This window comes from Manihot esculenta, mitochondrion (genome assembly GCF_001659605.2).
Source record: "Manihot esculenta mitochondrion, complete genome".
Taxonomy (NCBI): Eukaryota; Viridiplantae; Streptophyta; class Magnoliopsida; order Malpighiales; family Euphorbiaceae; genus Manihot; species Manihot esculenta.
The window spans coordinates 350,586-422,500 of record NC_045136.1 but is presented as its reverse complement, the minus strand read 5'-3'; the positions used below and the strand labels follow the sequence as shown (position 1 = coordinate 422,500).

At 44.3% G+C, this 71,915-nt stretch overlaps 2 protein-coding genes and 3 non-coding genes across 5 annotated transcripts; all 5 read right to left on the bottom strand.

Annotated features, from left to right (window-relative positions):
• Positions 1-1,145: 1,145 nt before the first annotated feature.
• Positions 1,146-1,220, bottom strand: trnP. The gene has a single exon. It is a non-coding gene; the product is annotated as a tRNA-Pro (tRNA).
• Positions 1,221-1,489: 269 nt separating this feature from the next.
• Positions 1,490-1,563, bottom strand: trnF. The gene has a single exon. It is a non-coding gene; the product is annotated as a tRNA-Phe (tRNA).
• Positions 1,564-1,967: 404 nt separating this feature from the next.
• Positions 1,968-2,055, bottom strand: trnS. Its single transcript has one exon. It is a non-coding gene; the product is annotated as a tRNA-Ser (tRNA).
• Positions 2,056-33,241: 31,186 nt separating this feature from the next.
• On the bottom strand, positions 33,242-33,619 carry rps12 (ribosomal protein S12). Its single transcript has one exon. The coding sequence runs from the start codon at positions 33,617-33,619 to the stop codon at positions 33,242-33,244; it is 378 nt and encodes a 125-aa protein (YP_009709935.1).
• Positions 33,620-33,667: 48 nt separating this feature from the next.
• Positions 33,668-34,024, bottom strand: nad3 (NADH dehydrogenase subunit 3). Its single transcript has one exon. It carries the CDS (start codon positions 34,022-34,024, stop codon positions 33,668-33,670), a length of 357 nt encoding a protein of 118 aa, YP_009709934.1.
• Positions 34,025-71,915: the final 37,891 nt, after the last annotated feature.

The following is a 71,915-nucleotide window of genomic DNA, read 5'->3' as shown; positions in this document are numbered from 1 at the left end:
AGGAGTTTAGTACCTGAGTACTAAGTTGCTCCTTAATGGTGTTCGCGACCGATTCATTTATTCGATTTTGGTAACTTTCTGCTCCCGGAGTGAGTTCTTCATTTTTGAAGATCTCTCTGACATAGGCTGGGCCACCTTCTTTGAGCCCTTGCCCCACTTTTCCCAAAAAGTGGAGTTCCAGTCTGTCTCTCTCCCACACCTGCAACCCTAGCCGGTCCAGTCGGTCGCGATGCTGGTCCAAGAAGTCGTCAAAGGCTTCTTGCGGGTGGTATGGGGCCTGGTCGGACAGGGTAGGATGGTGAGACAGCACGTCGTTAAAAAGACAGAGACACTCATGTTTCCGCTCTCGGATCTGGAGGTCTCTGTTTTCAAACTCAAGTACTCTGTTATAGTCCCTCTGAGAGGAAGCATGATTAAGTTCTTCTTTTATGTGAGCCCAGTACTCCCCCTTTGCCTTATCTAGTAAATAATGGCTATTGTCCTGCTCGAGTCGTACAATGCGATTTCGCATTGACGATTCCAAGCTCGCATTTTGGACCACAGATCCTTGGTGGGACGGTCCCGCTTCATCGCCCGCCACCCTTGGGATCGAAGAACGAGCCGACGTTCCCTCCATTTCTGTTTCGGAAAAGGGCTCCATCAAGACTCCAATCTCGAATGAATCCTCCGTCCACGAGGTCGAGCGTGATGGGCCGGAACCAGAATTGGAAGGGATTCTTTCCCCACCCGACACATAAAACAGAAAAAAAAGTTGAAAGAATCCCACTAAGGCAGAGACCCAAGTAAGAAAGGAAATGGGCGCGCAGAAAATACAAAAAGAAAGAAATGGCCAACAAATTTGATATATAAAAAAGTTTCAAAGAAAGCGGTTCTTTCTATTCAAACGAGAACACACAAGACGAAAGAAAAAGATCCAGCCGAAAAGAGCAATTGCACAAAGCACGAGATTTGGACCTGTGGTCATTATAGCGCTTCTTTCTGATCCTAGAAAACGCCCGAACAGCATCGTAGCTACGAGAACACTCATTTTACTAACACAATTAAGAAAGAAAGACAGTTTTTTCATTAAAACAAACCAAATGTGCGTTTTTTTCGCCAGCCTTCATAGGCTGCTGGGCTGTGCACTTCAGCTGCTGAATACCACATCAAGGTGACAGGATTCGAACCTATGGCCCTCTGTACCCAAAACAGATGCGCTGACCAGACTGCGCTACACCTCGTCTCACCCCCCCCGGAGCATATAGATCCACCCGATCGATGAAGACTTGAACCGAACCCGCTCATTTAGGCACAGGGACGCGAGAACCAATCCGAGTAATCAACCGCTTTTTTAGTTTTAGAAAATCTGCCTCCAGCAAGCCACCCCAACCCTACCGCCAAAAAGCCGTATAGTGCAGGAGCGCTCATATTTTTTTTTGGCTTCCTCTTTCACTTGAATTTTCAAAATCCGGCTCGCTCCCGGCTACCTCACCTACGGCGACCCTTCGCCCGCTTAGAAGTGGATTCGAACCACTGACACAAGGATTTTCAGTCCTTTGCTCTAACCAGCTGAGCTACCTGAACCACTTTCCTAAAGTCTCTTTTCTTCATCGAATAGCGCCCTACCTTACCACTTGACTAGTAAGGGAAAAGTCCTTTACTCAAAAAATACACTAAACTAAAAATAGAAATAGAAAAACACTAAACTAAACTAAAAATAGAATAGAAAAGAAAACTATAACTAAATAGTTAGATATAGGGCTTTTTTCGCTTGTTCGTCAAGCTTTCGAGCAGCTCTTTCAACTGCCGCCTAATCTCCCAACATGCTCAAGAACCGCGAGCCGTCCAGGGACTGCCGGAGGGAGCTTGCTTATAGAAAGAAGATAGGCCGGTCAAACGCGCAACAGGCTCTCCGTTCCTAGTCACTAAGTAGTGCTATTCGGGGGACTCCACCAAGAGGTTCTTTCTCTCACGCCCGCCCGTTCTGCCGGAGGAAATGGGATTCGAACCCATGATACAAGAAGATTGTATGTCGATTTAGCAAACCAATGCCTTAAGCCACTCAGCCATCCCTCCAAGTTCTTGATCGGAATTTGATGTGCGGTTGGTTGCCCGAAGGGCTATCTGATCCGATCAACTGCCTAAGCCGTAGCGCGCGTACTCTTCCTCTATCTATGAGCGAGACTCTATCCAGATCTCCCCAGCATCCAAGTCATCCAAATCTGCCAGGCGAGGTACGAAGTGACTCGACTGTAAAGGAAAGGAACCCCACCACACTGAATGATGAACTTTGCGCCTCCAGGAGGGTCAAGCCAAGCCTGAATGGAATTCATATCTCCTTCGTCTGGTCGAGAAGGGACTGTGACTCTTCTATTACATTACATTACGGAGAAGTCCATTTTCGTCATGATCGATCTACGTCCTACCCGGGCTTAGAAAGCTAGCTTACTAAGGCGAAGGACTGATTTTTTGATTGCACGAGCTAGCCAGCCAATAGATAAATTGGACTACTAACTATATTGAATATGGATCGTTCCCTATCGGCATGCCGAATGGAAAGAACACCGCACTAAATATGTTCTTAAGGAGTCGGTCTTGCCTATCCCTCAAGACGAGTAGCCCACCCAGGCGAGTTATAGAAGATATATTTTGTCAGCCTTTCAAGGTCTATTCTGGAAAGTCGCCTTCGACCCCCGTAACGCAACTAACCGTTTTATTTACGACCTACCGAGCACTGAGCCTTGAGCCGAAAGGAATAGATGCTGTTCTCCAGAAGCGCATTGTCTTTTTTTCCCACTTGACTTGAAAGAAGGGTTTTTTCTACTCGTTTACTGAGCGAATCACTTGACTAACGGTAACGGGCTCCACTAACTGACTTCACTTTTGAGCGTACCCAACTAGCCTTTTTCCCGAAAGAGATAGATGAAACGAAACCCTTCTAGCTCTAGAGAAAGCCAGGTCCCTTTGCTTCCAGTCCAGCCATGGATACTGTTTGTTTTTACATCCCATAAGAGTAGCCGTTGAAAGAAGGGTTAGCAATGGAGTGGTGTTTTGGTCAAGAAGTTACTTGCTTCGTCTTGAATATTAGAATTCTATTCCTTCTATGGACATGAAAAAGTCATTGGATGGAGTCATATCCTTTATCTTTTTAATAATAATAATTATTAGAGACCACCAGCTAGCCCTATTAAGGTAGAGCTATCACTAATGAAGTCTACATCTTTCCTAATACCCGGTATTCTCTCTCCTTACTTTAATGAATAAAGGAATGAACCCTAATAAGTTATCTCTTTCTTATGATGATTCTGGGGGCCAGAGGTAGACAATTTCGGGAACATCGACCACAGGATGAAGAGTCCCTGGCCGCGGATAGAAAGGCTATTTTTGAGAAAGAGTTTGCTAGGCTGTTTATCTCACTTCAGGCATCTTGCTATCCCGCTTCGCTTCCTCAAGATAGTACCGGATTCCTTTTGTCAACCATGAGCAACTTAGGTTCCAGTCTAGGGATAGAAACTAAGAGCGATGTCTATCCACAATCTGAGCTCATCGAAACATATCCATATTCACACCCATAATAAGAGATTTCACTTTACCCGATCCAATTCGTTTCGGCATTCAAATGAGCTATTCCTATTCCACGAAATGAATTTCTTGGATAACATTCCCCAAGCTACGATAGACCCAATTCATGTTCCTCAGTCAAGATGAAGGGGGGATGAGATCTTTTGGCGGGTTAGCGGGGTCCTTGGCTAAGATGGAATCTTCACCTTTGCTTTCAAGCTATCAAAGCCGGGAAATAGGGAACTATAAGTGGCTCACTTTTAGTGTTTGAAGTCGGGAAATCCAGTGCGATAGATGGCATTTCTAGTGAACCCAGGAAAGCCAAGACTAGCTCATTCACCAGAATTTGGTTGGAGCAGCGGTGCGGTAGGGCAAGCCCAGTCTCAGTCCCGCCTATGGTCTACTCAAAGGTTGAAGAGAAAGAGAATTGGTCAGATGGCTGATATCCGACCCGACTATATCCGTCCCGTAAAGATAGAGAAGAAAGGCGAATAAAGAGTTCTCGCCCAGTCAAGTTTGAATAAAGAATATAAATAGAAGGAACCGGGGTGAACTAAAGAGCGTAACCTGGGTTACAAGGTATAGGTATAAATAAGCTTCGTAGGGAAGTCAAGGTTCGACGGCTGAGTTGATGACTACTAAGCAAGCTTTCCTTTCTTGTATTGTAGGGTTGTACTCAAGACCAGGAGGCTGAACCCCGTCTCTGTAGGCAATGAAATGCTCCAGTCAAGCGGGAAAGGGAATTAAGGAAAGCTTCTACGCCCGAAAAGCATTCTTCATCGACAGTGGAGTGGGCACGAGTCTAGTTAGCGAAGGAGAAGGGGAGGAACGCGACAAAGCAGATCTGGACTTGAGTTCAGAAGTTCCGTCGATGTAGGCGGCGAAAAAAGCAAGAAAGAATACACATTTATAATAAAATACGTAATTAGAAAGGTGAAGCCGCTAAAGGGGGGTGAAAAGGAATGAGAGATGTTAGGCAGGGCGGGATGAAGCAAGCAGATATGGAGGGACAGGCCCGGATCGGATCTCAGACGAACAGAAAAGCAAGCCAGTAGAGGTGCAAGTTCTTGCTCCAGTAGTGGGATAGGGGTGGGAGGCTGAGAATCCAATTGCTTAAAAAGGGATCTTATAGCTTATAGAAAGATTGATCATGAGCGGATGGAATCACGGTTCAGAAGACGAAGATTAAAATCTCCCTTCGGACCCTTGGTTTGGTTGTTATGATCGCTGCCTTCGCTTTTGGCGTTCTACGAAGTAGGGGTGAGGAAGGCGGCTTGATGCCCAATCCGCGCGGGGGAGTACAGGGACTCGGCTGTTGCAACCAGCAGCGCCTTCTGCTTTCGAGAAGAGAATGTTGTTAGCACGACTCCAATGCTTGATCTTCTTTCTATCTATCCAGTAGCTCTTTCTTTGTTAGGAGTCTCATTTTCAGTCTCAGGTAATGGTAATTACTTATCGAAGAGAAGGAAAGCGAGGCTAACGACCAAAGGGAGAGCTAAGGTTACTTCTCATCAAGTGAACTCTGATTCAATTAAGAGGGAAGCATTCGCTTTGAGAGAGAAGGAGGTTCGACCAGAGGTAAGTTGACTTCTCGGCCAGAACCAGAGCAGAGGAAGCGAAGTCGAAAGAGAAACAAGAAAGGAAAGGAATCGCGGTGAAACAAGAAAGGAGAATGCCGCAAGAAAGAGCCCAATCCATAGAGGATCTACCTTCCCCAATCAATCCATTCATGTGAAGGTCAGGGTAACGGAAAGATGAAGCGAAGGGAATTCAAATAGAAAGGCTCAAGCGGGCTTGGCTGTCCACCTACGACGATCAAGGATAAGGTGAAGTTGGTTCCGTAGATCGGTGCAACGAAGCAGATCTGTATCTGTACTGATCAAAGAGTTCTGTGCAGAAGTGAATGAATCAAGAGAGAGATTCGACTGCAGGCAGAAAGGTTGGTCGGGCTTCGATGTCCTATGATTCAGAATCTCCCCGGGCAAGCATAAAAACAGCTTCTTCTCTACAGCCAGTATAGCCCTCCAACAAGACGTCCGAGTATCGATGCAGTGTACTCACTTATGAAATCGCAGGGGAAGGACTGAAGGAAGTGGTAATATTCCTTTTCAGGTACAGACAGTCGGTTCCTCTTTCGACATGCAAGCAATGGATTACCCTATTGCAGTTTCAAGAGCCGGGCAGGCTTTTTCATCATCGCTCGAACGGAGATCCATTAGCCAGCCAGAAATCTGCTGTTTTAGTGGATGCTTACCGAAAGACGGGAATTGCACGTAAGACAGGGGACATCCCAACCTTAATCTCAATTCTTCAGAATTTGTCTCAAATCGATATCAGTCGCGGCACCACACCTGCTTCTACAGACAACAAAGACAGAAATGGTTGCTTCTCACGGGCTTGTAAGGAAGGACTGTTTTCCGCGGGAAGCAGTTAGGCACAACGGTGGTCGTAGATCAGAGGGCTAGGGCTTTCATCCCTTCCTTCTTGAATTAGTGTAGTAAGGGTAGCGCTTTCACCTTTCACCAGGTACAGCAAAAAGCAAGGTCTTTCAAGTCAACTCTCATAAAGCCAGTAAGTAGAGCTAGCTCTTTCTACTTACGGGAGCTGAAAAACAGAAGGGCTAGCGATAGCACTCCGGCTTGAAAGCTGTACGAGAAGCGAGACTCAAATAAGGGTTCCATACCACCAGTTCAGGCATATGCGGAAAGGGAGCCAAGCAAACCGTAAGGCCCACTCGACTGATAGCACACTGAGAAAGTACTCCTTTCAGCGGGGAGTGGGAACTGCCTTATTCCAGTGAACTAGGATAAGCGGTAACCGTTCTTCACACAAGATAGAAGGAAGCAGCACGCACCCGTAGAAACCTGTGGGGCAGACTGACTTGTAGCTTGATAAAGGGCGGATGGAAGGATAGCTGGGAATCCCACTTATAAGGATAAAGTCTTTCTCAGTATCTAATGAACCAAACTATTCATCTTTCTTTCCATCCCCACGGCCCCGACCAGCAACTGCAAATGAACACCCGCCTGCATAACCTTTCTCCGTTCTGTAGAAATGGATTGCGAGTTGAGACTTTGCTTGCCCACGAACAGTACTGGCTCGTCAGCAACTTAGATAGACGAATCTTCTCTTATCCTGCGCCTTCCCACTAATCCATAGAAGAGTCCTGCTTGGAGTGAGAACTGCTTGACGAGTGCGCAACTTACTATTCATATTACATAGATCCTAGCCTTGAACACTGATCCCTATTGCTTGAAGTTCGGTCCCTACTGCCGAGATACGGAAACTCGTTGATGCGCTTCCTGCCTATGGAACTACGGGAATTACGGATTGACTCCTCCCGCCTGGACTGCTGAACTTGATTATATTCAATAGCTATTCCCTTCCCTAGCATCAAGAAAGTATTAAAGACTTCCGGCACAAGCGCAGGAACACTTCTACCTAGACCGCGTTCAACCGATTACTTTATTTGATTCCTTATTGGTAGAGGTGTTGACTCCGTGTACATAATTACATTATACCTTGGTTTCTTAGACTGTGGCTTCTCCTTGATTCGGATGGAGCCTGAAACGAATCCCGGTGAGCAGAAGAAGGATTCCATCACCACCCAGCACCCAAAACCAGTACATCAAACTACCCACGGCTAACACCGTTCGAAAAGACCTTTGAACTTACAACTTCGATTCTCTTTAGAACTTCGCTTTCTCCTGAAACCTGCGGGTGGTGCTGACTTGATCCGAGGTAAGCGTTAGCTTTAGCTTTCGACTTGACCTTCCGTCTAACACTCGGGATATTAGAAGAGAAGTGTCGTGGCTCACAACCTTGACTTTGTTTGAGTAGAATTCTTCTAACCTGAATTCCCTTATAGTCTCCGGACTGGATTACTTTAGCTTTGCTTCCTTAGGATCTCATTCCTTTACCCCGGACCAATGATTTGAACTCGAGTACAAAAGAAAAGCCTATTGAAAATTCTCATTTCGTTTCAGGATCCGCAGCAGTTCTTGCTTGCTTCCTGAGCCTATACCTGGTTCGCTCCTCGGACTTACTATCTTGGGGGTTGCTTGCTCTTCGTCGCCTACAGAGACTGATACGCGCTCACTACGGAAAAACAAGTTGAGCAGCTTCCCGCCTCTCTTTCTCAAGTGAGACAAAGGCATTCAAGATCGACTAATCTACTTCGTACCCTTTACATCGCATTTCTTCTTTCAGAACCTTACTATCTATTGAGCTTGAACTACTAAATATCTATTATTACATATTTAGTTTACTACAGTTTCACTGCCCTGAAGGGAGCTAGCCCTGCTTCTTCTTCATGAAAAGCCTTTTCGTTAGCAATCAATGAACTTCCCCCTCCACCGCTCTAAGCTGAGCCATATTTAGAAATCAAAATAAGTGACTTCTGGTAACTGATTGAAAGAACAAGTTGGCCAAAGCTGACTAATAGACAAAGGCTACTTCATGATCGGCGATGGCAACGTCATCACCGAGCACTGCCTACCTTCAAAATTGCTGCCCAGGTTATACTTATTCCATACACCACCATAATCATAATGGGTAAGTACGAAAAGTGGCCACGAAGACTGAGACCCGATAGATTGACCTGCCACGAAATAGACCGAAGAAACCCTTATCTTTCCTTTAAAGAGTACCCAGAATACATTAGAAGCTAGTGACGAATTTACATTAATCTACGATATATTTTTAAACAACAAACATATTGTTTCAGCTCTTCTGACTATGCTTCACGTGCTTGACTTATCTTATTGCGTATACAATAATCACTGAGCATACGTTGCTAATGGGCAGGTCAATTGTGAGAATCGTATCAGAGACCGAACTGCGTTATCTTGCGAGGGGCGCCTCATATGAGTGGTTAAGACATGACAAGTACAAGTAGAGGGGAGGCCGGATGACTCGACCTTAGCCCTCGTCCAAAACCTAGCAAAGAGACCGTTGTGAACCACAAAACGTTGCGGTAGAAAGCACAAGAGATGACAGAAAAGCAGAAGGAAAGGAAGGAGATGTAGCTTACCCGAATAAGCTGGAAAAGTGGAAGTACGAATAGTTGCTGCTGGTCAAGTGGAAGGGAAGAAGTCAACTCCCATACAACTATATGAAGTCAGTGATTGAATTGAAGTGGGAGAGTGGAAAAAAGATAGGGGTAAGGGACGGGAAGACTTTTTTGTTGTTCCTATTCCTTATCATACTTCCTATTATATTAGTTAGGAGTGGCGATTGATAATACTCCTGCTCCTTGAATATTCAGATTAGATCAATCATATGCCTTCCGCCGATGGCTTGCTAGCGAGCTTGCTTCCGTTACAGACTTGCTTTCGATTGAAATTGATAATACATACGAGAAGCCTATTGCCCTTGCTTGCTTCCCCTTCAACTATACAAGCCGGACCCCTTCGACGTATAAGAGACGAATCGGCAGGCGGATTGGTCTTTGCGCCTTCTGGACGCGGCCATCTTTCCCTCCCACTATACACCTTGCTCAGATCTTCCCCGAGCGGATGGGCACTCGGCTTTCCTCCCCGCGCTGGCTCTTCCCCTGGCCGTCTCATTGCTACCTTTTGGTACTAGCTCTTTGGCTCTACCACTGCAATTGGCTAGGACAGTTCCCTCACGGGCGAATTCCGACACTCACTGTACTCCCCACATCTTTCGCCTACTGAGCTTGGGCTGGTAAGCTCCGGGGTCAGTCTCCTTCCCCTGTTATCCCCCCTCACTTCCTATAGTACTTTCCTCTGGCTTGGAAGGCAGCTACTTATTATGGAATGACATATAGTTTGATGATGGTAGCTATCTGCCTTGCCTACATATTAGATGAAGATGTATGGCCATCCTTAACAGATGACTTACATGTTTAGAGAAAGGTTTTTCTAACTAGTGTAGGAGTTTGGCTGACCACCCTGCTTTCTGACGCTTTCTTGACGGCAGGCACCCTCGGTCGCCGTGACATTGGGGCTTTTCATCCTTTCCTCTGAAACAATGAGGCCAGGGAATAGTACGCTTATTCGAGTACTTTAACTGGCTTAGGCGTAGCCACCTGACGACACAAGGTAACAACAAATCCTCTTTAGGAAGCCGGAGGAGTAGGCACCCGAAGATGCCCAAGAAGCTAGCCACTATCATCGTATATAAGGCAGAGGCTAAACTCTTGGGCCGCAGGAAGAGCTCCGCTCTGAGTTTATTCAAAGATCCCGGGCGGATCGGTCCCTGCTACCCTATCTACCCTCCTTGATACTTCTTCTAGCCGGTCCCCGATTGACTAATAGAATATAATATAACGACCTACGAGGAAGTTCTCTTTGTTCGTGCTGGGCACATTTCTCCGACCCGTTGTCCCCCCTATGAAGAAAGAAGTGCTCAACCTCTCCTCTCGTCATGCAGTCTTCAGTCATGGGCTTTTATGTGTATGCCAGGTCAGGACGAAGGGAAATTGACTAGCCTATAGTTTAATCGCTGATCGAATGTGAAGTACAAAGCGATCAAGTGGAAGTAGTGCCAGCGATAACCAAACCCCTCGACCAGCCACTATGTATCTGTGGCCACTAGGGATGAGGAAGGGGCTACGGCAGTTCGTTATTCATACTCGTCATTTATATGGTTACAGATAGGAATTGGCTTGCTTGGAAATGGAGAAGCAAAACAACAGTCATTTTTTCTGTTGCCCGAAATGGTGACCCAACACTTGTTTTCCCGGAAAAGGGTTTAGATCTAGATCAAAATACATAGCCCTATTTGATCTAGTAAGGGGAAGGCAAAGGCAGTTTTACTGCTAAAGGTAGATCCTCCTGTTGGTACGTAGACGGATCGAAATGCAGGTGAAGTTTTTCCAGCTCCACCTGTTGATCCATCAATAGCGGAGCAGAGGATTTGTTGTTACCTATCTATGGTTGAGCAGTTTACCCAGAAGAGACAAATACAAGGGCAATGATCAGTTGATCCGGCACTAGTGGTAGAGGTCGCAGAGCCTTCCACTTCACTTACCTAAGAGGTAAGGCTGAAAGTGAACCTATCGATTCACCGGCACGAATAGCATTTCCTCCTATCCCAGCATACCTACTGGCAAGAGCAGATCCTTTTCCATATGCGGGGGCGAAGAAGCGGGCATCGGAGCAGGTTGAAAAGCCTGCATCCCTTTCATCCCTAGCCTGTTCCGAATCTTCTAGGTGCATAGCCCGTTCCATAGACCATTGTTGGAGAACCCGAAACGGCTGGAGTTTACCCATCACTACTTTATGGCAGGAGAGGTTTATTTCATCCAAGCCTAAGAGCAGTCCTCTTCGTCCTTGGGCATTCGCCCTAACAGACCTATTTAATAAAGAATATAATTCAGGTATGGAATGACAGTCGAATTATGGTATGGTAGCTTTTGTCTTGCTAGCCTGCCTTTCTTCTCTATGAGAAAAGGAAGTTACAAGCCGAAACTATAAAGCGAAACTACATTTGTAGAACGAGAATGTTAAGAATGAGACCGAGGACGGATGCTAAAAGCAAGAATGCCCGCAACTTAATATTAGGCGCTCTAGTAGATTGGGACTCTGACAGCTCAGCTCACTTGATCTATCTAACTCGGTGTACGCTCCCTTCGGCCCTTCTTCAAAGCAGGCAAAAGGCGGAGAAACCCTGCTCAAAAGTTCAGAAGCGGTGATTGCGTTTTCAGCTCTCTTTCTCGAAGTGAGTGCAAAAAAATAAATAGAACTCGGAAAAATTCTTGAATAAACGAGTTGACAAGTATTCACTACTGCTTACTGGGAAATAGTAGAAAAAAAAGCAGTTCATTTCCACATTGCTTTGTCTTGTCTCATTTTTTATTTTATCAAAGGCGAATGCATAATTCGCTGGGATCAAAAAGATAAAGAAGGGACAATACGTGAGAACTGGGGATCCCTAAAGGGCAAGAGGAATTCGCACTAAGCTTTGAAGCCCCAAGTATTGTAGAGTTACAGAGGCATCTTCCATTCATATCGACGAGGATTCTATCTGTTAGGTTATTAGTAGCAATAGGCGACCATGGATACAAACTATTCCATACCAAGCAGCATTTCCTACGATTCCATATCAATACCAAGCTGCATTTCCTAATACGAGACCGGGTGTTTTCCAGCACCAAAAACAAGAACTTCCAATCGCTATTCTTTTTAACCGCTAACCGTGCCATGAACCGCGTTCAGAGTCGATTCTGTAACAGGAAAAGTGTTGACCGCTACTGCTCTACGCCTTACTAACAGCTATACCACACTAACTAATTGGCCTGGCTTATCTGGTTCTATAGATTAGACTGCCACGGTGACCAGCTCAAAGCTTAAAGGCAGAAGATCCCATCCCTAAAAAACTGTAATCAGAGGGCTTTCGCACTCCAGGTTCAATGCCCTAATCGCTTTGTTGGAAAGTAATAATATCTATCCCTCATTCAATCCAGTAAGAGGGTCGAAAAAGCTTCCATCTGCGGCTCTGTAAAAGCAAGCAGAGCTAAGCTTTCATACTTTACCTTTCCAATACGAATAGCAGCTCCGGAAGTTAGAATAGCGACAGCTGCAGAGGTAGGATCCAAGCAAGGAATGGTGGCTAACCTAGTATGAGGGTCCTGCTCTTCCTCTTAATAAGTCGTATTAGTTTTCCAAGTAAAGTAAGGGAGAAGACCAAAGGGTGGTCGGAATGAAGGGCGCTAAGGTAATTGATCGAGGTACGTAGTAGGTTCAGCGAAAGTCAAGGCAAAGGGTTTTTATTTTCCAGGGTTGAAATATCGGATTTGAAAGAAGCTGATTCGTTTTACGCTCCACACCCGGTTCTAGTAGACATAAGGCGTAGAGCCATGAAGGAAGGAGCGCGTAAATCATTCATTCTTAGGCTGCCTGATGCCATAAGCCATAGACAGCTATCCAGAAGTGAAATACTTAATATACGAATGAATAGGAAGAGAAAGAGATTAACGAAACAAAGTTATTCTTCGCACCGAGAAAAGATTTAGGTAATCTCGTTATCTCCACGGGCCTGGAACCAGAATCACACTTGGGGAACCGGTACGAAAGATCGTCTGTAGGTTTCTTCCTCCCGCACCCATACTCTAGTCAGGTCAGATTACGCTTTCTTAAGAGGAAGAGGAAAGGGGTTGACAAGGCTTATCTTTTTATGGTTTACGAGATGTAACCTTTCTCCCAGGGGCTGGACTGGATATTCTTATTCTGAGAGCGCTAGAGCCTTAAGAAGGGAATGCCACTCTTGGGAAGGACACGGGAACTGAACGGAATGTAACCCCAAGAGATGGAGTAAGACAACTTGCTTTCTCACTTGCCTTTGCCCTCGGAATGGAATTGGCTTTTTCTGTTTCTGTAAGCGCTTCTCCCATCTTAGGAGACACTCAAAGTAGATCAAAGGCTGGCAGGGACCCTATTCGACCCACAGCAAAGGGAGTAACTCCAGAAAAAAGAACTAAAATTGCTGGGAAGGTTTTGCCTAGAAAAGCAACCCTCTGCTTAACAGTCGAGTACCTAAAGCCTGTCGCTCGAGTCACTTCGTCCCTAGCTTTTTACCTAGCCTTTTCTCTGGCTGGCTTTCCTGGCTTTATCACAAGATTGCTCACAGGTACGGAGTGACTGGCCGTTCAAGATAAAGGCACTTTCAAAAGCGTGATAACAGATTTGCTAGCTTGCCCTAGCACTTGCCTAAGCTTGATGGAATTGCGAATATCCGACCCCTTACCCAAGCCGGACCCTCGCCTCGTATAGACCTCCAAACAAGGGAACTGGATGAATTGAAACTGACTAGCCGGAAGAAGGATAAGTAGGATAAACATCAGCTCCGGGCAGGAAGGTAAACAATTCACTTCGACGGAAAGAAACTTGGTAGTAAAGCAGGAGAGAATCCAACTCGCTCCAAGATAGAAACTTCCACTGGCTCGTCTGGACCAACATCCAAGCACTAATAAGGAGTAGCCTTGGAGATTGTTAGAGCGTTTGGAAGGGTAACCTCGGGAAACTCAAGATAGACAGACTAGCCCGATTCACCACAGTTTGTGGAGGGCTCTATCGAAGAAATAGATCGATATGGAGGGGAACTCACACTTTCCGGGGTCAGTCAAGTGAAGATATTGTTCTTTTCCACCTGCTTCTTATAAATAAGAGTTGCTTCAGCTGTCTAGCGCTTTTGCCTTGCTTGCCTTTGATTACTTCTTTCTTTTTCTTGGAACTGGCTAAAAGCAGGCTTTCTCACAAGACGCTGGCTTGCCCTCTTTAGGAGAAAAATGCAGACTTTCAAAGTCTCTCCCACTCGACGAATCCCTCTCTCTTTGGTCGAGTTCTTTCATACCTCTTAACTGCAAAGCACCCATTTCACCGTGTGTCGGCGGGCTTATAATGATTTAGAAAGGTGAGGCACTCTCTCTCTTATCTTATTCTTATAAAGGCTATTTTGTTTAGGCTATTTTGTTTGGCCTTGAAATAATCCCATTCGAGACATCTTCTTTTGTGCGTGGCCTTGATCGGATAATTGCTGCTTAAAGAAGCAGTGAACTTCCTTCCTTCGATAGTAGGAAAGTTTCTTAGGCGGTCTGAGGATACCAGCTTCGCGGGACCACAGTCCAACTCAAGGCTAAGCTTGACGGTCCTCTCCTCTTACTTAACTTAGATGGAGGAGATAGTAAGCAAGTTCTCTATTTTCTTTCCCCAGGTAGGAAGACTTCCAGGGCTTGGAATGATTACTTGAACCGGTAAAGCAGTTAGAACCACACTTCCATTCACTCACGGAACAATAAAAAGACTTGACATCGCTCCTCACTCAACGAAGACGGAAAAGAAGGAAAGATTCTTTGATCCGCTAGACTGGAACTCTAAGATAGCACTGGCTTAGGTACCAGCTCTTGTGCTTCTTAGAGAATCTTTCCCTTACCGCAGAGCTATTTTCAATATGCTCCACCGTTAGAGAAGAAAGGTGCAGCGGGCGCTCATTCGTATTCAATTTGAGTCGAGAAATCCCTCCTGGGCTAAATTAAATTAGTATGCATTTAAGACGGGCTTAATGAATAACTAGTAATCAAATGGAGTGTTTCCACTGGTCAAGTAGTCCCGCGAGCCAGCCAATAGAGAAATTTACAGAGATTACGTTGTCCCAGCCGCTTAAGCGGGATTAGATCGGGAGAAGCGAAATTCGCAGAGGAGCAAGAAATAGAAGAATTTCCTTTCTAACTCGTTAAAGTTTTCGAGCTGTATTTGACAGCCTCCTTGGAGATATAAGCATATTATAATTATATTCATATTCTACTAGTGAGTGCTATTTTGGCACATATCCAATGTATGTAACCTGGGACGAAGTGTTAACAGAGAATGTAAGGAGATTTTCCATTCACATCCATCATCCATTGAGGTTTATTTTTATCAAATTGGATGGCTATAAACTGGAAGGAGACTGCCTGGGAACTCTGAAAAGACCTGGCATATGCCCTTAATTAACCTATATCGATGAACTGGATTGTCAGTCCTTCCTCTCTAGGCTTAGGCTGCACATCTTAGATCCGATTCAAAATTCTATTCCTCAAAAAATGACCTTTTCCATTCAAAAAGAAATAAATTGAATGATCAGGCGGTCAATCAAAGAGTTGGGGAAGGTCTCACGCCAAAAAGAAAAGCAAAGACTTTGTGCTCTCCGCTTATGCTCAGTCAAGCTGACTATCTGCCTTCGCTTCGTAAACTCTGCAAAGCAGCTTCGTTCCTTAGTCTAACGAATTCAACCAAAGGGAAAGTTGCGGCAAAAAGCTCCTTGCTCGGCCTTGCCTTAGCTTTTCTTGTCTAAGGGCAGCCAACTGCACGTTGCCTTAGCCTATCCTTGTCCATGGTAGTAGAGCGCTCCTTACCGCTCTGTGGGTTAGGACAAGGGTCAGATATCCTTTTAAGTTTAAGATGGATTTAGCCAATCCCAGTTTTCAATCCAATCCTCCGGTGTAATTCCTTAGCCCTGTGTACCCCTTTTCCCGTCACGACTTAGCCGTTCGTGAATCTTTATACCGGCCGAAAGCAAGCAGTACTGATCAGATCCCATCATCTTATCATTAAATGAATCTTCTCATTTTTGGCTAATCTCAAAGCCTTATGCTTTAGCGCGGAATATCCGTATAGAGGGGGACCCCATAGCTCCAAGAGGAATGTAACGATAAGTTATACTTTAGTGGAACGAGTATAAGAGCTTGTTCGATAGGAAAAAGGAAGAGATTGTTAAGCGTTAAGCGAAACCTCATCTTTGAAAGACTAAGCTGCTAGAATCGGTTGCTATTAATATTAAAGAGAAGGGCTTGCAGGAATTATCCCACATTCCGGGGGTCCAGGAGGAGAGAGAAAAGTATCTAAAGCACTGAGGATGTTTAGATAAAAGAGAGTGACTAAGGACACTTTTAGATCCATCATTTTTGAAAGTCCAAGAAAGACCTGGAAAGAGGTAAGGGTGTGACGGTAGATCCTAAAATGGAGCTCTGCTGACAAGTGGAGGGAGGGTGGTAACTCAACCAAGGGGCAGGAGGTTCTGGCGGGTTGGAATCGGGGCGGTTGGGAACTAGACCAGTGAGCTATTACGCCTAGTCACTAAGTAAGCAGAGACTTCGTTCTTCACTCACGCGATATTGCTAGGTCAGAAAAGCGATAACTCGAGTGCTGATCCTATTCTCTATAGATGAATTCACTGAGAAGTAGATCCCACCTAGTAGTAAGCAATCCGCTAAAAGCAAGCAAAATCTTCCTAATCTCGTAGTCTTCTTGAATAGCGGCACATAAAATACGTGTAAGAAGCCTGAGATTGACCGCGGTCACTAACTGAAAGCGGCCTCTTTGATGCGCTAAGGATGAATGAAGCAAAGAGAAATCTGCTATGCCCTTTTGCTGGGTCAGCTCTTACAATTACAAGAAGTAAAGCAAAAGCCAATGGCGCTAGGCCGGCAAGAAGATCAACTAATGATCTTCTAATTAAATTACTAAATTCGCTGCTTGCCTGGGCTGTATATAGCCCACGTCGAACCACAGTCGCTGGAGTTCGCTTCGACAAGCATTGAACGTAGGCTTATGCTGCCTTACAGATTTCATCTATTGAAATAGAATGGGGTGGGTAGGTATGGCATACGGCTAAACCTTTGATATATCGTCCATCCCATCTGTATTTCGGGCTACTAGTTTAGAGATTCAGAGCAATCTGGGTGAAATCATCCCACGGAGTAAATCCTAAATAATAAATAAGTAGAGTCTTTTTATCAATCTAACAATTTCGTGAGAAAAGAAATGATCCCAGGTGTTCGCGAGGTTGCTGTTTAGTCTAGTCAAAAGGTGCTCGCCTATAGTAAGCCGAAACGGTCTCGTGCAAGCCGGTAACCATTTGATGGTGAAAAGAGTCCTCGTGCCACTGGGCGAAGCCGGTTTAGTCGATGGGATATCATTTATAACACAGATTTTGAGGGGCTTATAGACGGTTCACTTTCGTGCTTCTCTCTGTAGTAGCCACTCTTGATGACCCCGTACCTATGGCATATACCCTAAGGGCTGACTCCATCATGTCTATGGGTCTCACTCTTTTTTCAGCCTATCCATCTGTTGGCTCTATTCCTGCTACTGCTCTATCGGCATGTCTCATTGCAGCTAGCCATGAAGCCTCAAGGAAAGATGTACTTCTGGTTCTTGTCCGAGAGAAGCATACGTTCGGTTCATCGCATACACGGTAGGCGCACACCAGGAATCGGTTCCAGTCGAGAGAAGAACTTGTGAGAAAGAGGCGTAGATTAAGCTCGTCTCCTGCTCTCTATTGCTGCGAATTGAGATTGGCCTCTGTTCCAATTAGATGTTCAAAATGCCTTCCTGAACGGGGACCCACAGGAAGAAGTTTACATGAATCCTCCACCCGGTTGTGTAAGGGGGGGAGGGAGAACAAGGTTTGCAGACTTTGAAAGCTATCTAGGGGCTCAGCTCAAGCAGTCTCCCAGGGCCAGGTCGGAAACTGAGGCCCGAGTAGAACTCCTTATATCAATAATGATATGGAAAAGAAATCCCGGAAAAAGAGAGAAAAAAAAGAGCTCTTAAGGGCTCTTTTTGAAAGGTACTGGCGACGAAGTCCAAACAGGATACCAGCAGAGTCCGACATCCATAGGAATATCGAACATCCTACGAATATACGTTTACACAGCAGCACACACTACTCTGTACGGGGTTGTAGGCTTGAGTTAGAGTCCGTATCCCGTACTACTTGCCTGCCTGGAGTAGGAAAGAGTGCGATCTCAGTTTCCTAGCCAGTCACAGGGAGACCACGAGGGTCTTCCTTATGGTTCGCTATAGTCCATTAATAGGTCTAAGAATCCTTCTTGTCCGGTAAGCAAGCAAGGCGAATGACCTTTAGTAATTAAAAAAAGCCCTTCGTCTCGCCACAACACAAGCTGTGGTATAATCTGTCTATACCTCACTCGGTTCAGTAAGATATGGTTTAATGTGTGAGGCCTCGCTTCACTAACTGAAGTCGCTTCCTCGTGAACTCCGTTAGCTAGGCGCCCCTCTCCAAGTAGTCAGGCTTTCTCTTATATACGATACCTACAAGAGATCGGGGAGCACACGAAGCGAAGGAAAGACAGGCCCGCGTAGTATTAGATAGAGGTATTACCCGGCCCTATGAAACTACAGTAGAACTGCCTTCTGCCAGTGCTTCTATTGAAGAAGTTGACTGAGACTTGCTGTGGGGTTTACCGTGGTCTCACTCAAGAGTTTAGCTGTTGACCAGGGATGAGCTTTAGCTACGATTCAATGAGTCCGATGCTGGTAGGTGGGGATATGATTCCAAAGGCTATGGCAGGGCGGGCTAGATGAAACAATTTCTTCTTCCTAGAATATCCATCTTACATGCCAGAAGCGCCTTGCACACTGCCCTTTCTTTTTTTTCTTGGGCCTGGGGCCTGGGGGGCTTACTCAAAACAAGAATACCACCCATCTATTTCAAGGGCGATTCTTCTTTTCGTGGTTCGTGCTTACCTAACTAACCCTATTTTACTAAGTGCCACCCTTGCTTGGAAATGCAGGGTATGGGTTTAGAAGCCCCTCCCCTACAGGAGCACCACCTCCAATGTAGAAATATTCCATGTCTCCTCCGCCTGCTAACAACTCCTGCTAACAAGACAAGACCCATCTTTGCTTTTTGCTGCTGGTTCGCTACTGTCATACCTAGTTATTCCTGCCTTAAAAAGAGGCTGCAATAGACTCGCTCAGTCGACCCTTCGCTCCCGCTTCCTTTACCACTGACAGGACTATCTCTTCCGGAAGCCAAGCCAGTGCCCTTTGCTAGCCAGTTAGTAATCTCTCTGTCGCCAGTGCCCGTTGCTAGCCGGTTAGGAAGTCAGCTCCGTCTCAAGAGTAGCTCGCCAGCAGCTGTAGGAGAAACTGCAATAGTATGGGTCAACTTGGCCAAGTATTGATGATTTTCTTTCGTTAGGCGAGCAAGTCCGGATAGTAAACCACTGGATCAATGCGAGTAGTCCACCACTGGAACAATATCTAGGAATGCTTGGTGCCGGGAAGGAAGGGAAGGGGGCGAGGAAAGCACAGAGGTATTGCTTTGTAGACAATAGAATGGATTGGGTTTCCGGTAGCATAGAAAGGATTTGATTGAATAGGACTCGCCACTTCCACGAGGGAGGGATAGCTATGCCCGACCGGTCTTGTTTTCGGTGCAAATTCCGTGATCGGTACCGGTGCAAATGGACTCCGTTAGTAGACCAAACCACCAAAGATGGATTCTACGGCAACTTCTAAACGCAGAAACGAATTGGATCACTTGAAATGTACTCTGCCAAGGGAATTCACTGAAGTTTTCTAAGCATTCAAATTGGCCTTTTAACGAAAACTCAAATAGGGCAGGCAGTGAAGGAAGCCCCGTCTCTGTATCTGTATCTGTAGGGGTAGGAGAAAGATGAAAGACTCCACTTTTTTATATATCAATCTCAACTGGCTCCTCATATAGAATGATTTGAACCCACCCCTATAAAGGGACGAGTGCCTAAAGACCGTCCATCTTCAGATTGAGCCCTATTTTTTCCTATTACTTTCTTTTTTGATACTCCCTTCGCGGATCTCCCCTCTTATCCAATCAACTAACTGTCCTAGGCCGGGAAATAGCGTTCCCGGAATAAGCTTTCGCCGCCCCTAGCTCCTAGCTCGACTGTCTTCTTTTGAAGACCAACGAGACTACTTGGTGAGGAAGGAATTTTGTACAAACTCAGACTTTGAATGGATCGCATTTCATCCTAACTCTCAGAAGACCAAGCATGAATAGACGTAGGCAGGGCATAAGAATCTCTCATTCCTAAGCACCCTAGGGAAAGATGAATAACCTTTGCATAGAGCCGCACTCGAAAGAAAGATTAGTAACCTTCCCAATCCTCTACCGGTTTTGAAATAATTCCAGTCAGTAAAGTAATCCAGTACCAGTAGAAGAAGCCCACATACCCGCTCTCCTCCTCCACCCCATACCTGAGAAGATATAGGGTGGCCTCGCCTTAGAAGGCTACAGGTGAAGCCCACCTTTCACACCTCCGGCAAACTACCCAAGACCTGACGAGAGATCTCTCCCTCTGGTCTCTTCGATACTTTGAGAACAGCGAGAGCAGAATCCGAATCAGACTTTCAGATGTCACTTTCTTTCCTTCCTAACTAAATAAATTCCCTTTAGCCTTCCGCTCCTAGTCCGCTTTCTAATAAGATAATATCGCTTTGTCATTAAATTCTTCCAATTCTCCTGCTAAAATGCCAAAACAAAGACGAATTCAGTCGCTAAGGGCTCGCTGCCTTAAGGTATTCCTTTACCCCTAAGTAAAAAGCAACCCGGAACCACCACGAACAGCGGAGTAAGCTCTCACGACGGCCTTCCTTTCTTCGGCATTCATTCGTCTCAAAAGAATCTTGGGCTACGCTCCTTGCGACTACGGGTGAGATAAGCAATCCTCCTTCTAGGTCGTCTAAGGCACTAAGATCTATTTCTTTCATACCACCAGGAAGCCTAGCTACTTTCTTTATCGGTGACTAAACTAAGAAAACTTTCGCTAGCAATTCTTTTTCACAGCTTCAGTAATAGCTGGCACTCCTAAAGCAGTTAACCAGATGTGGGATCTTTCCCAATATCCTCTACGCCTACTTCTCTTCCGAATCCAAGACTTGGTTCAAACTTTCAAGCAGTCAGCAGCACTGACCGCTATTCCATAGATAGCATAGAGTTCTTACACAGCGGCCTAATAGGCTAGCCCAGGAAAGCAGTCCTATTTCATGTGTTAAGCATAGTGACATCAGATCGTTTTCTTTAAGTTGGAAGAGTGCCCGAGGACGAATCGAACTTAGATTCAAAAGAGTGCGAAGAAAGAGCTTTCGCAAATGATTTAACTTCCGCTATCCGGATAGCCATCGAGAAAGACAAAGAGAATGTGAAAAGTTTCATAAAAGCTAGGGGATTCGCTAAGCAGCTAAGCAAAAATCCTTTACCCGGAAATCGTAGATCTACGAAATGAGCGTAGTGTTGAACTCTTTCGCACCCCCTTCCGAAATCAATCCTTGATTGCTATCGAAAGCGGTCGTTATGCCGACAAGAAAAGTAGCTGTCGTAAGGCTTCCAGAAGGGGCGTTGCGTATCCGGAAGAGTTAGACTTCGTTTCAAGCAGCAATCTTTTGGAAAGAGACTTGTTGTCGATTCAATGTGGGATAGTCCCTACAGGATAGGAGTTAACCCATGTCAACAGTTATGATTACAGGTATAGTTCAACTCATAGCCCCCAATCAATCCTACTGGTGACGATATTGTCATTGGGGATCCTCCATTGTCAAGGAATTTTCTAACTTTTATTCTAGTTTGCTTGCTCGCTATGAAGCTTGCTGTGCTTTCAGATGCGTTAATAAAGGATCTTTTAGGTTACCATTCACCAGTCCAGTCCGAATTCTTTAGATGGGAGGGGAGGGAATAAGTTAAGAAGAAAGAAAGATCTTCCAATTAAATATTCTCCTTTTTACCCAAAATGGAATGGCCTTCAGACTTTTCCCAGCGAAGAGTTTTTCCTTTAATCAGCGGGGATGGCACCTGCCTTTCATTAGATGACATTTCTCTCACTACCAATAGTCTCCGCTTCAAAGCTTTTGGGCTTACCTGCTTTCGGTTCGAGAGTAGGAATCGACTCTAAGAGCAGCGTACGCGGCAAACTAGAAGATTAAGATGGCACAAGTCTTTCTGAAGGCCTGACCTAAAATAAATAGGCTTTTTTCGTTTCGCTTCATCAGAAGCTGTCACTGAATAGTCTGATAATGGCCAGAGAGCCGCTCGCTGTGATTAACAAATAATTATTTACGACAAATCCGGTCTGATGGCTGTTCTCCAGTGGAAGGGTTCTATCTAGGGTAGGGGGTCGAGCCCTATCTTTCTTTTTTGCTTTTTGAGGATTTAGGTTTCTAGTGTGTAAGTTTCAAACTCTGAGATCTTTGGTGGATTCCTGTATAGCATAAATAAAGGTAGGGGTGGGCAGTAGCTTTACACGTCGTCAGAATCGAATGTAGCCTTTCCAAGGCAAGGCCTTACTAGAAGAGAAAGAATTGAACGAGGAGCCGTATGAGGCGAAAATCTCATGTACGGTTCTGTAGAGTGGCAGTAAGGGTGACTTATCTGTCAACTTTTCCACTATCACCCCCAAAAAACCAAACTCTGCCTTACGTAAAGTTGCCAGAGTACGATTAACCTCTGGGTTTGAAATCACTGCTTATATACCCGGTATTGGCCATAATTCACAAGAACATTCGGTAGTCTTAGTAAGAGGGGGGAGGGTTAAAGATTTACCCGGTGTGAGATATCACATTGTTCGAGGAACCCTAGATGCTGCCGGAGTAAAGGATCGTCAACAAGGGCGTTCTAGTGCGTTGTAGATTCTTATCCAAGACTTGTATCATTTGATGATGCCATGTGAATCGCTAGAAACATGTGAAGTGTATGGCTAACCCAATAACGAGAGTTTCGTAAGGGGACTGGAGCAGGCTACCATGAGACAAAAGATCTTCTTTGAGACAAAAGATCTTCTTTCTACATTCTAAAGAGATAGAGATTCGTCTAGCTTATGTTATGTGCTTGCTCATTGGATTGAGTGTGTGGTATCTGCTTTTGACCGAAGCTCTTTGCTTCACCAAATATGCTGTTTATTATATTGAATATCTAATTTTAATATATAATTATGGCGCGAATCCTGTTATTAGATAAATTCCGGTCTTTCTTTATTGGTGTGTTCTATCCTTGTGGAGGGGGGTCTTCGTTTAGTCTATTGGTATGGTATTCTCTCAGTCTATTGTTGTAGTTAGTTGAGCTTTTCTGCTGGAAGGTTTGAAAATGTAGGTGCGTACTGCTCTTTTTACTAGTCTGACATCTTATCGGTCGTGGCTGATTGAGCTGGTTCGTGTAACTGCGAGACGATTCGGTTCGTCCGTGACGCTTCTGGGCGGTGCCCCGGATCCCTACGAGCAGAGGATGATCAAATCCGCTACGCCCACCCTCCGCCCTACTTTCGACCTCTTTCCAGCGCCTTTTGCAGATAGATAAACTTCTGGTCTTGCCTTCCCCTATTAGATTATGGCCCGATCTCTCCCAGGATCAAGAGAAAGCTCTTCGCCTTCCCCTTATTGATATTGATTAGGGTAGGGCTAGATGACAGAAAGGAGCAAGCTTCGTCTATGCGGACAGACCCGATTCATTTCCCTTTTTAGGCCTCCCATGGACAAATTCTCCTCCTTCCGAGCCGGGAAAGATTGAATCAGTGAAGCAAGAGAGTCCTCCTTACCTGAGACAGGTGTCTATTCTATTTAGAGTGACTGACTCACAAGAGAATGAGTCTAGCTTCCTATTAAGATCTGTATATCTCTTTCTTACTTCTTACCTTTCTTGGTGGATAGGGCGAATCCGTAATCGAATCTCTGTCGTGAGCGGCTCATTATGCGACAAACTCATATGTCGCTGAATAGTTCGCTACTCTTTATCTGTTTGTCCATACATCTCATAGAAAATTCATTTTAGAAAGATGATTCGGGAGAAAGAGGCCAGGTAACCGATATCGTATTAGGGATCAACAACCAGGTCATTCCGGGGAAGAAAAAGCACGGCCCAATATTGGGCTTTCTTCACTTCTTCGTAGTGGGCTTGACTTAGTTGATTCGGATTCTCTTTTCTAAGAAATTCTAGCTTTTCAAGAGCAACAATCCCATATGGGTAGGTAGTAAAGGCAGTGGATAGGCACTCAAATCACTATATTAAAATAGAATATATAATAATAAGCTTCCATCTTTTTTTCTTTTAGATAGGCAAGGGAATGAGCAATGACTTGAGTTCGAGCGGGGGTAGCCTAAAAGCCGTCCTGCCCGTCCTGTTCAGTCAGTTGCATATCGGTAAGTGTAGCAGGTAGACGAAGGAGCTGATCCACACGATTCAGCCTCAGAATGCCCTAAAAGGTTAGTTCAAGGGCTTTGATAGGCACACACTTGTTGCCGTTTTAGATGCGATCAAAAAGCTTTTTTCAAGCGTAGAGGCGAATAGAGATGCGGAAGGAGCTGTGGCATCTCAATCAGCTAGCTGCTCTTGCCGCTGACGTACCACATCGCTCGCGGTCGGTGAGAAAGAAATATTCAATGAGAGTCGTAGTTCCGAATAAGAAAGTCTCATTCCTCAGGGACAATCCAAAGGAAAGATTCAGCGAAGGTAATATCGGGAGTACTCACTGTAGGCCGGTTGTTAGCAACTTTAGTCGGGTTCTATTTCATCCTCCGCCTGTGAGCAAATCCACTTCTTTTCTCAGGACTTCTCTGTGACGACAAAGAAATGCTTTATAGCAATTCGCTGATTTGAGCAAGACGAACCAACCAGGTTTATTTCTTCAACAAGAGGAAGTGAAGCCGAACTTCGAATCCATTATAAAGCAAACCTTCCCTCACCACACCCCGACCCGAAAGTTCTGGGTTGAAGCCTTCACTACTGCAGTCTTCCTCATCTTCCAACACCTTTACTTTACTTTATTACTTTCTTTTAAAACTCCCTTTGAACTTCTCTTCCTCCACCACCGGTTATAAGACCAAGAGCAGATAGGATAAGAGCTGCTACGGTTAGAGTTGATTCTAGCACAACCGACTCGACTCTCACATTTGAAGTCGAAGCGGAGGGCATAGAGTCACCGGCTAAAGCAAGCCAGGAAAGGTAATTGCTTACAGACAGACCTGATTTTTAATAACAGCTAAACACCGTATTCCGCCAAAACCATTTACTACGCAAACAAGACCGGCAACTGGTTGAGCTGATAGGACCACAGCCGATATTTACTCAAGAGCGTCTGTGGCTAAAAGACTAGCAGCTGATTCTTCTTCAATTGCGACAAGAAAAAAGCCAGTGCCGTAGTCAGCCAGGCGAGTAGCGAGCAGGCCGTAGGCAGAGGGGGACCCTTTCCTAATCAGAGTCTTTCTCCCCCAATCTGCATCCGAATATGGAGTAAGGGTGAAATGAGATGAAGGAGTGGAGTAGTAAGGAGACCATGATGAAGTGTGCCAGCAACATACCGTAAAATACGCTTAACAGCAACAAGATGGATGCCAAGGTCGTACGTGACGTGCTTGGATCGCTCTTTGCTATAGCTCGGAAAGAGGCCAACCCATGAAAGTAAGAAAGAAGGAAAGGACTGAATCCGATGCTATTGGTTTACCGCGTAAGGATTTGCGCTCTCCAAGCAAGCATTAAGATCCTCTGTTCAATGGCATTAAGATCAGGCATGTAGGACGTAGGGTAAAAAAGTAATAAGCATGAAGCTTTGACATAAGGTTTGTCTTCCTCTACCTTCTCTTGCTATTGGATTGAAGAGAAGGACACTAAGCTCGTACATCTCCTTAGTAGTCGAAACAGTCCCTACCGTGATACGTCTTCGCCATGTGCGATTACTTCTCTTGTTTGTAAAGGCCTCTATGAGTGTATAAGGCATGCTTCTCGGATGATAGTGGTTCGGTGTGCTTCCTTCGTCTGTAGTACTTGGACCTGGAACTGAGACCTTAGCGCAACTCGCCTTTTTCTGTTTAAGGATTAGCCTTCTTGAGCCTATTTGGTGACAGATAAGCCATCTTACCGTTCATGAGACCAGAGTGCATCAGTAGGCTTTTGCTACTGATGGCATAATTTCGTTTACTTGCTTCTATCCGGTTACGCCGACTCCTTTTTGAGTCAACAATCCTTGTGACAAGATCAGTAAGGGTCAAGTCAAACCCTGGAGCCAAATCGTTATTGCCTTTCGCCCCTTGGTCTCTCGCTTTCATTGCGAAACCTTTCATCTGACACTCGCTAGATCAATTCCTATTCTTTCTCGCCCTAGGGGTACTGGGATTTCCTATTTAAAGCCGTGAACATGAACTCATTCTTTTCGATCTGTTAGGCTCATCTCCAACCGCGCATTAGCTTTCGCCACGTGAACGTTTTCTAAATCTGCCCTCGCTTATACCGCTCGGACTTCGCTATTGTTTCGCTGGGCCTTTAGCCGGCTATTTCTTGTTTATGGCCTGGCGCCGTGATCAAAACTAAGTTTATAAGTAAGTAAATAGGACCTCGTTTTCGAAAAGATCAGTGAATTTCGTTGCCTACCCGCGCTCACTCACTTCGCTAGCCGAAACCTTTGGTTTGTCTCTTCCCTTCCCTCTTTGCTAACCTCGTTGTATTAAGTCTGGGATACAGTTAGTTAAATTATACTTTCTTCCAACAGCAGATTCATTCGCAAGAACCGATGCCGTAATTCTGAAGTGGAATGCTCCGTACCCTTACTAACTATCTTGACTAACTTAACTTTCTTCTTTTCTTTCGAATAAAGCTTTCGAGCTATACCAACTTCTTCTATCCCTATTCTATTTTTTTAAATAAGTCAGTCCTTCAGAAAGAAAGATAGCAACAGGCTAATTCAGTCACTTGCACCTGGGCTTTTTAATGCCTTGCACCTATAAAAGTCAAAAGTGTCGATCTAGTTTGCTGCGAATCCTGCTCCCATATTTAATCTCAAATTTGATCTCTCTTTAAAAGAAAAAAAGGGCAGAAGGTCGTCTGTAAAGTCTCATCCCCTGGGTACGAAAGAACTAGGTGTTGATTCACCTGGCTATCTTTCCAGAAATGGTTGAATATGACTAAAGGGCTAGGGTGACTGCCCTAAGACTACGACTCTTTCCTTCTAGCTTTTAAGCGGGCACAACACGAAATGATTCTAAGCCTTCGCTTATCGACAAAAAAAAGCTTAACCACGGAAAGCATTTTCTGAAGCAGGGGCAAGCCGTATGCAGATGAAATCGCTGCCGAGTTGTGAGCAAGAACTGCCTATTCCTCAACTTAATATACGGAAGCGCATTCTCTGGTTTGTGCAGCTTCTTCGTCACCTTCAAGCTCAAAGCGAATGGTGGTCTCTATTACTATTATATGAAATTGTTGCCCCTCCGGTTCTATTAGTGACAGCAGAACCCTAATCAGAGTCTGAAGTTGAAGTGGCACATGACTCTTCAACCAAAATCTCATCCATCAAAATTGACTTCTCCGAATGGTCAGTTCGGATAACTCAATTGAAAACTAATTGGGTAACAGATGGTCAATTCGGATAAAAGAATGAATTTCATTCGTCGGAAGTCCTAGATAATATCTTATATAAGAAGAAGAATAGGAGTGATCTTTTCCTATAACTAGAAATTATTAAAAAAAAAAAATCGTAGCGTATAAAGTATTCATTACTATCTCTTCCATCTAAGTTCAGTAAGAGGAGCTTCAAGCTTATAGGTAGTGGCCCAATCACTAATAGATCTCTCAACGAAAGAGCCTCATTCTGTCTAGAGGAAATAGCTTCGGTGAATCCAGTTGATTAAGTCGTTATCTTCGTCCATACATCCACCTGCTTGGAGTGCGGGTAAGGACTCACCTGTTGATTGTGTCATTGTATGCTTTTTGGTAGAGCCCCCACGGAACAAGAAGACTTTTTCTAGGACTCGCCTTTTCCTTTAGCCCCTCTGTTTGAAACTGGAACAGAGGCCCGTGACCAGAGACGGGGAGATTCTCTGTGATCTGAGTCAAAAGAGTCCTCATTTCCAGGTAAAGACTGGAAGGAGCCAGGTTTACTTTCTGGTTATTAGCTAAGACTATAGGCCAGCTCCTTAAAAACCCGAGTGCACACAAAACACATATATACAACCAAAAGAGAGAAGCCACCCGCGGTACACCTACTAGATGATCGTCGAATCACTGCCTTGTTCACTGAAATGCGAGAATATCTTTTGAAGTTTAGAGCAAGCCCCTCCCCTAACTCCCTTTCGCTTTCGGTGGGGAGAAAAGGTTTGGAAATTCAGCTAGGAAGAAAAGAAAAATGATTCCATTCCAAATATGAATGGAGAATGGGGCATATCTCTACGCTAAATCGAAAAGAATGCATTGGATTATTAAAGAGTTTTTCCTCAATTCAATCTTGAAGAAAGCTATTAAGGTTTTAAAGACTAAACTGAGTTGAGTTCTTAGATAATAAGAATAAGAAAAGTCAAAAGTACGGTCTTTTTCCTACATTCGCTAAGAGTAAGAGGGTGGCTTAGATAGCTTAGACTGAGACTTTTGGAGTTAAGAAGCGAGAATTGAAGAAAGGCTTTTTTTCATAAATGGAAAATCTCCTTCATTAGCTCGTTTCGTTGCGAAATTGTCTTAATTAAAAAGGGGGGAAGAACTCTAGACTCTTGAATTATGGATCATCGGGGAACGCCCCACCACATAGAATAGATCTATCAAAGATGACTATACTCAAGTCAAGTCAAGGATTAGGGCTTGAGCCCGGTCATTGCTTTGAATCTATAATCGTCTTCTCCAAAACCTAACTAAGTGGCATTTCCTTTCCGCTTTCATCGAAAAAAAGACGTCTTTGGCTCTAGCTCTCTCACACTCTGAAGTCTTCTGCGAGTAGAGTCGAAGCAAGAAAATATAGGGGAAGAAAGTGCTTTTCTAAAAAACATGTTTCATATATATAAGATAAGTGAATCTTTCTTCTCCACCATACTGAACAGGAATTTCCGAGTTTTTTCTTCTTCTTTCAATTCAAGGCATACCACATACAACTTCTTTTTCTGAAACTGCCTTGACAATGATAATCTGGGGACATCTTTATTTATGAATTCACGAAAGAAGGCAATCTTCCGCCAGCAACATTACCAACAACTGCTAAAGCCTTCCCCCTCAACCTCAAACCCCTCCAATCAGTCTTCCACTTTTTTCTTTATGTAGCTTCGTTTGCTTGTTCTACTCGATTCGTAAACGAAATGGTCCTCTCGAACCTGACTGAACTAACTGAACCACGTCCTACCCTCCCTAGACCTGATAGGTCGAGCACTCCATTTTTACGGGGCTTTGCGAGAATCTACTCGTGACAAGGCCTTTGGTCATATAATCTTACGGCGCCTCCGTTTTCTCGGATGACTCTCCCGCTGGTATTCTAAAGCGGGCATAAGACCATCTTATGGAGGCAGGAGGGCGTCTGGTGCTATCTTATTATTTTATAATAGGACGCCTGCTTTTAGCTCGTAGTTTCACTCTTGCTTTTGCCTTCTATTATATTATATAAAGGGAAGGGCCTTATGAAAGGTGGTGGTCTTCTCGTCAATCTTCGTAGCTGAGCTAGGCAATTCCCAGAAGGCTCCCTCACTTAATCAATTCCAGGTCCTAAAAATCATCTCAATGGGAAGCGAAACTAGTCTTTGGTAGCTCATTCATAGTATCGCCATCAAGTCAACCAACAACTTTCTAGGAAGAAACAATCTTGATGCGGCATCGAATAAAGGATTTGGTTCATAGGTCGGATAATAAGCCGAGTTATGGTAATATTAGGAACATCGGTAAAGTGATGCATTTTATCGGTGATGTGATTAGTGTTAGGTGATGTTACCCAAAAATGCCCATTCCCGCGCTCCTATGCAATGATCGTCTGGAACTTATTCGCTCACTTACCCGCTTGCGGACTACTGATATAGAGACGAAGTCACCTTCTTAAGAAGAGACAAGCACTTTTCCGCCGCCTACTTCTACTTATCTTTTGCCTACTGGATTTCGCTTGTCCAAACTGCTTTGTTTGCTCACTGCTTTAAAAAAGCGCTTAGCAATAGAAATTCATAACTCCCACGCGATGAAAGTAGCACGCACTGGCCTTAGAAACTACTGGTAAAAGGGGACCAGGGAGACTATAAAGATTATCTACGTTATAGTTATTCTTACTTTTGCTAGTATTCTAGGAACCGCTAGCACGTTATTAAAGGAAATTCATGTTAGAATTAGGACTTTCCCAGCTCACTATATTATAGACGGACACGGAGTCAGGCATGTAGAAGAGAACGCAACTCCAACAGGTTAAACACTGGCGGGGAGAAAGACTTTTGCAGGGCAGTAGTATTATAAGGATATCCCACTATAAGCTAAGCACTTCGCTCAAAATAAACGGCGCACAGATATAGAAACTGCATAAGAACCTGAGGGAATACTGTATGGGGAACCCATATTACTGTGAGATACCGTATTACAAATAGTATCTGGGAGACATCATCCTCTTACGGGTAGTCCAATTAGTCCCTCCCCATGACCCTGACAGCTCTTATGCTCGTTACGAAGGCCATCACTCTGGTCGAAGATTACAATTCCATGCAACGAGGGCTTAAGTCTTTTAATGTCCGGTATAGGAAGCCTATCTTTGGTCTTTCTTTATCCAGAGCAGTGGTATTAAGCATATAAGTACAAAAAGTATAACACATGTCATGCTAATAACTTAGGAAGTATATGAAACAAATGGGAGAAGGCGTTGGTGACAAAGCTATCTCGTTCGTCAATTAACGATAAAGAAAAAACTCCCTAGAAGGGCGAGGCAATCCTTGTGAATAGCTGAAACAAGTCCTACTGCAGTAAGGCTAGAGAGGCAAGAAGAAGAACATCTTACTCAACAAGAGTTAAGGAAAAGATGCGCCTAGCGGATAGAGAAAGCTTTTAACATTCTCCGATCTATGGAGAAAAGAAGACCAACTTGACCTCGACCAACTCAAGTAGAAGCCAAGGCCCTCTTGAGCCAACTTAACAAATTCGACTCCGCATTGTTCACAAAATTTTTGGTCTTCTTTTTCATTTCTGATTACTCGATAATTCCCACAAGCACAAATTAAACTTTTTTATAGGCCCAAAAATTCTTTCACAAAATAATTCATCTTTTTCAGGTTTATTGGTTTTTTAATGAAAAGTATTGGGTTTTGTCACCTCTCCAACAATCTCTCCATTAGGTAGAATTTTATTGGCCCAAGCACTTATTTGTTGAGGCGAAAGTAATCCAATTCGTGAGATGGCAGTTCCTTTAGCTGCTCCGGTATCGGCAGCATTCACTGCTTTATTCCTCAAGTCAGTGCCACAGTTGATGATTCAATTCCCCCTCCCCCGGATCGATCCCCTTTACTTTAGCCAAGGAAAGCTGTTCAATCGCTTCTACCACTCCTACCAGGAACATACTATCTAGTTCTGGCTTGTGGGGTTGACCTTGCGCTAGATGAAAAAGATAAGAGTTCTACAGCAAGAATATGTCAGTCGTCTTGTGGAAGGCTTGTGCCAGTAACTCTGCCAAGGCATGATCCCACTTTACTTAGTAGGGCTTGAAAGGCTTGAGGGTCTGAAACCAGATTATTCACGCTATCGGCTTCCTTAAGAATATACTTAATATACTTACTCCCAAGTCTCATTCTTGGCCAGAGAACCAGGCGGCCAAGAAAGCTGCAAATCTGATGGTATTGGCTGTTAGACGCTCTTCAAGATAAGGCTTCCTTTCCATCGACTGATTGAACTCCCATAGAGATGGATGACTAACTGCTCCTAGAAAAAAAGCTATACATCAATGGTAGAATTCACTCCCCAATGCCATGACTAAGAACGCTTATAGCTTCACTAGTCTTCCACTAAGTTTACAAGCCGTTCAACTACTGTAATTGACTTCCAAGATCTCAATTTCGGAGTTCACAGGGAATGTGGGTAAGGTGAGTGAGTCATACAATTCTGGTAGTCCCTAGGCTTTAAGGTAAGACTCTGACTCTACAAGTTCGTCTATCGGCTCAGGTAATCGTTAGATTTCTGATTCACTCGACCTATTTTATACAATACAGTTGCTATTGAGCTTCTTAGCTAATCTTTTGATTGAGCTACTTCGCCCGCCCACGTACTTATACTTATCTTTAAGTAGTAGCTGCTCGTTCCTAAGCGAAAGATATGAGCTATATCGATGACAGGAAGAACAAGAGATCGACGAAGGTTTGAAGACGCGTGAGAGCTGCTTCGCTCGTTATCCGTTTAAACGCTTAGCTTCCTTCCCTTCCTTTGAGGGAGAGTTCGATTCCAAAGAAATGAATGAACCAAGCTTCATGCCATAGCCCCTTCTTTCCTACCTGAATCAAGGAAGCCAAACCCTCGTGCCAAAGAATGCGGAATGGAATGCCCTATTCCTATACCTAAAAACTCTTCCTGCGTACTTGACTCAAAAGCTTTTGGCTAGGCTTTCAGCCTTCTCTTCTCTGATAGTTCATTCCACCGAAAACGAGTTCCTGTATTCAACGTAAAGTCAACTCTTTCATCTCATATTGCTCCAGCTCCTAAGGAATGAGATTAGCTTGATTACGCACCTGATTGACTCTTAGTTACTGAAAGCGCTGATGAACGATCTTCCTTCTTTTAAGATGCAGCTCGGATTCCTTCTTCGCGGCTTGAAGCCGGATAGCTTGAAGCTTAAGGGCTCTCGGAATTCCCTTTCAAGCTTTCTCGAGTCACCCTAACGTAACGGCAAAGAGAACTTGGCTTACTTCTTACTTCATGCCATACTGAGAGTTATCCCGTCCCGAGAGAACTCGGGATGAGCTCTTAGCAATTAGTCAGTCCGGGTCCAGCGAGTCTTGCACTTTCAGACCGGTCCTTCAAACAAAGGCTTAGTAAGCACAGATTCCCTATAAATCTCAATTTCCTATAAAGAAAGATTGAATCTCTTCCCCAGAATTAGAATGCTTTCCTTAGCTAATACTGATTGATTCACCGCATCTTCTCGTTCATTACATTAGGAGATCTAACCAAGCACTCGAAATGCGACATTGACTAATGAAAGTAAATAAAAAGCCAAACCTTAGAGTTCGCTGACGGTACAGTGCCTATTCCCTATTCCTTATGACTTCTAGGCTTTCTTTAAGCAAACAGAACCCCCGGAACTGCTTTTCTCTATTCCCCCTCGGATCACTTCAACTCCCTTTGTCTCGGGATCTACTCAATCAATGATCTTGAACCACAGCGAAATGCTTCCTTTCTGGCATGCCAAAGCAAGGTAAGCGATCTATTCTATTTCCCAAAGTCGAATGCCAAAGCCTACTGAGCCAAAGCTTCATGCCCGACCTTGGATCTTGCAAACAGTAGGTAGACCAACTGAAGCAAGGACTAGTGAAGCAAAGACTAGCAGCGGATCTGGATCTGGAACATCGGATCTTTTTCACTCTGACTACGTAACCTGTACTGTGCCTATGAACTCATCCTAAGCTAAGGCAAAAGCGGATTCTCCGACTATGAGATTTATACCGGATTAAACCAATGAATTGGAACGAATAAACTCGACTGACCGAGAAAAACAAGTTCCAGAGGCATCTTCCATTCATATCGATTTGGGTTTTTCCGCACCATATTTTGATCTGCCTCTTCTTCGATCCGGAATTCCCAGCAAATCCTTGACTCCTCGAATACAATGGGATTTCACACCTGGCGAATCCTTTACTCTACCTCCTCTTATTAAGACCATAGAATGTTCCTGCAAATTATGACCTTCGCCTGGAATGTGAGCAAATATATCATGTCGATTGCTCAACCGTACTTTGGCTATCTTACGTGGAGCTGAATTAGGTTTTTTCGGTGTTCTCGTTGAAACACGCGGGCGTACTCCTTGCTTCTGGGGACATTGATCCGAAGCTCGAGTACGGTCCGTGCGCCGTTTTTCTTCTCTACCATGACGAATCAATTGATTTAATGTAGGCATCGTTCTTTCCTTTGTCCTTCCCCCCGATTTTTTCCCTATCACTAGTGATTACTCCCGATCCGAAGCACCCCTTTTCCATTCATAGAGAGATCCAATCGTCAAAATCAATAAAAAGGCCATCATGGACCAAAATCCAAACGGATCAATCTTGTTGGGAGGTACTGCCCAAGGAAAGAAAAAGGTTACTTCCGGATCAAGGATAATAAATAAAATTGAAACAAGATAAAATCGTATATCGAAACGACTTCTGGCATCACCGGAAGGATCGAAACCACATTCGTAGGCCGACAATTTTTCTGGATAGGTCGAACTATTGGAAGAAAATAGAAAAGGAAGACCGAGTGGGATCAAAGAAACTAGCGGACTGATCACTAAATAGATACAAATAGGTGCAAATTCTGACATCACCACAGCCCACTTGGTTCTATCGCTCCTTGCTCGCGGAGCGGCATACCGAAAAAAAAAAGAGTGTTTGGAACACCCGATAGCCCTTCCTCGGATTCGAACCGATGACTGAAGCCTCTTTCTTTAAAAGGCCTTTAAAGAGCGCGTGACTCTCCTTTATATACGAGATTTTTCGTATATAAGAAAACTGCTTCTTTTAGGAGTGCTCTTCTTGCGCGCGCATGCGATTACGCCTTTCTCTCAAGTAAAGTAGCCATTTGCTCATCAAGCTTGAGATCGGTTCTTAGTCGATCAGGTTACCAGCTTTGAAAGCAGAGACACTACTGTCTAAGCTAAGCTCTTCTTTCGCTATCTCCGAACACTACTGGGACCACGCCTTTCTCGATGCAACTGTAAAGGAAAATATGGACGCAGGATTCAAATCTGAGATCTAGACTCAGGGTAGTTCTACGATAAGCATGTGTTAAGCATCTAACTTATGCCTATTGAGTCACATGCAAGACGTAGATTGGGCTCATAAGCCATAAGCTAGTTAACCTAGATCTGACTTGGCGTACTACTTATTATTATTATAGGAATTCTTTTGCCCTAGCCGATAACGTATTAAAGGTTTCATATGAATAATGATATACTACTTTTTATTACATAAGAGAAAGATCTGTAAATAGCGATCAGTGTAATCAAGGTGCTAAGCGGTGAGAGCTTTAAATGAAAAGAAGTAGCTAAACGAAACAAGACGCTAAACCGTAGAAGCTGTAACAGAAGTTGCGTCACCTTTAACTGGTTTTGTTGCACCTAAGAATCGTACCATTACTTCGAAGAATAAGCTTACGCCTAGCGCTAAATCGTTGAAAGATAACGCTTTTGTCTGAGATCCCGATATGAAATATCGAATTATATAGGTATCTCTCTCAAGACCAATACCGTAAAAGCTTAGCTCTAAGCGTAAAAGCCTATTCTTAAACTAATCAGCCCACCTTTCCTTTTGGCTCGCTCCGTATACTAAAGTCCTTCCCTTGGTTTCGTCCTCCCGTGAAGTCGATCCACGAAAAAAAAGGAAAGATTCTAACTAGTTTTGACCCCCGGAACACAAAAGCCACGATTCCTAACCGCGTGAATTGGTTTACTTGTCTTTCTCCCAACCACCGTTAGGAACAGGAACGTAGCTGCCTAACCCGCTCCCCCCTGTAGTTATGGAAGGTATTGGAATCTCAGTCATAGTCTCTCTCATAATACACCTTGGGACTGTAGGCAGAAGGCCTAGCTCTAACTCTAACATTCCAAGCGAATCAAAGAAAAGAAAGCTCAAAAGTCAGTCTTAGCTTTGTGTTCATCTTCTATCTCTTAAGTAAGCTAACAAGAAGACAGACTAACTTACTTAAGAGAAAGGACCGACACTAGTAGCTTCTTTCCGGGTAGACAGAGCTCCTTGCCTGGGTTTTTTCGGCCCTGGAAAGCCAATCTTCTTTCGGGGGCAGAGGAAGAGTCGGAAACTTTAAGGTATCGTAGGATAAAGGTCTAGAAAGGTAGCGAATGCTTAGCTTGAGCAGCTTTGTTCGGAATGACGACACGATGAGTATGAGTGAAAGGGCACTATCCTTTCTAAATAAGAAGATCGTCAAGGCAAGGGCTGCCAAGAAAAGGTGTCTATCAGGGAAGGCTGTCGTGATAAGATAATGATAAGGAGAGCTTTTTAAGGTATTATTAGTGAGGGCTCCGGATAAATCATCATCGAAGGCTAAATGATCCTCTGCCTCCATTAGATTAGGTTTATGCCGGGTAAAGAGGGACAGACTTTTGACTGAGAAAAACGGCCTCTAACTAGAAAGTCAAATTGGAACTTGTCACCAATATCTGACCGAGAAATGAGGTGATGAACCCTCATGGGTGGTCTTACCAGAGATAGGAATTTTTCCATTCTTCGATGATCAAATTGTCTTGCTTTCGCAAAGACCTAATCTTATTCGTGGATCCAACGCGCTAAGGGAATTCATGTTCTCAGTATTCACCACTACCAGTAGGTGCTCCTTTCTTCTTCCTTAAAAAAAAGAAGATAAGGCCTTGGCAATTAAGCCAGCGTTCTCACCAGCGAAGTGAAATTCCCAGCTAACCGTGAACAGAGTGCAGAGTCTGTAGGAGGAGCAAGAGGTTCTAATTCCATCATGATCATAGTCCCATTTGTTCGCTAAAGGTGGGCAGCAATCTGGATTCAAGTCGTAGGAACTACATCAAGAAAGTGGGATTTCGTCCTAGCCTAGATCTGTCTTATATTAAGAGCTTTCTAGCTCAGATGAGGAGCTTTTCTTCTCACCCTCGGCTCACGGAATTGGCTCACTGTTCTCAAGGTAGCGAGTGACTCTCGTCTCGGTCTTCTGGAAATTCCAATTTAGGGCGAACTGATCAACCTGCATGTGTAAAGCATATGCTCTTCATTAGTTACATTCCCGGTATCCAGTATCCAAAAAGGAATGAGTTCAAGATCCATTTATGCCGTCCCTAGTTCCTATTCTCCTTTTCTAAGCAAAGGATCAGAAGCAGCGCCGGTTGACGAAGGCTAGGTCCACCTAAGCTCTTTTAAAGAGGAGCAAGCGATGATTAGACAAGACAAGAAAGGGTGGCCAACAGTAAACACAATGGAAAAGATGTCCACTCTCCTCTGTCTCAGAAAGAAAGACGGCCGAAGGACAGACCCCTTAGAGAATCTGGTCACAACAGACGATCCCATTCTACATTTTGTCAGGGCAGTCCTATACAACGCAATGGGTTTCCAAGCCGAAAGTGATAGCGAATCGAGCGATTGATTCTGCTTTTGTCTCTATATCTTTGTGACACGGATTTCTCGGTTGGTATGAGAAAAAAAAGATTCTCCATTACGTGACGATCTGCTACTGTCTCGCAGCGGCGGGAGCGCTTTTCTTCTTCCAAGTCGCACGGCGTTTAAGCTCACTCAAGAATTTACACCGCAGCAGCATAAACTTAACACTAACGAAATGTGATCGAAAAGAACCCGGATCTCTTCTGTCCAAAGTCTTCTATATGGATGGCTTATTTGATTAGTAAATAACCTCTTTCAAGCCATCTCATAGCCCGCTTGAAGCGCAAGGGAGAGGTCGGACATGATCAATAGTAGAATAAGAAAGAGAACAGCTGATTCAATAAGATCTGATTAACTGACTTCACTACCTTACCTTGAGAGGAGTGCTTGTCACTTTCAAGCGGGTGTAAATGTGCGAGCGTCTTAAATGTGCTAGCATCGGTGCCATCGTATGTGAAAGTGTTCAGGGAGCACCGTTCAGCTATCTTACTCTATCTCAAAGACGGACCGAACATCGCATAAGACAACCTTCCAAGCTATGGAATAGGATCGGATCCATCCGGGCAGGCGATCTCTGATCCAAGCGCTTAGTTCGGATACGACCGTGCTAGGATCAGACAGACAGCTACCATAATCGATCGAGTGGTGACATAAAGAAACTTTTTCGATCCACTCCACTCCTATTTCCGGGGTGATTCTCCTAACCACCTGCCGCCTTGAAAAGGCGCCCTTTGGCATCACTAAAAGCGATCTACTTAATTTCTTATAATAAGAAATAAGAATGTAACTATTTTCACAGCGGGGGGGACCTTTACGCATTCATCACAAGACTCTTCTCCTTAATCAAAATAGACTTGGCACACTCATTCTCTTCTTTCAAGAAAGTCCTATACCTTGAGAGTAATTTTCCTTAGTGTTCCCACCCATGGTAGAACTTGAATCCGAATCTCTGAAAGGCTCAGGACTGGGGCGAAGTGGAGATATAGCAATTGTGCAGCGAAGCCGGTAATTCAACTTATTAGAAGGAAAGGGAAAGTAAAGACGACTATTACCGGAAGAATTAGCCATCAAAAGGGACTCCGTAAGAGCGGATTCTCTATTAGTGCATATTAGCTAAGGGATTCATTCCCAGCCCAATCAAACACATCCTCCCTTTCTCATTCTATTCTATTAGAGTAAAGTACCGGCGCGCTCTTAGCCAACTAGTTGGGGAATTAGAAGACTACCAAAGATCCCACCTTCCGTTCTTGCCTTTTTTTTTCCACTCTGTCAGGTAAGCTTTTACCTAGCCCTAAGCAAGAATCCTTTCAAGCATTGAATCAGCTCGGGCCTTTTCTTCAACCATGAAAGAGTTGAAATTTGAGCAGAGGGTGAACAAGGCAAAGTAGTGGTCTCTTCATCCCCCAGCAGTTCCAACAAAATTTTCCAAAACCATCTCCCGCCGGGGCTTCTTTCATGGAAGCAAAGAACTACTATCGACCGCATTCGCTCGTATCCAAATCTACTAGGGAAAGTCTTCATTCGGCAGGGAAGCGATATAGAATGGAAGCCAGAACAGTCAGTCTCCTTTTCTTCCTCTTGCCCCTAAGGAATCGAATAGGCAGCTAGACTTTGCCTGCATTACTCTTTTACGGATAAGGAATTTCCGGTCTGGGATGCTGAATAACCGTTGTTGGCAATAGAATAGGGGCGAAGCGTGAAGCCAATGCTGGTGGAAGGTATCGCTAGTTTCAACTTAATCATATCCCCGCTTTCAACCCATCTATAGAAGGAAGCGTCGAAGGTTTTCATTAATACGAGTAACATTCGATTTTTTCCTCCTTGATCCACTTGGTTCTAGAACTGTGGGCTAAGGCCGTTCCTAAGGTCAGTCCTCGCAGCGGCGGTCCATCTTTTTCTCTGGGATGAATCGTTCTTTCGACATACGCCCTACTTGATCGTCTTCTTTTTACTCTAGCTGAATCGGATTAACGTCTTACCGGGGCGATGGCGACAAAAACACCTTCTCCCGTACTTTTGCCGATGAAAGCGTGAACTACTTAGTTGAAAAAATAGCGGCCTCGGAGCGAAAGCAGCTGAGCACTTGTTGCGGTATGGCCTAATTGAAGGCACAAAATTTGTTAAACCGGTAACTCTTTGCCATGGAAGATGCTTCGAATACCAAAGAGCTATAGGGTTTATACGCACAGCACAACGGGGTCGGCATCGGACACCCACAAGGTTCCTCGAAGTGAGGCTTCTTTGCGAAATGAATGGTTGGTGGTAGTCAGCGATGCAAACAATGACTACTGGACTCGATGGTCCACCATATTTTAATCTTGGTTTTTTAATGCGGCGCGGATTCAAAAGATCCAATATAATTGACAAAGCGATGGAGTTATAACAGTCTAATGAGACTTTTTCCATATTTGCGCTAAAGGTACTTGATCCCTCTTCATCTATCACTGCTAAGGTAAGGTTGAAAGCCTCGAGATGTGCACCGATTGATGCTTACAAGAACGGGGGATGGTTTCGTATCGAAGAGTAGCTAGAGATTGTCAGCTGATGGAATAAGACTCCCTTTCTCTGTGAACTTCCTTCCCTATCTCTATTCTCTTTTCTCCCCTGCTCTGCTATTCTATCATCTCGACGGTATCGTCGAGGTATTGAGGTTTCGCTCCCTAGTGGTATAGTTCGATCTTTATCTTTAGAGGCATCAGGGACAGCGAGATGTTTATCACAGAGATAACTCGCATATCATATGAAAGAAAGGATGCTTCGCTTGCCATTCTAAGGTGGTTCCTGCTTCTAGCGCGAAAGCAGACAATGCAAGGAGGGAGCGCGGGCCAAATACAGCCCACCTAACAGCAGCTATCAAGGCTATAGGCGCGAAAGAAAAGCGAGCAGGGAATTCGGGGTTAGCTGAGCCTGCCTCAAGGAAGAGCTTTGACCCTTGCCGGCGAACCCTCACGGCCTTCCCGCTTGATATCCCGTTTTCTTTATCTCGTGCAATTAATAATTAATTTAAGGGAACGAGACTGGAAAGCCCAAACGGAGCCCGGCGGGAGAATGCTTACCGATGCCGAAGCCGTTCTGCTCGTCCTTCTTTCGAGGAGGGACTTCGCTTCACTCTCCTTGAAGAAACCAAGTTTCGGTTACGTAGATGATAACCGGCCGAACGTTTGTTTGTTGGATTCTTCTTCTGTCAGAATCTTTTGGGAAGCCTTGGTGGTCTCATATTATCTAAAATCGTTTAGAAAGCTATTCCTACAAGGATAGGCCCCTTTCGTTCATCTAAAAGCTGGCTGGTTTCATATTCAAAAAGGAAGGCACCGCTTTAAATTTAAAGCAAGCCGCCTTAATATTTCTTTTTTTGTTGTGTAAAGGTTTCTTTTAAGAACCCTTACTGCATTAGTAAGATCCGGCAAGCAACAGCTAATGTTATGCTTTATATTATATAATGCAAAGGAAGCAAAGCAGCTTACCATTTCTTTCGTACCGGGAACGCATTCTGCAAACCCTTTCGGCAAACTAAGATCGGCTAAAACAAGAATCTTTTTCTTGGATAAAGGAAACTCAGCGAGTGAACAACTAGGTTTTGGTATTTGGATGATTTCTCTCTAAAGATGGTCATAGTATAGGGTTTACTTTATCTGAGGTACCTGTGATGCACCCTCTTACTATCCCCCAACTGTATTAAAGGTACCCCAACCTACTCTGTACCAATATCCACCTATCAACCCTAAGGAAAATATAAGTTATAATACTTTTTGACTATAGAAAAAAAAGAAGAAGAAGAAAAAGAAAGCTAAGAAGCCTAAGAAGGAACAAGCCTGATTGACCTATTGAAAGATGTCTTTGCATGGTCCTACGATGATATACCTGAATTCAGCACAGACATAGTTCAGCAGAAAATCCCTTTGTATTCTGATGCCAAGCCAGTCAAGCAGAAACTGAGGAGAATTAGGCCCGAATAGACGTTGAAAATAAAAGAAGAAGTCGAAAAACAGCTAAGCTAAAGGCAGGATTTCTTGTAGTGACGGAATACCCCAAATGGTTAGCCAACATACATAGCATAGTTCCTGTCCCGAAAAAGGACGGCAGAGTCCGCATGTGCGTTGACTTTCGCGATCTCAACAAAGTAGGTCCCAAGGAGGATTTCCCTTTGCCACACATTGACATCTTGGTTGACAATACAGCGGGAATTATTATCCTTCATGGATGGCTTATCAGGGTACAATCAAATAAAGATGGCACCAGAAGATATGCAGAAAACCAAACCTAAATCTTCCCCAGTGGGGAAGATTTATCTACCGTGTCATGCCTTAAAAAAAACTTTAATTTAAAAAGCCGGGGTAACATATCAAAGGGCAGCTACAATCTTCTTGCATGACATGATGCATAAGAAAGTAGAAGTATATGTTGATAACAATGATAGTGAAGTCTAGGGGCAGAGATGAACACTGCGCGGCATTAAGGAGATTATTTTACCGAATACGTCAGTACCAGTTGAGGCTTAATCCCCATGCGCCTTTGGTGTCACATCAGTAAATAAGGGTTTATCGTCAGTCAAAGAGGTCGACCCTGAAAAAGGAAGGGCCCCCAAGAAATTACCCCACCCAGAAACCTGAAAGAGCCGGGTGCTAACTTAGGAATAAAAGCAGTACTTTTTTTCTTCTTTGTTTACTCAACTCGTAAAGGCGAATAAAAAGACTTCTTTACTTATGTTATTTTACGTGTAATTGAATAAAAGATTGGCATTGGCTGAATTCATCTTCTTCTTCACTCGGAGTCCCTCTGAAAGCGTTTATTGATGCCAAGCTGTCTACCAAGCTCTGCCTACCGCCAACTTTGAAGTAAAGGAAAGATAGATTAGAGTCCTATCAGTGCCGATTGAAAGGTCAAGTAAGACAGCACGCCTGCTCCCTCGTGAGTGGGAACCATTGCTCTATCTCATATTATACTCTTTATTAATCTTAAGAATAAGACAGAAGAGAAGGTAAGCTATGCTTATTAAAATTGTCTAATAGCTAACCAACAGCTTGAAAGTACTTTTTCTCTTCACCCCACCTATAATATCTCATGCTCTTAGATCAATGGGAATGGAGGTAACCTATCCTACAGTGAAGTCTGCCTATACATCAGTGAAGGTAGCCTATCTAGCAACATAAAAGGGAAGAATCCTTTGCTCTTGGTTAGCGGGCTTGATAGTAATGTCATGTATATTCTGTATTATTTATAAATACTTACTTTATTGGCTCACAGTCAAAAGTAGGTTCACAGGCTAGCTAACAATAAAGTTTTCAAGCTATCTTCTTTGATTCCTTAAGGAAGTGAGAGTTTCATATAGTAATAGTCCTATTCCCCACCGGTATATCAAACTTACTTAAAAAAGGTAGTTTTAGCAAGCCTGTGATGTGCTAAAAGCCTGTTTAACCCTACAGATCCTAAAGCTTAAAAAAACAGGTGTGGTAAATAAAATCCCCACTTACAGATTTTCCTTTTAATGAGCAAACAAAAAGGAGTCTTTCCTTTACTTTAAATCTGCAAGCTGCTAGTACGCGTGTAAATCCCTTAATTGTGTTGGCAGCGGTTATGCATTAGATGATCACCTTGGGGTCTAAAACAGGTAAGTCTGTCTAAAGGGGGGTAATCACGCAAAAAAGTCTCCCTTTTGCTCCAAGTACAGTAACGTCTAGCATGCAGTTGGGCTCTCAGGATGTGGACCGGGCCATTAGAACTTCTGAAAGGGGAGATGGGCGAATTGATTGACCACGACATGAGCGCTGTGGAAGCATCTCCAACGATTAATAGGGTACCTACCTGAAAGCCCCCTCTCGCCAATAGAGGAAGACGCAAACCCAGGCTACAATCGGGGAAACGAGATCTACGTATCTAATATCTAAGGGAACGCGGAGAACCTGAAGAGCGCCACATTGAAGAATTTCGGAGGCAAAAGATATTCTCAATTTCAAGGAACAACGAGATACCCGGGAAGGCTATAGTAAGTACTATGCTTTACTCGAATGTCAGGTAATAGTACCGAATCCGTGCTGCTGTTGGCTGCAATACCTTACTGTGGATTCAATGTGAGGATGAGAGGCTGTAGGGCCTACAAGCTCTTAGTGGAGACCTGTCTCTAGTATTGACAAGGGTTCCCTCTCATGTCCGGTGAAGAAGTAACTGCGTTTGGGAATGACTTGAGGGAAGGGGAAGTAGAGAAGGAAGGATGAGAGCGAATCAATCAATAGATAGTTTTTTGGGGGTTAGGAATGGCTAACTCAAAAGAAGACTTCGATCCTGGCAAAGGAGTCGATAGTGAGAATCCAGTAGAAAGTATAGTATAAATCTTCCTCTTTCTGGGATGGACCCTTTTGTTGATGAAGAGATAGCGCCAATTTCCTTCACAAGTGCTTCATTTGCATTTGTTACGAGAAATCCTCGATTTAGCAAGCAACTGAGTGGCTTTCGCTCCTTGGTCTATTGTCTATCGATGTCCTGCCCCACCTCTCTTTAGTGCTTGAGTTAGTTTATAGAGACCTGTACTCTAGGAATAGGCCACTTCTTGACAAGTTCGGAAGCTTTGGTGAGAGGAGAACTAATGCTAATGGTCTCGGATATGGCTCAGAGTACTGCCTCGCTTAGTCCAGCTGAGCTCTACTATTAACTAATGAGACTGACATAGAGTACAAGTACCAAATAAAGAAAAAAAAGAGTGTATGCGAGTAAGTGCGAAAGCTTTTGCATCTTATTTTCCGTCTACTAATTTAATTTGAGCTCTTCCTGTCGATCAGTGCGACTCCAAAATCCACATACAGAGAAAGCGGATGTGCCCTTTTTAGCGCAGTTGCAATATCAATATATAGATAGCGTAGTTGCAAGGCTTTCTTTCGTGAGCTAGCCTTGTTTGCTTCCTCTTTTCCTCTCTGTTTCGGATGTCCATCCAATCTCTGATTCCAGTCCATAACTTTCTTGAATATAGCTCCTGTTGTTCTTCTCTGGCTAGGATGTCACTTATATGGCTATCTTTTCTTAACTTAAGCCTCAGGGTAATCTAGGGACTAAGGCCTGTAAAAGAAGTCTCGATTATAAGACCTAATCCGGCTTTCCGTGCGATATCTCCTTGCTAAAGGCCTATCTCTCATCTTGAAGGCTGGTTGAATGGATCATAGAAGGTGCAAGATGTGCTTCCATTCCTTTACTTATTTCTGTGCTTATTTACCAATCTGTGCTTGTTTAGCCGCGGGCTTCTGTCATTCTCATTGTAATTTTAAGTGTTGTAATAAAAAATGATGTAGTTGTAAGATCCTCCTTCTCCCCCCTCTGCTTGGGAATCAGTGTCGGGTACATGGAAGGGTCAGATTGAGAAAGAGAGGGTACGTAGAGGGGTCAGAAGTAGCGACGAGTTAATCAAAAGTAGCAAGTTTGTTCCGTAGGCTTTCGTGAATGGGGCTCATGGCTTTCGAAGTCGAAATCACCGCTCTGATAGTTGAATTTTTTTTTCTTTGGATCGTATTGACCCTCTTCTGAGACTATGGGAGAAGACTGGGTAGAAGAAAAGAAGCTTTTAGCCCCTGCTTGTTCAGTGCTATTTCCCGGTCGTCCAATGGTCTTTAGTCGTGCCTGGTATGCCTCCGCCCTGTGTCCACAATTCCAGAACTTCAATCCAGGATCATGCCTTGGGCTTAGTTCACATGTTCCTGCTTAGTTCGCATTCCGGGTATGTGGCAAGCAAGAAAAACGTATTCGCCATAGTTACGTTTACTACTAGCTCTTGACTTAAGGGGCAGTAAGTAGCTCACCAATTTCGGGTGTACGCGTCCCGTAACTGGTACTCATGTCTTCTATAGCAGTATGGTATATGTAATGTTGTTGGTTCCAGGTTGCTTAGGACTGTCAGGTTGCTAGTCCTTCGACTCTAGCAAGACCCTTTTCTCAAAAATTCCATTTCCTTCCATGAAATTCGTTGAAATATTCTTTTTAGTATCCGTTGACTCATTCGCAGAAGCAGCTCTTTCAAAAGCACCCAAATCTGATGAAGGAACTGTGGAATCAGCGGTTTCTTTCATTCGCTGAAAAACAACGCACCGAAAATAGAATAAAAAGAATCCGATGGATCATACATTGCACTACCCCACGGCTACCTTATTCCCTCTTGGCAATAGTCTGTCTCCTTTCTTATGTTCTGCCTTGATGAGTGGTGGAGGTAACCGAATTAGGATATCATTACTGGCACGGACTGCGCAAGAAATAGTGATCCTCTAAACAAAGAACAACATGATTTCCTTGCGCCCCACCTCCTTGAACACTTCGGGGTGTCTTTCTCTCGACTGTACTCGGCTTATCGAATATCCGAGTTTAATTGCCTTTTCTTTAGCTAGCTGGAGTCGCAAAACAACAGGTATAGCTTTGCTTGGAAGACTAGCGCCAACGCTCTATCTTTAGTAGAGGGGTTCTCCTCAAATGATGGACCAAGGTGCGTAGCCTCTCTCTGTTCTACCAACTTTAGGCAAGGCTAGAGCAGAAGCATCAGAAGCAAGAAGCGTCCACATAAGCAAGGGCTTAGTAGACTACCAGTAATATCAATAAAAGAAGGGCTGCAATTCGCCAATTCATTCGGATCGGGAAGAAGCAGGGCAGAGGGTGAGATAGAAGGGATTGGAATAGATCCATTGCCCGAAAGTTTACACGAGAATAGACTCATTTGGTAGAAGTCGGGTGGATGACTGGCTATCTGTTTTCCATTCCAGGAAAGCATTCCATCTGACGGAACTGGCAATCAGACTCACTCTATCTCTTCTTTGCTCTTTCCCCTTCCCTGACTGAGCCAATGGTTAAAGATCTCTGAAAACTGTACAGATCTAGAAATCGACTAGCTATTTCAAGATTGAACTGTATAGCTATTGCCAGATATCATATATCAGCATGGCTTTCTTTCAGGCAGGGAGAATCCTTCTCTGTCAAACTGCTTCCGATGTTCCATCTTTCAAAGGTAATGCTAGGTTAAGGTAATCAGGACTGGAAAGGAAGGAGGGAAAGAAGGAATCAAATGCCAGTCTTTAATCCCAACAGCATAGCTAGGTTGGAAAGGGATCGTCTCGTTCTTATAAGAGAAACTGGCAGATCACTTCGAAAGACTTCTCTTTGCCCAGGAGAATGGACTGGAATTCAATCCTTCCTTCGCTTCTCGGCAATTAGTGGTATCAGCGGGACGGCAAGAGAGAGAGAAGCGAGCGTAAAGCCACTTGACCGAAAGCTTAAGGAGAAAAAAAAGGTAAATAACGGAGGGAAGACTCTCTATTACTAGCAAGCGCAAGCAGCGTAGCCTATTCCTAAGCTCGGGGACTAGCCGTTTAAGTTCAGGCCGGCTTCAGGCAAAGAATGGTCTCCGGAGTGGGGATACAGAGCGGGAGATTATATACTAGATTGTCAAATCTGTCTTTGTCGCAGACCTGATGCTGAGCCAGAACATTCGATTAGCGCTCAGGCACTATGACTAGATAAGTCCCTAGCAGCATTGATGAGTGATCACCGCACCGTCTATTATGTATGAGAGGAGAGAGAAAAGCCTTGAGGATTCGGTATAACCTTCTCTTTATCTATTTCTTCAAACAGAAGCGACGGGAATGACAGCAACTGGTGTGCAGCTAGATTCATTCTAGAAATAGGCAGCTAATTCATCCGCATCTGTTGAAGGCAGTTCGTTAGCTCCATCAACTGATGAAGAAGGGAATGCGGTCAACGCGTAGAAAAGAAAGGTTTTGATTCAAGGCGGAAGCTGCGGGTTCGAGTCCCGTCAGTCCCGATGAAACAAATACAATAAGAAATCCATCCATTCTTGCAGGGTGGAACTCCTAAAAAGAATTAGCAGGGGTACGTGCTCAGTCGCTAGGATCAGAGACAAGAAATGACGTATATGAGAGAGTTTCACCAACAGAGGTGACTAATCGGAAATTCTCAGCATCCACTGTTATTAATAAAGTAAACTGTGCAAGGAAGGAAAGTGCTTACTCAGGGAGTTGCTTGTTCACCAATCTCGATTCAACTACAAGCCTGCTATTCACTCAATTCCATGTTTCGACTATACAAACTCTTCCCGGCACGGCACTCTCAAATGTGAACCCTGGTTCCCCTCTGTCACATGTCAGATCAATGACGTAGAACAGAACAAATGCATAGTTTTATGATAGATCTCCCCTCACCTCTGCAAGCAAGAAAGAATCAAGGGTAGCTTTCACGCCACTCAACTTTCAGGATCGAGCCAGAGAAAGGAGAAAAAAAAAGAGCTTTCTTTCAAGCAGTTAGCTGGAGGTAGTGGGAAAACAAAGACCAAGGAAAAAAGTCAACGACGGGTTGAAGAACTTAGTTTCAAGACTCTGTCTGGGGCTAATCGCGAAGGACCGTGCTAGCCGAGCTAGCCCAAAGGCGGATTCTGCTTCTGCTTGAGCTACCTGAGTTGACGGCAGAAGAAGCAATCGGGAGGGAAGGGAAGAGTCCAAGCTATTCATACTAGCTTTAGCTTTGAGCAAGAGAAGATTCCTTTCCACCCAGTCAATCATTGTGATTGAACTGTGAAAAAGAAAGATAGAAAGATCGGGCAATCTCCTATATCAAGGCTTGGAACGATCCCTATAGCCACTGCTTGCCTAACAACTGCTAACCTTTTAAATTCAATTGTTCTGCTCTACGCTGGCAGAAGGGCGTGCGGAGGACTTGACCCATGCTACTTCCTTCGTAGAGTGTCCATACGGCCCCTCCCCTGCTCCTATGTTCGATAGGCCTAAAGGCCCCTATACCGGTACAGTGGCTTGGGACTTGGATCCTTCAACCTCGGATCTTGTACTTTTTCTCTTTTCAACTATTCCCGGGGCAGTTTGTTGGGTTCTGTTTTGATCGATCGTTCTTGTCCCTTGATCAATTGGGGTGGGGAGTTGCTTAGAAAGCGCCTACCCCTCGTCCGGTAAAGCTGCTTGAAGCTCCGTCACCTATGAATAAAGAAAAAAAAAAGGCTTTCTCTTCTCCTCGTCAGCGAATCAAACTCCATAGCGTTAGCTATAGGCTTTGACGCGTTAGCGCCCCCCTATAAAGCCCATCCTTTACGTCATTCTACTTCGGATGTTAAGGAGCTAGCCTTCGAAGGCCACTGAGTCTCGTTTTCATCCGCTATTCAATTAAGGCATGGTGAAATTTTACATTCATAGGGAGGGCAGGAGCTTACCTCTGCTCATCGCTCGCAAGCCGGCCTGCTTCCTTTCTTTCCTGTCTCTCTCCTTCGGCCAATGCAAGCGACAGACTTCGGCCTCTTGCAGCAGGAAAGAAAGGTCCGTATAGGCCCCTGCATACAGAACCTTAGTTTGGGGGTTGACAGAGATGGGCCTTTTTTTCTAAGGTTTTCGATATCTCAAATGGGACCTCACAGACCGTTTAGTTAATAAGAGCAGGATCGGAAACAAAATCAGATTGAGGATCGGGGTAAAACCATTCTCAGAGGGAGCAGGTTTAACGGATTGGAAAGCTTTACATAATGTAATGTTAAATTGAGAATTGCCCACCTGTGGTTCCTTTGGCTTCGCAACGTGTTACCGGCAAGCCTTGGTTTGCATGTAGGAGGTGAAGAACTCTGCTGAGATCAATAGAAAAGACTTCATCTGAAGTTGTGATTGCTTCCTTTTAAAGGCTAATGGGAGGTTTATCGCCCTAGCACTTCCAATGCCTCTTTTAAGGTCTGGTCCGTCCATTCCAAGAGTGAAGGATTCGGAGTTACAGGCTTTGTTTAGTCAAAAGCCCGCTTAAAGCTATAAAATTGATGATATTAAAGAGAAAAAGATAGATGGTCATGGTTTATGGTTTATTATATTGGCCCAGTTGGAGTTCTGACTATAGCTGCAACCTATCTCATATTGGGGAGAAGTGTACCGCCCTCGATCAAAGACGAAATATCATAAGAGAAGAAAGCGTATAAAAGAAAGGAGAAAGAAGGCAGAAAAAAGCTTTATCTTTCTAATCGGCTTCTACTTTTCTTCTTTATTCGAGATTGGCTTGGTCTTCAGTCAACCTACTTCTAGATATAGATTGTCTTTGTGTTCAGTCTAGCGGTGGGTACACGAGTCTTATGAAAGAGAGCCGAGGTGCGGAGCAAAGGCTTTCTGGTCGATAAGTCAACAGATGATCCCCTGGGGCAGACAGAAGAAGTTCCGAATGAGATGAGTTCTTTTCGATTAGGACACGCAGCCACAACTGGGAAGCTGGAAGGAATGCAGCCGGAGTGGAAAGGGATAACATTCGATCATCGGGCTCGGTAAAGAATCTAGCCCTATGCTATGAATGAACAGATCCACGAGCTCTATCGATTAGAAAACAACTTTCGTGCAGGGGTCAGTGTAGCTACTGATTCCATTGACTGAAGGATTGCTGACATCTTCTGTGATGGAAGCCAAGGTAAATTAAATGCCACCAAGAGAAGAGCCGAGCGGGTGATGCCGTAAACGAATCCAGTGCCGTGCTTGCTTTGATAATCCTCAGTCCCACTTGGAGATTGAATCTTGAGGACCATGCGCCTAAGAGAACCTTTTTACCCTGAGACTCAACCCTACTTCTCTGCCTCTTCCTTTGATCTTAATCTAAAGTACTTTAACCCTTACCTTGTCTTTCCCACTCGAACAGTTCCTTCAGCTCTATCTTGAGTACCAACCAGCAGAACCCATTTATCGTTCTAAAAGAAGTCTTGCAGACTCACGTAAACCACCTGCCTTGATGCTGCCCACTTCAGTAAGAAATAGAAGAGTAAGGATTTGGCTAGCGGTATAAGCAAACGAGGTTATGAAATAAGAGGACAGGCTGGAAGTGGGACTGGGACTAGATCCCCAAGCCCAAGGAACTAGCATTCCGGATAGAAACTACGGAAACAGGGACGAAGACGGATACAAGGATAGCAACTACAACTCGATTAAGGGAATGGGATCGAAGAGACGTCCTTAGCCTGTACCGAGAACCGGCTAACTGAATTTTGAGCTTCATTATTACAGTTCTAGCAAATCTACTTTCAAAGTCAAGTTTTGAGCTACAGGATTTACAGTTGTCTAAGAGCTACTTTCTTAGCTGCAATAGCTACACCGGCTTAGCTTAAGAAGCAAGAGCAGCAATACCAACACCGGATAGGACTAACTAGTCAAAACCGGACTGTAGAAGCGGATCGATCATACCCGACACTACTAATCCTCGCTTCGAAACCTGAGTTAGCTTTCAGTCAAAAAAAACCGGAGGAAAGGCTGGATGTCGGAGAAGGAAAGAGAGTGAGGTTGGTATTTACGTAAATGAGTACTGGTTACGTTTGATGCTATCTTCCTTCGCTTCATCTTCTCACTTTAATACTTGCTTTGATGGCATCGTAGTACTTATGGGATGATAGTACAGGCTTCCTTTCCTTCGTAGGATGGCATCTTTCCGCTTAGTACTTTCCTCGCTTGCCTTAGGGCAAGAGGAGTGATGTGAGAAGGATGGGCTAGCTCTGCAGTTCTTGTGTCTGTGGATGACGGCTACAAAGTAATTACCTCAGAGAGGTCTGTGAGCCGTTCACGCTGACTATTTACTTACCGCTCGGTTCATCCTATAGCAGATGGCAATAAGTTAGCTCAGTATCAGTCGACGAAAGAGCATCTCCCGTCCTTCAGTCTGAGACAGCCTTCGATACCGGAAATCGCTTGGAGCATATTTCATCTATGAACAGGTTCATTACTAGCATGGGGCACTGCCAAGGGCATCTCCTTGAAGGAAAAGAAAAAGCGAAGCGTATCCCCCCGGGGACGGCTTTTAAGCGATCGAAAGACCATAGGAAACGAAAGATTCTGTAGTGCTTCTTTTTGCTCTGTTCCCGGGGTGAAAGGTCAATGCTTTTATAGTTCCATAAATGGATCCATTTAAGAAGCTGTGAACTGAACGTGGTCAGCATTAGATTCATTAGAGTAGGGAGGGGCTCCCTCTTAGAGACTAGGAACTCTGTTCACGACATGGTTCGATTGACCGAGGGTTCGCTTTTTCGTGGTTCCCATGGTGTGACCATGTTTTTGGTGGGTAGAGATAGAGAGGAGGAGGGGTTCCTTACTCCCTTACCGGGAATGCACCCAAAGGCGTTCAAACCTGGCTGACTTGGAAGATGGGAATCATAGCGTAGTAAAGTAGCCTGGGTGCCTGGCCTTTCCTTCTGAGTCTGATCCGGGGATAAAGAATAGCTCGTCTTTAGCGAAAGTCTTCTTTGTCTTCTGCTTTTCGCGTGAACGTGGGCAATTTAGATTAGAAATGAAGTAGGATGTCCCTCAAAGCCTATAAGCCAGAACTCTTTTGGGAGCCAAGGTTTGCAGACGCTCGACCAACCCTTGAACCTAACCCTCGGAACGAAAGGGCTTAGCTTTTTTCGGGCGCAGATGAAGAAGGCTAGGAAGAAAAGAGTCTTTCTGGGGCAACCCTCGGGTGAGAAGTGAGAGTCGATTTTCTCACAAACAGATATTATCGTATATAGAATAGAAATGGGAGCTGCTATTGCTATGTCATCCGCTGCTGTTAGCTCAAAGGGAGTGAAGTCAACAGAAGGAGAAGCTATTTTTTCTTTTTTCAGAAGGGCTACTAGACTATAAAGAAGGGATCGAGTGAAGAAGAAATGAACTTAAATAGAGGCAACAACTTGTTCTTCAAATGCTTTCTCTGGTTCGCTTGCCCTTGTTCAAATGGGTTCCCTTTCTGTGGTTACTACGGATTAACCTCTTGAGAACCTATCAGGTAAGATGGATTGACCACCAACATGAACAGGCCGCACTAGATAAGTATGCAGCGATACATCATAATAAGTTAGTTGATAGCCTAATTTCGGAAGCTACATATGAGCTGGTAAACACCGCTATAAAGAGTAGCCCAGAGAAAGTGATGGCTAAAGGACAAAATATGACAAGACAAATAAATTTTCCTTATTTATCAGAAATCTGCTACAGAAGGATTCATTCCGCTTAAATAGAGCTGCCTTTACTTTAGATTGTAAAGTGGTTCATCATTTATGAATTTGAAGATGAAATCTCTCTCTGGTGATGGATGGATGCCCTGTCTTTTCTATTCAGGAAGCAGATAATTGCTATTCCCAAGGAACGTTAGCTCTGGCGCCCTATCTATTTGATATTTGCATTTCTCTTTCTGAGTGAGGCAGTGGTCTTTCTTTCTTCTCAAGTAGTGTAGGTGGTGAAGGGGATTTTTTTTTTTCAATATTTTTTATATTTCCCGAAAGCACATGAAACTTACTCAACGGGGAGTTAGCAGGAGTAACTGTTTAGAAATATAGCTGTCATTGAGACCTGCTAAAGAATCGGTTCTTTTTAAATCGAAGGGCTTTTTTTTCCTTTTTTCGTTATAAACCTAGTTTCTATCTATGTCATCTTCAGAAGGGAATGATGCCCAGAGAAAGGGACTCTCGAGAAGATAAATATAACTGCTAGTTTCGACTATCTTTCCTGTTCAAATAAAGCAAGTGAACCAACCCTAACGTAGCTTGCTTTCTGGGTGTCGGTATAGGTAGGGCAGCTCATAGAAAGAAAAAAGTTCTTTGCGGTAAGCGTTATTAGCTTCCGCTTCTTCTCCTCTTCTTGGCCTTTAGTCCACTTTGTTCTCTCAGTCTGTCAACTCGTAGAAATAGAACAGTTCCAGCTGGTTGCCCCTACTCCCAACAAGTTGGAAAGTAGGTCATGGAAAATTTTGATTAATCAAAGAAGTCTTTTCCTTCATTCCGAGTTAAGTTCAGTTCAACTCGTCATATATAGGGCAAGTAGTTCGGGCTTGGTCGGTACTCAAAAAGGTAAATAAAATAAATGAAAGCCTTGTTTTGTTCAAGCAAGCCCTTTCACGTCAATTGTGCTTTCTGCAAGCAGGAAAACGACCTTTTTGACGATCCACAGGTTGTACTTGACCCCCGAATTCTAGAGACGTGGAGATGGATTTGTTAGGGGTGACTCTGAATCACTCGCGTTCGATTTACCTTGTATGGAGTAAAAAAAGGGACCCTCAAAACCAATTTGGACGGAAGGAGCGAACATGTATGAACCCAGGGACCCTCCCATCCACCCGTTCTCGTGCGAAAGGCAATCCACGTCTGTGATATCGTACCCATCTCCATCGAATCAAGCAGTTGCTCATTCCGCAGATCATCCAATCCTTCTTCTTAAGCCTTTTAGAGGGCTTAGAGAGGGCTTTCGGATAGTTCGGTACCGTCTCTCGGGAATCGTAGAAAGAATCTCTTGTCGAGTACAGCCGCGATTAGTTGTAAAGTAGCTTGGAGCTTCCAGCTGCCGAAAGCGGCAGCTAGGGTAGGCGACCGGTGGTCGTAGAGAATTTCCTTTCAGTAAGCGGTTTAGGGCAGTCCAGTTCCGTTCAAGCGCTCCTTTAAGCGGGAAGCTCTAAAGTGAAGCAGGTCAGTTTTCACAGCCATAGCACAGTTCGTCGGGCGGGGAAACTCCTTCTTTTGTTGCTCTAAGGGTAAGCGGATCAGAGTGAATTCTATCTTTTCGGCACTTTCGAATGATTGTGTTTAACACCCTAACGATTCTGTGAAAGGGGATTCATATTACTGTTGAGCTGACTAAACTCAGTTGTCGGTTAGCGGGTGCAGGTCAAGCGAGGAAAGAAACAAGAGTTCCGGTACAACCAGACGAAATAATCACTGATAATCCAGGCACAGAAACTCAACCAACTGTAGATGCAATCTTAATGCATTCTGGGATGAAGGAATAACCGATCTTCCCCACCTCGACTCTCACTCAACCGGTGGAACAGCTTCCCGAAACAGCGAGAGAAGCCGGAAAAGAAAAGCGGAACTCGGGGAGCCCTCAGAACCTCAACCGGTTTCGTCAAAAGACAAAGGAAAAGCACCTATCCGGGTCAGAAGAGAGAGGTCAATCTATCTTCATTCACATGTTTTATCTGTTTGACTCAGAAGGAGGAGAAGACGAAAAAGAAGCTACAGAAGAAGAGGAAGCCGAAGATACAGAAAGAACCGTCTCCAGCGCACCAATGGGAAACGGGGCCCCCGAAAGGATTCTGATCATAGTCGTTCAGCGCGTCAAGTTGACACTATAGCTACAGGCAAGTATTTAAGGTCGTGATTTCTCATTCAATGGCCTCACAATTATCATTCCCATGTACAATACGACATCTAGTATTTCACCCGCAGGCTATACTGTCAAGCAAGGAAGTCGACCTCAAAGACTGGCGGCTAATTCGCGTGACGAAAAGCTAGGTTTTATTCCATTTCTAGTTTTTTCGGATCATTCATAGATGACATGCTTCTAAAGACTGCTGCTCAACGGCGTACGGCTGACGACAACGCAAGGCCGTGTACCGAAGCCACCCAGTAGAATGTACCAACGCCTGAATTTTACGGACGCGACGATGATAGCTACGAAATGTGCCGAGCCTATGTCCTTCCCAATCTAAGGGACAGTGTAGAGCGAACTTACCAGATTCTTCCCGAATCTTTTCAGACAAGGAGGGAACAACATCCCGGTCCGATGTTGGTTTTCCAACCCGACAGGACAGTCTTCCCAAGCGCCCGACTCAACGAGAACTTATAATCGGGGACCGACAAACTGGAACGGCAAAGCGTATCGTCCCCTATCTTTATTGCACCCCGGACACCCAATTGATCGTTCCCCGATTGACACCTGAAAGCCCTGAGTTCTACCCGATCATCCCCAGATATAGATGCGTCACACAAGTCACTTTCTCCTGATCCGCGACCGTGACTGAATTTATTAGGCGGCTGTGCTAAGCTTAGTTGAAATTGAAAAAGGGACGGGAAGAAAGTAGTGAGTAAAAGTGCTCAAAGAAGCTACATGCATATTTTAGCTAACTAGCCAATTCATTTCGAGGGTAGCAATGATGAAGTGCAGCCGTCCGCTAACAATCGCCAATTTCGTGTCAAGAACGATCCCATAACCTCTCTAAGTAGAAATCGAGATTTCCTGTAACTATGGGTCATAGGCATTTTTCCTACACAGTGCAAGCAAGTGACATTTTTGTTACAAACATATCAGAATTTAGATTAATCAAACGACATTTTCTGGAATCTGGCATTTAGCGACAGGTGGATAATGTCTTATAAAGACGTCAATTGCGAGAAGAAGTCTTGCTGCGCGCTGAGTTATTACCGTAATGCATGATATCTTTTCAAAGAAAGTGATGACCATGCTGCTTACGCGCTTAAGCGGAGCTTGTGGTCACTTGTTCCTCGCTTGTTCCAAGAGCTTCAGTCAGATTCTACACTACATACGATATTCCGGCCCTCACTAGCTCTTCGCTTGGTTGTACAAGGAGAAGGAGGCATGCCCGAGGGAGCTACTACGCTCACCGCGCACTTGAATCAATCACCACCTGAGCTTCGCTACCGCTTCGCCCAGCTCCTGCGCCTACCACGAACTTGAATCATCACGTAGCTGCTAAAGCAAGCTAAGCTTCACACGGCCCTTCAGAATCCATTTCTTCTTTCAGAACCTTACTAGGCCAGGAATCCTCGAAAGGTGAACTCCCATTACCCTATTAAGGGACGGGTCCTTTATGCCCTTGGACAAATTCTCTAACTCTAGTTCGGAAAAAATCCTGAAAGTCTTTTATGATATCTTGTTGACGGGTGTGAAAAGAGCACGCAAATGACATAGCTATAAATAAGGGGAAAACAGAGATTACCGTTCTTATGAAGTTGGTCAAGTTCTTTTCCTTAGAACCCATTTTGCTTATGTAATACTCTAGCGTCAAACTCTTCCTCTTTATAAAGGCGCCCTTATTTCCAGGGATCCGTTCCGTCTTATTGCGACGACCAAGCCTAAGCGGATCTTTCGACGGGTACCCCGGGTCAGCTGACCTCACATAGGGTCATCTCTAACTTCAAGTCTAGCATAGCCCCTTGAGGTCTCCATTCCTATGTCCGTGAGTGGTCCAATCCGTCGAAATCTTTCTTCCAGTGGTCCTAAGAGCAGTCCGAGCCCCTTGATAAGTAAGCTCCGTAAGCCAACTCTTAGTTGGTAAAGTTTCGTCTATATGTGGGATATGGAATACAATTTGATCGTTCAGAATGGGAAGGCGGAATTCCCCGTTCTTTCCCCTTCTTTGCCACCAAGGTTCCCCACTTGTCCGACAGTTGCTGAGCTGTTTTGGGATATCAAACTGTGGCCGATTGGTGATGGTATAGCATTCTTGATCACATCCAATGCTGAACTGGGTACATGGGCTACTTACTCTCAGATTAGGCCCTCAAGTCCTATTCTTGTGGCTCGGGTTTACCTTTATCAGCATTTCAAGGAGTTTATGCATGCATGTTGGGCGCCGAAGTGACCGGGGAAGTAGGACCTTTTAGTCATCCAACTATTCTATATCGACCGACCTTAGCCAGTCGAGGAATTCATTTCCACTCTTTTAGTGAATTAGGTGATTGTTCCGCGTGCTCGCAGTCCGCAGCTATTCTCTTCTCTGAATATTATGAATATTAGCACTGGGCATTGAGCCGGAATGTCCCTCAGCTCAGCGATTCTTTTTGACCCGATCATGTGTTCGCCCTTCAATACCGAAGCTGCGTTGAAGAGCTCGGACGTGGCGTCTGCTCTGCTATCCGGCAACTGACGAGTGAAATCTCACAAGTAAGCTATCGAGACTGGGGTGCACTACCCTGCCCTCTTTCCATTACCATTCCACCTGTAAGCAATAATCAATCCTTTATCGACTAAAATCACTTAGAAGAGAGAGGCTCCGATATTAGCCATTATCAGCATTTCGAAGCCCCGGCAGGTCGGAATAGCAGCTTCGAGGAATCGGGAGTGAGGGCCTACGAACAGGCTTACTCACTTCCCGTTGGGGTGGGACATTGAATAGCTACGGATCAACGACTGCTGCTAGATCAACTGCTGCTGGACTAAAGGAAGAATCTTATGCTGCTCTTGGAACTGCTCGTGCACCTCTAACTGCTCGTCGTGCTACTGGAACTACTGCTACTGGATTAACGTTTAAACGTGTTTTAATTTAAGGCAATGACTAGAAAGAAGGTGAGGGTCTGTTTGATCTGCCGCTCGCTCTAACGGTATGTATCTGGATCAGCTTGAAGCGGCATAGGCAGGAAAGGGATGGGCCAAAAGCAACGCAGAAGTATCATACAACATACAAAGGTGCCTTGAACTGGCGGGGAAATGGGGTACCTGTGGCTCCACTAGAACCTCTTGTCCATCTCAACTCTTTAAACCTTAGCGGTCTCAACTCAACCAGTAAACTCGTAAACACCAGATCTTCCTTCCCGCGATTCTCTTTCGTCCTTTCAAGTCAAATCTATCCCGGCTTTCTTCCGTCCTTACTTCGATGTTTAAAAAAGCGAGTGGCTTACGATTACTAGCCCTTTGCGGCCTTTCTGGTAAACTCCCTTTCTTCTTCTACTTACAAGTAAAGAAGCTTAACGCCCTTCTAGTAAGAATTTCATGCTTTGCCGACATGTACTTGGAGATCAAGTTTTTCTTTTGTAACCGAGACATATATTCTATATAAAGAAAAGGCTTCTCTTAGCCAATCAAATCAAGGGAAGTTGCATCCAGCTCTTCAATATCGAGTAGCTTGGATGCTATACCCATAGCCTCCTGCGCTCCTCGAGTGAACAGAGCAGGTCTCTGTCTCTTTCCCAAGTAGCTGAGCTACCGATGCGAGGGTAGGTGCTATGGTTTCTGCGGAAAGGGTGTTCCTTTGGCTTCGGTTTACCTTGTGACTACGGTGGGAATGCTTGCTTGATTAAGCAAAAGTTCTTCTTTTCAATAAGCTCTGGGTCTCAATCAATAGAAAGTCTAGCCATAACTCTTAGCGCTCTCTCTTCAGTTGCGTACTCTTTTGCCTAGTCTAAAGCTAGTTCAGCGAGGTAGTTTACTTGCTGACTCGATAGAGTTTGGGTACGACTCAGCTCTTTGATTTGAAAGCTTTCACCTCGACTAGAAGGAAGAAAGAAGCCTAGAAGGAAGCACAGGCCTGACCTTCCGCCTTGTCCTTAGATAGAAGAAGAACAGGAGAAGCAAGAATGGCAATAACCGTAGTTATTTCCGCTCTTGTCGGAATTCCTACTAGAAGGGAGTTCTCACCGGGAAATCTCTTTAGAGAAGCAAAGTCCTAATCAAAGCACCAAGGTCAGAAAACCAAGCTATTCCCTCGTAATTCCAACAATCAGAACGATGGGAATAATATACTTCTTCGCCAGTTCACTCCATTGAAATTGAAGCTACCTTTGAGCCAGATCTTTCCATTACTATTGGAAAAAGGAAAGCCTTGTTCAGCTCCTGACGCCAAAGCCAGTGCCAGATCCTGTCTCGCCTTACTGGAGCATGTCGGCCTATTGCGCTTTCCATCAAGGTCCAGAGCATCTTACTGATGAAATCAAACAAAATAGAATGATTAAGTATTCGACCGGATCTAGTTACATCGTTGATGGAAAGATAGGTCGAATACAGTTCAGTCAAAGGCACAGATGAAGGGAGAGCATACGGAACAGTCTCCGAAGGCTCCCCCTAGTGAGAATTAGGCTTGATGAGGCGCGCTCTAGGACAAGGGACGAGAGAGCATTGATATCTGGGCTGTCCAGTGGGACGGGATAGAGCTAGTGCTTAGGTCCCGGAAGCTTCTCACAGATATTGACTGTATCCGACAACCAACGGGTCTTTTTCCAACGGACCAGTGTGGCATCGAAACTCCAGTCGACAAAACTGGGCTGAAGAAGTTCCCAGTCACCTCCTGTCGATCAATTGCATCCAGAGGTCGAGAAAAAGCTGAAAACCCTGCGTTTAGAGTCCCGAGAAGGTCAAAATCAATCATACAAGTTTTCTAATCATCTTGATGCCAAAAAGTGGATCTGGCAGAAGCTTTTTTGAAGTCAAGCCTGCTTAAGGTAAAGCACGGGTGGTCTCCTCTACTTATGCCCTGGGTTGAACAGGATCTACAGGCTATTAGTAAGTAAGGCATGCACTTTGGAAATAAATTAGAACGTACAGAGTTATGACTCCCTTCCGGGCTCCACGGCCCATATCCGATAGCTATGGAATGCTCTTTACTTATTCTCCACCTCTCTTTTTTCTATTTACTTACTGCTGCCTCGCCTCACATCCCTATAACCGATAGCCAGATCGTCTTTTTTCCCAACCGGGAGGAACGCATCTAAGACTCATGTTGGGGTTCTTTCCTCTGACCTCTACCCTTACTAAAAAAGCTAATAGAGCAGGTTTTCACGACTCCCAAGGGAAGCTCGGGACCAAGGGTAGAAGGGAGCGAAGCGAAGGAAGTTAAGGGCTTACGGTAGTTACCCGAGGGGGATAAATTTACATGTAACTGGTTTGGGCAACCATCTCTTACCCCTAATTCAGATATTCATATCTGATCCAATTGTGCCTGCTTCTTCCTTTGGTGCCTAGTCTATAGTATATAATCTCATCTGCTAGCGCTTATTCCTTGCTTGGCTTGGTCTACATTCATTTCTTTCTTTTAATTGTAATTGTTTGTTCTCGGGCTATGGGCACCGGTCTACATGAATCAGAATGCTTGAAGGGGAATGCAAGCCGAGAGGATGAAAAAAAGGCTAGTAATATTCAAATAAGATAAGAAGATGCGTGGCCGGGCTCTACCAGTAGCGGACTCCGGCGATTCTCCTTGGAAAAAGGGTCCATTCACTGAGGAATTAGGATCCCGAGATCGGTGGTTGTCTTGAGAAAGGGTCGACTCTAGAGTACTCCTAACAGGTTGCTGGCTTTTCAGCGCTAGCCTTTTCCCTTACTAGTTACGGTATTAATAACCTCGGAAAGGGGGAGAAAAAGCATTTGAACAACTCTAAGTTGCCTCTATTTAAGTTCATTTCTTCTTCACTCGATTCCTATTCCAACTCTCAATTCAATCAGGTTTAGCTATGCTAGCCCGAAACCTGTAAGTACGAAATCCAGATTGATTGAATGTGAACTAGCGAAGACGGAGGAAGGGGAACTAGGCTAGGCTTCTCCTCTCTTTATTTAAAGGTAATTTAGCTCCGCACTCAATCAACCAAATAAAGGTACACCATCTCCAGATGAGGTTTACGAGGTGAATGAGGTTAAGGACCTCGAATGTCATTCCATAAAACTTTCAGTCGGAACCCGGTCTTGACGCCCTATCCTAACCTAAAGGTCAAGGGCTATTCTTACGATGTGAATACGGATATCTATTCTTATCATTCACTCTTACCTTTGGGCTTCTTTTCTTGTTCCAGGGGTGTTAGACGGGGGGACCCCCTTTCACCCCTCCTTTTTTTTATGTCTTGCAGCTGATGTCCTCAGCAGAAGCCTCACTGATCTCCATAATAAAGGATTGGTAAAATCTATTTCCTCTCCAATAGGCTCCTTCTCATGTCATGTATGCTGATGACGTATTTATGCAGAGGAGATTCCAATTCTCTAACTAATCTTATGGCCTTCCTGTCAGCTTATGGTGAGGCCTCTGGTCAATCTATCAGTAAAGAAAAAGCCTTTTCTGCAAGTATGATGACCAAAGGAAACAATTCTTTCATTCAGCTTTGCTGAAGGCAGATTCCCTTTCATCTATCTCGGGGTTCCTGTTTTCAAAGGCATCCCAAGACTGTCTCATCTTCAATATCTTGCTGATAAAGTGCTCGAAAGCTGGATGGGAAAACAAACAACTCTCTTTGGCTGGGAGGATCCTGTTGGTTCAGTCAGTCATCCTTTCAATGCTTCTCCACGGTTTTATGATTTACTTGTATCTTGTTTAATTATAATTAAAAAGCTCAATAGCTGGATTAGAAAATCAGGACTGGTTGCTGTGATAAGAAGAAGCTGCTTTCTGTTCCTTGGTCTCAAGTTTGTACAGATAAATAAATAAATCTTGGCCTGGGCTGGGCATAAGATAAGGGACTTGAGGCATCTCAACCATGCAGCCCTTCTTTGAACCTTTTCACAAGCTTGACTCGAACCAGCATCTTCCAACCTGGTGCTCTCACTTCTCGGACTAGTACAGGTCCAAACCAAAGCCAAAGCTCCAAAAGTCTAAGGATAAGTTCCTTCTCTATGGAAGAAAGAGAGAGTGCCACAGCTATTATTTCAAAAGCTCGGAAATTCCTTATGGGAACTGCCTTAAGATAGAAAGAAAGACCAGTGCCAGGCCTGCTACTGCTACTGCTTCGGATGGATAATACGACGTTACTACTCTCCTTCCTGCTTGCCATTTATTAAAGCTGCTCATTCTTCAACCCCAGGATGTGATATGTGATGACCTATTCTATCTTAACTTTAGCTACTCAGAAACCTAAACGATGGATGTTTTTCCCCATCTTACCAAACCAATTTACCTATTTGAGATGTCTCCATGTGTGGCGTGATAAGATAAGGACCACTAGGGGCCCGGTTTGTACTTCTTCCCGCAAGAACCCTAAGCCTTCATTCTATTCCATACAGCCTTGGTAGGACATCTATTTATCCATTCCATAAACCCCTTGATTAGCGTCTTTTGTTCCACAGCCCCTTCCCCGGCTCCTCCACTTTTCCACTAATCGATCTAATGGCCGCCTCCCTTTCTCCTGGAATCAATAGCATTTTGTCGGAAGATCAGAAAGGCGGGGAAAAAGTAAAGCCAAGAACCCCTTAACAACATGCGTGCCTTAGATCCTTGAGTCAATCTTGTAAGAATAGAAGATCTGCCTCTTCCTCGTCAAAGAGATGGACGGAAGGGCGCTTACAACAATAACAATAAGGGCTAGGGCGAATGGTTCTAGAAAAGGAACCCCCTCTTTCTCTCGATATACCACTTCTCCCACTAAGCGCTAAAGGAATGGGAACAGACCTGGAGAGCACATACCGACAGACTTAGGGACGATTTCGAGTTCCAGTTCTAGGAAAAGGAAATAGGCAAAGGTGGGAAAGCACAGACGGTTTAGAACGATAGATAAGAGGGTAAATCTTTTTTACGTACTACATTTCTTACTGGCCGGATTGGACTACCTAATAAGGTAATGGACCACTCTTTGACCATAAGCAAAAGCAAATCGCACTCCCGCGGAGTCAAATAAGGAGCGCGGCTTCGACCACTAGACGGACTGCAGACCAAGAGGGATAAGGAATACCAATTGCCCCGGATACGATTGAACCACTTCGACAGCTTATTTTGAAGGCGGCTTGGAGAGAACTTAAGCGAATCGGAAATGGTGATAGACCGGAAAGAACAGGACCTCGATACAAAGGAAAGGGTTTAATTGAAAGCTGCTTAACCGAACAAAAGGCTTGAAGGCGCATATCAACCGAAGCGCCTGTAGTTTAATGTGAAGCTAAGGGCTAGCTACAGAGCAATTGCTCCACAGAAGGAAAGCGTTAAAGGATAGGTAGGGCACTAGCTAAAAGGTATGCTGTTTAAAGCTTTTCTGATGTTTCAGCACCAGCAAGAAATGTAGGATAGAAAGATTCAAGTTATCCCAATAGTCAATCTTCTTACTTATCTTCTGGTTGCTATCTTCAGAAAAAGGAGGAGGAAGAGAAGGCATCCGTGCAGGTAGTTCAAAGCTGAGGTCAAACTATGGGCACAAGGAGGTGAGGTATAATAAGTTCCTTTTTCGTCTGTCTTTTGCTTGTCATTGGATTGGAGCAGGACTCTTTTCTAGGCGGATCGCACTTTATCCCGTAGCTCTTAGGACCTTCTTCCCTTAACGGCGGACCTTTCTTGGTCTCGTGGCTTGGAATTCCTTCCTTGGGGGATTCACTCAATATACGAGATGGAGATTGAAAGAACGATGGAGATTTAAACACAAGAATGGGTATTTCAACAACAACGGATATTGAAACAAAGGAGATTGACTTGAAAAGCAGATGTCGCATAGGAAAATGGAATTCAATCGCTTTGCTTTTTACCTTACCATTTATATAGAGCTTTATGGTCCTTTAGGTTTCGTCGAAGTGCTTACTCCAACTCCGCAGTTTGAGTCAAGGAATGCCGCTTTGGTATTTACATTAGAATATAATCTAGCAGTTCCGCTCTTTCCTTTCATGTCATGAAGGAAATTATTCAAGAGGCTTGAGAAGCTTAAGATAAGTTCCATTGGGAAGAGTCTATCTTTTTTACCCAGCTCCAGGCCATGGAAACTGGTCACAGCACAGGTCGAGTTGGCCAGGATTGATTGACTCGAAAGAAGGCTTGAACAACCCCAGTTTTCAGGAGATTACTTAGAGTTGCTAGACGGATTCACCACTACTTATTATATAAATAAGGAAGAAGGAAACCTGGGATTAGACCAATAGCGCCCCCACCCTCCATTCATTACATACATACCATTAGCATACATTCCCAATCGAGTTGACTAGACCTAAACCCGGGACCTTGCTGGTATCGGTCACTTTGCGAACTCAGACTGATTTGCTAGGCTGATAGTTGCCCTTCCTCTACCAGAAATGCAAGCTCAAGCTAAGAACTCTCTCTCGGCCTAGTCCGGGTAATAGTAAGACATAGCCTCAACCCCTGGGCTTTCTCTGCCCGGTATGCCTAATCCTGAAGTGGAGCTAGGGTAAGACAGGTAGCCTAAAGAACTTATAGCTCACTCAGTCAGTTCAGTTACTCTTCTTTCTTTCGTTTCGTGAAAGGAATGAATTGGTCTTAGCAAGTGAATCAGAAGCTGAGACTGGAAGCTCTGCGGTTGTTCTCGAGGGTATACTTCTTACCTCAGGGCAGGGTATAGACTATCTTAATCCTTACTGGGCGAGACTCCCTTGATAGCAAGGTTAAAAAGCCTAAACACCCGAACTCAGTCTTAGACTTAGAAAGTCCTAAATTAATAGGAACTTCTCTTGTTCACGCATCTGATCGGCTGCCTTGTTTTTTTTCGTCTTATGTCCCGCTATTGATAGCCCTTTCAGGTTCTTGTTCTTTCGCTATGGTATGGTATATAGTAATGATTCGACATATCCCCATTTCTCTTGAGTGAGGTAAGTTATGCAAGGGTGCTTACCCACTCTATCTAATTTGGCTATTATAATAGGCTTTTTCCGGCCCAAGAAGGAATCGAACAAATAAAGTCTTTTCAGATCTATAAGCTGTGGGCAATGAAGTAGTGTTTTGTTTTCACTCGGCTTGATTCGTGCCGGACTAACCCCTGTTATGTTATACCCTGATCCAAGGGGAGTTGCTGATTTAAGTCTTTCCATCCTTGATGGTGTGCTTCCTCCTCTTCTTATTTGCAGAAGTCTCAATGATTGGAGCTACGACATCTGCCTTTGATAGCTCATGATGGGGGATACTTGGTTGTTCTGGCCTTGCCATCGAAAGCACACTTCTTCCTCTTCTTATTTGCAGAAGTCTCTCGATAAGGGAAAAGAGATCTTGATATACTCTCCCTATGGTCGATATCTTCCTTGAATCCGAAGAGTCAATGATATTAAATCGGAACACTTGTTAAAACAGCGTGTTTTTCGTCTAAAGCTTCCTATGGGACATCTCAATGATCCAACTTTCATGAAAACCCCTTCTTTTTCATCATAACTGAATATCCCTTAAACCTAGACCCCGGTAACCGTTGTTAGAGTGAAATTCTCCGCGGTTTGCCTAGACGCTCTTTTATATTAGAATAGATAGAGGGCGTTAAGCAATGAATTGCATTCGACATGGTATAGAAACTTTGGTTTTAGACCAAGGGGCGTAGCGATCTGATACAACTATATTGTTAGTTGATAGCAGCAAAGTCAACTGATTGAACAAAGGAAGAGCTTCTCTCTCGGCTCACTTCAATGGGTGACTTCGCTAGTGGCTTAGCTAGAGGCTCTATTTTATGATCAACTTCCCTACTAGGTGGCAGCTTCTTAGGCAAGTCGGAATGGGATCACGTCCTTGAACTCATAAAATAAAGTAGTCAAACTCTTTCCTTTTTCAGCCGTAGAGAAGTCTCTCCCAAGTCCTCACTCTTCTAAGCACGAAAGGCAGCCAAGTAGGTGGCCTCTCCCTTCCCCCTTATTATATCCCTTCTCTACTAGCATGGCTGAAAGCATGATGGCGCCCATTTTCTCTTTCTCGCTAGGGCCAGCTGTTTCGGGAAGCATAGAAGATCCTCCTTCCAAGATGCGCACAGTATAGGGGGAAGGTATGGTAAAGGCTTTGAACTCCCTCAAGAATTCCATGTTAATGAGAAAGTCAAAGTCATACATAGTCAGGCAGAGAAAGGTCTACCTTAGCGCTACATGTGAAAAGGTCTAGCTCCAGGCCGCGAACTACTCCATCGACAGTTTAGGCCTTGGAATTTAGCGTCTTCAACCAGCCTTGACTTCCTACAAGCCAAGTCTCTTTGCCTCACTAATACGAATGAAGTTCTGAGTGCTACCCCTATCTAGCTAGATGGATAATTTCCTCATGATATGTATAGGCATTTTTTACTATCTTATATGAAAGGCAGGATCAAAGGTACGTAGTCGCTATAGCGAAACTATTGGAAAGAAAGGCGGGCTATCAGCAGAGCGAAATAGGGTGCTAAAGAAGGTCAGGGAGGTCAAAGGACGGGATATAATCTAATCTAAAAGGCTCCCAGTATCAATCAGTATAAAGAAAGAGATAGGCGATTGCTGAACTCATATAAAGATATAGAACCCAAGGCTTTACTCATCTAGACAGACTCTTTGATTCGAGCCTAAACCTAGGTCGAGTTGGAAAACTAGCCTAAAAGAAGAAGGCCAAAGCCATCCAATTACCTGAGATCTGTCCTGATGCCCCTATTGATGTAGTAGGTCCCTATCTTAAAGCGGAAGCACTGATCTAGGCCACAAAAGAACCCTTATGGCTTGTCCAATTCTTCTACCAAATGGGCTAAATCCATCTCTTTCAATCTCTATTTTCGCTAAACTTGCTTGCTTTCTTGCTTTCATGAAGCCGACCTTAACAGACATCTCTTCAATTTACGTAGATGGAAGATCCGGTGAATCAATTAAATTAGATGCAGCTTACCTAGATGCGGTGCTTGTCCCTCGAAGCGAAGGTCAAGACCAAGACATTGGGGATTCTTAATATAATATGACCGAACTTCCCTCAGGTCGAACGGCTATCGATCCTGGCCCGATGAGAAAAGGGTTGAACTCATGCTTGCCTTAACCTAATCTACTTGGTTGGATCCCAGATTCAATTCCATTAAGGTATTCATTCTCTTCATGTAAAGGAAGAGTTCAACAGAAGTCATCTCTCTGACACTGGCTGTTCTTTCTACCTAAACTTGCTTTTTGGCTTCTTTCATCAAAGATAGGTGTGAGCTAAAGACTTTTTTTTTCTCGCTAAACCCGTCTCTGATCTTCTCTACTGTTTTGGCTGCTTTCTTTCATATGGGTGTAAGGTTCCTAATGTTCTAACTCATAAAGTAGAGTCGTTCTCTCTTCCTGACCCTTCGGCCAAGCCGCTTTGTCTGTTCATTGGATTGATGAAGTCCCTAGGCGTACTATTCTCATAATTTCTAGCTAGGAATAAGGTAAGCACAGACGAAAAAGATGCGGGTCGAAAGCCCGGGAACGAATACTTGAACCTGTGATTCCCGATTACTCAACCCGACCGACCTTCTCTTAAGAGAGTTCACCCTTTCCCCCTTACCAAGGAGTAGTGATAGCCACCAAAAAGGGGAACGGGAATGAGGGGGGAATCATGGTGCAAACTCAAACTATTGCTGCTACTCTTTCTCTACGAGAGTGGAAATCAATCCAACAAGAAGAAAAGGGAATGTCCGGTGACTGGCACTGACTTCCTTAATTCACTCCTGCAGCTGAGCTGTCGCTAGCATGAACTGCTGTTGGTTTCGAATGAGACCTTGGGCTTGCACCAATCAAATCCACTCCACACCTCACTCTCCCTTACCTTAGGGTATGCGTCTCTTCTAGCTTCCTTTGTATATTGGTTGCTGCTTTGAACATGACATTCGTACCCAAGGCAACGAAGTTGGCAGGCATTACTGTGATCTTGAAGCCCTTGCTTTAGTGAGTTTCCCTCCTGACCCGAAAGCAGGTAGTTCAGTTCCTGACCTCGGCTCATTCCCTTCAGTTTTTAAGTGAAAGCGCGGTTACGGGTTTCCTTTTGTATCAGCATTGGCGATTGATTTATCCTTCTCATCCGGTCTGCCTGTCTGTTGAGTATTCGATATCGAGTGAAGTGTACTCACCTTCTTTTGCCTAAGCAATTCACAATTTTTCTTTCGGGTAAGAACCTTCTTTATCTAAGCTACCACTGACGTGACGAAAATCGATTTGAGTTTAGGCCTTGCAAAGCTATAGCGCTAGGCAGCAAGTCTTCTCAAGACTACTTTCTTTGTTCTAAAAGTGTAACTACTAAGATCCTCTTTCTTGCGCATTGTCTTCTTGATTCAATCCTTTCTGGAAAAAGAGGAAGCAAAAGCAAAAGTCTACTTTAGAGCGAATTCCCCGGCTCTGGGGAAAGAGCCCCATAATGGAATGGCAAAACTCTCAAACCCCATATGCTTAGCTATTCGGGACAAGAATGTTTTTTAAGCCCGGCGATGACTCGGGAAGAGTCAGCCTTTACTTTAGACTCATTGTCCTATCGGATGAAGATGCCGGCTTGTAGGCAGTTTAGGGCTTTTTAGCTAGGGGCTCTGCAAGCGGTGACTGGTTCGAGGGCAAGGAAGGATGTTATCATTTTAAAGCCAGCTTAAGTAATGACTGATCATTACGCACTTCTTTTAAGATTGAAAGCTTTGAGTGTACAGAACTCTCCAGATGAAGGTAAACCCAATTCCTAATAGAATAGAATATGTTAACCCCTGAATGAGAGAGGAACGTATGGCCCTGGGCTCGGGTTTGAATGAGAAGCGGGTAGGACCCTCGAGCAAGGAGAGTATGTTGATCCTGAGATTTGTTATACATATATACCTAAAGCTGAATGATATTCTTTCAATAAGTGGGATTAAAGAAGAAGCTCTTTCAAAGGGCTGCCTCCCTTTTTTATTTAATCCGGACGTGATTGAGGCTGTCAGGTCTAGAGAAGAGAGGTCTGTCTATAGGGCCGTTTATCCCCGTTTTGTTGTTGTGCGGGGTTCCAGTCAACCGAGCCACGAATACTGGAAAAGTTCGCAGTTTACCGTCCCCATTCGGTCGAGCGAAGTGAAGGCCCTTGGCAAGGAAGCGTGGTTTAGCAGCGTGGTTTAAGAGAGCAGGCAAGTCAGTTAACAACAAAGAATGTTCGCGAGCGAGAAGAGCGAAGGGTTGATCGCCAGGTCCAATTCGAAACCCCCAGACGTCTGTAAACAAACGTCGAGCGCTACGGCCTTTTTCGGTCGTTGTTGACTTTCAGGGAGGGGTCTGAAAGAGCTCTTTCTGCTATCAGAATTTCATGTCCTACTTCAATTCAAAAGAAAAGGCTCGATGTAATTGACGTGGACCAACGTTTAAACACCTAAAGTCAAGAAGAGGTTTGCTTATAGAATAGCGAGAAAGCCCTAGAGGGACAGGTGCCGGGTAAAGAGAAAGAAGCTACTCTATTAGATTAGGCTAGTAGATTAGGCTAGACGAGAAGCAAATCGGGCTTTTGGCACCCCAACCTCCAAATCCATTTTACACGCATAAACGCGCTCGCTACGGCGGACTGAAATTATGAAAGGAAAGATTTTGAGGAAATTCGTCGAGTGCGACCAGTGAAGGATAGCAGAAGAAAGAGGGGATATGGTTTGGGTCGGGTCGGACCCTTCTCCTCGGCTGCTACCTACCTTTCTAGCCGACTACTTGAGACATACTAGAATCTCAGACTGATGTAACCTACTTTGAAATTTAGAGCAGACAAAGGGAAGCCCAAGAGAAAGAGATTTGGAAGAGGAAGCTACCTCTCTACTAAAGAGATTTGACTGAGAGAACAAGAAGTTCTCCCTATCACATCGTTTGCACATCGATACATGCCTGCTACGCTTCTCTTCGCGGAGCTTTGAGGGACATGATCTTATTGCTTCGTCCCCCCTTATCTCGGCCGTAACTAATCCACCCGATCGATGGGACTAAACCAAACGGGCCCTAAGTACCTTACCTTAAGAGATCGAAACCGCTATCCTTTTGACTCTTTCCACCCGAAATCATCTTTTGAACTTTACAGCCTGATTTAAGCAAGAAAGCAAGTTTGCTCTTATCTTTTACTTAAGCTACTGGAATGGTGTGGAACCCAAGCTAACTATCCACCTGAATGGAAAGACATCATTCCTTATTGACTACATCCTTCTTTGACATAGCAGCTAATGTGGCCAAAGCATCCGCCATTTGGTTCTCAACCCGAGGACCTGCGTTTAGAGTCCCGAGAACCTGGTTTTTTCTTATTTCATATAGATGGAAAAGAAAAGACAAGGGAGCGCACTCGATTGACCTTAAGAAGCCTTTGGCTCGACTGTCCCTGCCCTGATGTACTCCCAATGCCAAAGAGACCCTCTATTCTAGTTTAGCGAAATCGGGGTAAGAATTCTCTATTCTCGCTACGCCCCCTCTTTCTTAATGCATTCTCGCTACGCCCCTCTTTCTCAATGCCTTTAAGAATTAAGAAAGGGCTTGACCTGGAAGCAAACGCTAACTGAAAGGGATGATACGCGCTAAGAAGGAAGGTAGAATCTCTAGCTAGGACTGTTTTGAACTAAGCCAAAGCTGTGGACAATGGCTTTAGGGATCCAGAAAATATCTTTATTAGGAGTGCTGGCGAAAGGGTCAATGCATTAAGGAAATTCCTTTTTATTGATAGCGATAGGACAGGTGAAAACATCCCTACTTCTCAACTAACAGGCCTAGCATTGCTTCTTGCTCTCTAGGCTTGAAGGTGGCAAACCACTACCTCAGTCTTCACCAAGCCAGCAAGAAGGCATAGAGTCGAGACAGACATAGAGTAAAGAAAGAAAGGAAAGTCATCAGGAAAGGCAGAAGAAAGACAGACGCAATTGAAAGGGCTTCGCATCGAAAGCTACTCAAATTGAAATTGGCAAAGCAGCAGCAAGAGAAGGAAGGCAAGAAGAACTAGCTGGAGCGTAAATACCAATGGTAGGAACATTAGATAGGAAGACTCTTTATTTTGGTCTAGTGGGGATATTGAATCTTAACTCTCCTATTTATTAACTCTCTTTTCTAACTTGCTAACTAGAGCATACACTATATCTATAAAAGAAAGCATTCTTCTGCTAGCTAAGAGGTAGGGCTGTGAGCTGTAACTAGAGGAGTTCCCGGCTTGTGGCTTTAAAGATATCTTACAGCCTACGAAAAAAAAGCCCTAAAAAACCATCAGTAGTGGGCTTGATGTGTGATAACCTATTGATGGACTTTAAAGGGCCTAAAGATGCTGCTCTTTGGCCTTTTCGATTGAGCAACCTATGAAGAGTTGTAGCCTACATAACCTACCTCCCTTCCCTGCATTTCTTCCTCTCGTTAAGAACGCACTTTTGATCTAAAAGACCGTCTACCATGATATCATTTAACCCAAGCCAAACGAAACCTAAATACGCAATAATGGTCACCACACTAGCAAGGAAAAGGAGGATACAAGAAAGAAAAGAGCTAAGGGACGAAGCCTAAACTTAGTAAGATTAGGAGATAATGGGCTTAGGATAGCCCTTTCCCTGACTCGGCTAGGTAGGACCCAGACCTGGCTGACTGGATTGCTTGTTCCCTGCTTCACCCACAAGGAGAGAAAGTGGGATGAGTACTCATAGTGGGCTGGATTCTTATTCTTCTTTCTCTTATCTTAAAGCCTTTGTGACCTTTAGTTCCCTGCGGGGCTGTTACACACTTCCCCATACCTGAACTCACTCTTCAATTCAATCAAACTTTATCTGACTTTACAGCAGAATAAAGACGCGTGAATTACGTAGAGTAACCGGTGAACCTTCATACTTTCTTTCTCCCCTAGCGGGGGGTCCCCTGAGGGCTAGTTAGACCTCTCCCTAAACCCTGAACTGCCTATTTCAACTTCCTTTTTTCTGACTTTCGAGCGAGGAAAAGAAGGAGGAAATTACGTGTGATGACTGGTGAACCATCATTCTGACTTTCAAAAGGCGGACTAATTCCATACTCTAGCAAGTAAGTGAGGAAGCCTTAGCTTAGAGACCTTCCTAGAGCTAGCTCTTTTTAGCCAGTTCGGTAAGTTTGCTGAGAAAGAGAGAGAGGACTTGTTATAATTGACTAATTGGCCCGAGGCCGAGCAAGAATTATCCAGTATATTATTGATTGATCTGCAAGCAGGAATGGAGGCATTGCATTCTGTTAACTACTTATAGCATACCTATATAGAACCTAGGCTTCAGGATTGCCCTGAAGCAAGTAACTGAACGTTGGGTAAGGGAAGTGTGGAATTGAGACATCTTCCCAGGGGGGAAGGAAAGGAAATTGTGCAGGATCGAGCCCTGGCCTTGGAAGCCATCCATTCAAGCCTTATGGGGCGAGATCTTGTAGGTAATTGTCTATATAAGGATTATCTTCCTTCTGTCTTTCTTCAAATGCGTCATCTAGTTGATCGAGAAACTGTAGGCCAAAAGAGCCTAGCCAAAAGGCCAAAGAGCCTAGCCATAAAGTCAATTCAATTCAGAGTTCCGTCGTGAGACGAGGAGAGAGAACTCAATAGGATTTTTCGCGGCTAGAGAATAGGCGATTGGCACGAGCGAAAGTATGATTAGGATTCTCATTCTCGAAAGAAAGTAGCTAGGGAGAGAAGGCAAATCGGAAGGAAGGAAAGCCGTTCATGACCGACTAGACTGACTCCTTATTTAAATAGTCATATGGAAAGTTATCCCCCTCGGGAGAATTGGCCTACCTCACATTTCCCTTCTACGAGAAAAGAAAAAAAGATCTCCTTTTATCCAACCCCATCTTTTTGGCTTCAAGTCTATAATACGAGACCACCCAAGCAAGCAAGGAAAGAGTCAAAGTCAAGCAGGACTGGCCTCTTTCTCTTCCCTGAGAAGGGCTTATTCCGACAAGAAAAAGGATAGTCTAAGACTCTTCGATATGAATTTATACTAGGAATTCGGAAGAATCTTAAATGCTCCCGCTCTGCATGACAGGCGAGGTAGGATAGAGAAGAGGGTTGCCTAGATAGATGTTCTCTATA